This window comes from Bidens hawaiensis, unplaced genomic scaffold (genome assembly GCF_021521415.1).
Source record: "Bidens hawaiensis isolate Kalapana, Puna unplaced genomic scaffold, B.hawaiensis_p1.1 tig00007117_1, whole genome shotgun sequence".
NCBI lineage: Eukaryota > Viridiplantae > Streptophyta > Magnoliopsida > Asterales > Asteraceae > Bidens > Bidens hawaiensis.
In genome coordinates, this window is record NW_027491488.1 from 542,325 (window position 1) to 614,413 (window position 72,089).

At 35.1% G+C, this 72,089-nt stretch overlaps 1 protein-coding gene across 1 annotated transcript; it reads right to left on the bottom strand.

Moving 5' to 3' along the window:
* Positions 1–43,697: 43,697 nt before the first annotated feature.
* On the bottom strand, positions 43,698–45,644 carry LOC143634549 (uncharacterized). The gene is made up of 3 exons (XM_077102591.1): positions 45,477–45,644; positions 44,681–45,445; positions 43,698–44,490 (listed from the first exon to the last, which is right to left on the bottom strand). Exons 2-3 carry the CDS (start codon positions 45,252–45,254, stop codon positions 44,069–44,071), a joined length of 996 nt encoding a protein of 331 aa, XP_076958706.1. The 5' UTR covers positions 45,255–45,445; positions 45,477–45,644; the 3' UTR covers positions 43,698–44,068.
* Positions 45,645–72,089: the final 26,445 nt, after the last annotated feature.

The window sequence follows — 72,089 nt, forward strand, 5'->3', positions numbered from 1 at the left end:
GTGAGTTTTGATAAAGGGATAATATTTGAAGCATGATTCCTTACCCAACTAATAAAGAAATCATAACTTCTTCCAATAGTTATTTCTTTTTCTTTTCTTTTCCTCTTTAAAGTCATCAATGGTTTGAGTTTTTGACAACTTTTGTTGTTGAGACGTCTTTTTTTACAATTTGATGCCTTTTCTTTTCATCATTAATGAAATTTGTGATGATCACTTATTTGAATCCCTTTTTGGTAGTATTAACTGTAGATGTTTGGATGCCGTACCACATGCGAAAGATTATTTTTATTTTCTTATGTTTTATAATTCAAAATGAAGTGATTCGAGTTTTGTTTTGTTATGTTTTTAATTCAAAAGGAAGCAACTTAGACTATATATATATTGGAGGGTTATAAAATAGGGCGACTTACAACAAGTGGCACCCAATCAGCAAAGAGTGAGTTTTTGTTTTAAGGTGTAATGGTGTTGTAGCCTAATATATATGTACTAGTTTGATCCTCCCGTGTTACGGGAGATTATTAAGTTTTTGTTTTTAATCGTTTTGTTATTTTATGATGATTTATTTTATTTTTTAACATATTTTTGTTTTAATTTAATACATATATATTAGTTTGTTATCACATTTTTTAGCATTTGGGTTTTTTCAATTGAGATGTGTAGGTTTTTTAGATTTTTAACGAACAAACATAAACAAACATGAATGTGTTGATTTTTTTAAATAAACAAAGATGAACACAAATATTTGTCTAATGTAGAAGGTGACGTTGATGTAGTTGACGATGATGGGTAGTATTGGAAGTTAACTGGCGATGAAGATGATAGACCAACAACAGAGAATATGTCAATGAGATAAATTAAATTAGGGTTTGATGATGAAAGTGTTTACCAATAAATGAGATCTTATAACCCATTTGAGGGCTATTAGGGATTGATAAGACTCATATACCGTGGAAATTATTTTTTGATGATTAAGTGTTATTTCACAAATAAATGAGATATTATAACCCGTTTTAAGGGTTATCCAGGTTTGGTGAGAACCATGACCCACGAAAATTTATGTTTGATTATGAAAGATTTTCACAAACAAATGAGATGTTATAACCCATTTAAATATTATCCGGGTTTGGTGAGACCCGTACCCACGAATTCGGGTCAAATGCATTAGAAGCCTCCATTTGAAAATCAAGCAATTTGGTGGCTCCAGAGAATGGGAGAACAACCTGAGAGCGACATATATATGTATATATGAAATATTTCGAAACGAATTTTTTACGGTTCGGTCCGGTTTTATACGGTTGGTTTTTAATATAAACCGTAAACCAAACCGTTAGTTATGGTTTGAAAATATTGGAACCGACCGACCGTAAGTTTGCTTAAAAAACCGACCGTGAAACCAAACCGATGACCGGTTTGGGCGGTTTCACGGTTTGAAACCGAACCGTGAACACCCCTATGCTTACTTACCAAAATTACAGAAATAATCTGTTTTACTAATATACCCTTTGAATAAAATAAATGATATAAGAAAAAAAGTAAATTGTGATTGGTTAGATTTATTTCTCACACTTCTTACGTTAACGTAAGAAGTGTGAGAAATAAATCTAACCAATCACAATTTACTTTTTTTCTTATATCATTTATTTTATTCAAAGGGTATATTAGTAAAACAGATTATTTCTGTAATTTTGGTAAGTAAGCATAGGGGTGTTCACGGTTCGGTTTCAAACCGTGAAACCGCCCAAACCGGTCATCGGTTTGGTTTCACGGTCGGTTTTTTAAGCAAACTTACGGTCGGTCGGTTCCAATATTTTCAAACCATAACTAACGGTTTGGTTTACGGTTTATATTAAAAACCAACCGTATAAAACCGGACCGAACCGTAAAAAATTCGTTTCGAAATATTTCATATATACACATATATGCATTATACAAATGAATAAATATAATTGTTTTAACTCTACTAAAGTTAAAGTAAATTTAAAGTAAGAAAACCTGTTTTTCATTCTCAATTATCAATATAGTGAGTAGACCTCCTTAATGTGTTTTTTAATTTGCAGTTTTCTAACATTGTAAATCCTATATGCTCATGTTATAAAATCTTTATAATCTGTTTATACTTATAGATTTTGATTTATGTCACTAATGTTGAGATCATCTGTGTTTCTTTTCAAATCCCTTATGTATCTAGGTTTTGTTGATTATTATGTTAAAATCACTTATTTTGAACATCTTGGATAAAAGCCCAACAAGTCTAAACCGTGAAACCAAACCGTTACTAACAGTTTGGTTTCGGTTCGGTTTAAGAGTTCAACGGTTTGGTTCTGGTTTTCAAAATTAAAAACCGTTACTAATGGTTTGGTTTACGGTTTGACCTAAAAACCGCGAAAACCGGACCGCAAAAACCCTTAACTGTAAGCATCCATCAGAGAAAGTTAGATAATTGCAAACAATATCTACTTATCAAACTCATTTAAATTTTTCATTATTAAAGATGTCTAATATTTTATTATCACATATAAAGTGTTAAAGAAACACGTAGACATATATTTTACACACACATGCTTATGAAAAAATTGGTACACAATAAATCCTACATGACAAACTCTATACATGAATACTTATGTATTTCGCATTAATGTATAGTAAATCCAACAAAAAAATCCATAACAATAATACTACGTAATTGAAAACCTACACAAATGTCGCATAAGCTACACATTAGATCCTACACATATAAACATAATCCTACACACATATAAACACAATCCTACACAGTAAACATCTCATACTTGTACTCCTAAATTATGTAACATACACATATATCACATTCCTACACAAAAAAGTTTGGTACCAAAAACGTAGTAAATACACAAATGGCACCGACGATACATATTTGCAATTATACAGGTATACCTACACATATAGCATAAATCCTACACAAATGGCAAAACACATAAAATAAAATGTATTTGTACATGATTACCTACACACAACCACATAACTACATACATTATAATAAAAAAATAAAAAAAGCATATATGTATATAAAACATACAGATACTACATGAACACATTAAATAGTTTTGTTTTAGTTTCTAATCTCGATAAAAAAAATTAAACAAAACTTATGGGAAGTTTAATTTTAGATTGAAAACCATTAAATGCATATAAAAAGAAATGTACGAAAATAACCTTCTGTATTCAAAACCATTGAATAGGAAACCTTATTAATTACAAGAATGTCATTTTATTTATAGACCATAGATTAAATAAATCAAGGGTCAAGATTAATTTTTCGCACTTCTCGTAATAAAATAAATTCTCTCCTGAATCATCCCATACATATATATATATATATATATATATATATATATAAACGGGTTCAAATAAAAATAAGAAGTTTATTAGAAATGGTAAGAACCAATAAACTTTTGACATGTGGCATAACAACCTAAGGTGAAAGAATAATTCTAAGAAATTATGTCGGCTATAATGGTGAAAGGGTAATTTTAGGAAACTATGTCGGTTTTTGATAATATATAATCTCAACCATTGATTAACATGATCTAATGGCTATGATTTATTCATAATCTTCCTAGGAAACTATTTGTTTTTAGAATAACCCTTTCATATATATGTATATATATATATATATATATATATAGAAGGTTTCGAATAAAAATAAATAGTTTCTTATGAATGATAAGAACCAATAGATTTTTGGCATGTGTCATTACAACATATGGTGAAAGAACAATTTTAGGAAACTATGTCGGTTATAATGATAAAAGAGTAATTCTAGGAAACTACGATGGTTTTTGGTAGTTTTAAATCTCAACCATTGATTGATATGATCTAATTGCTATGATTTATTCCTAGTCTTCTTAAAAAACTACTTATTTTAGGATAACCTTCCCTTATAATATATATATATATATATATATATATATATCACACTCACAAGATATTAAAATAATAATATTTTTCACTCACCCATGGCGACAAAAAGCACTCGCCACCCACCTTGTCGCCCATTTATCGTTGTGGGGCAGTGTTCCACCCTAAAATCGCCCCCGTCGCCCCTAAACCTCGCTCACTACAAGCCAAATGCAAGGTTTGTGCTTAATCATACATCTTGTGTTATTTTTATTTAATGTTTTTTACTAGGCTATTGACCCGTGTACGACACGGGTGGAAATATATAAATCGTGTAGCAATCACACGTAATTTAAGCAATAAAATAGTTTTGATATATATTTGTTGTGACGGAATCATGATATATAGTTGTTAATAATACCAGTACCAAAATAAATTATTATTAAACATAGTTTTCAACCAAAATGGCATTCAATTTACAAATGCTTCTCCCGGTCGTCGAGCCTGATCGACTCGACTCTTTTCACTGCCCCCGGCCTCTCACTTTGTTTCGTTCTTCTTTTGTGCTTAGAAGCATAATTAAAACATCAAAATAAAAATTCACAAACTACTTAATACTACCTTATAAACCACATTTGTAGTTTTATTTATAACTTTACTTTCATTGTCTATAATATAAGCTTTTTAACATTGTCTCTACTCTTCTCTCGTGATAAAGCTACATATAGTTGATAATGTGTAAACACTGGTTCTCGCAGGTCTATGCCAACTCTTGCTAATGACTGACCTTGACTTTTGTTAATGTTCATTGCATAACAAATTGAAACTGGAAATTTTCTTCATTTCAATTTGAATGGAAGTTTCTTATCTGAAAGGGTTAAACCACTACGAGTTATATAAGTGCGATAACCAATATTAGTACTTGAAATAACCTTTACTTCGATAAAACGCCAGCCCAAGTTAATTACTTGTAATCTAGTGTCGTTGCACAAACCATTCTTCTGATCAATATTCCGTAATAACATTATTGGGACACCAACTTTTAGAACCAATCTATGGTTAGGCATTTCTGATATTTTTAAACCATTTAGGAAAACTGGTCAGTGTAATGTTGGATCGAAACCAGTCCCAACACTATCAGACGTATTTATACTATTAGAACCAAGGTATTCAACTTATTTTCTGGAAAAAACGATAAAAATCTGCCATTAATGTCTTGGAAAACCTCATTTAAAGGTGCAAGTATGGCCCTTTCTTGAAAGTATGCAATATCATTACAATTGTGTAATCATGATGGATATACAAAATCAATCAAATCAGAAATTGGATCAGATGTATCACCAATCAAAAGATCTTCTGGTATATCTATAATGCCTTGACCGTCATTTTTGTCACACCCCCATTCTAGGCCTAGGAGTATGAACCATAGTTGGTACCATGTTTGTAAATAAATCAGAGTAGCGTGTTAATGCGGAAAACTTTATAAAAACATAAGGATCTTTCTTATAAATATTTACATTACAAAAAGACAAGACAAAAGTCTTGTTTAGTATTTACTTGTTTATAAGTTATACAAAAACATCATATTTTAATATTTAAACAAAATTATCCGAGCCACCGGATTCTTGAGCTTCTTCGTCTTTCAAGTTCTAATCTTGGTTACCTGCAAAATGTTATTAAAATACATCAGCAACAAATGCTGTTGAATATGCTTACGCCAAAAATATTTTCTTTACTTAATCACCCCTCGAGACCACGTAAGCCTCGGCCCATCTTGGCTTAGGAATAATCAAGTTAAACAATCATTATAAACTCGAGTCTCTACACTAGGTCACCTCAGCAAAGCACCGCGGCGTTTCGACATACTTAGGTGCCATAAATATACACAAGGTCATTCTTACTCGGACATACTTTGGTCCGGCCCATCGTGGCAGGAGGTCGTGACCAGGCGTGGTGCAATGTGCCCACCGCATACCACATATATAAGGATCCAGACAAACGTATACCACAGCCTGAGGGCTAGGTCTATACTCTTATTTACAATCTTTTTATAGACACGTAGTCTCATGTAAAGTTTTACATATAACACGTTTGATTGTTTGAAAACAAGTTTATAAAAGTGGGGCGTATTCACCTTTTCAATGGGATCGGCTTCCAACACCGTCCGTTAGTCTTCTCTTGCTATCGCGCACCTATAGTACGAGTATAACTTTTATTAGTCGAATACACGATCCGACTTAAGACCTTTAGTCTTATTTATCTCGATGAACCTTTAGTTCATTATCTCTTTTACTTTAAAACCTTTAGTTAAAAAGTAATCTTTATAAACCTTTAGTTTATTTATAAAAACCCGACGTTTCTTCTTCTTTAAGAAACGTATTCTTTTCTTTATTATTTAAGTATACTCATTATACTTAAATAATATATTTTATAACAAAGAATATTTTTACACATATACATACTCATATATATATTTTTTATTTCTCTTTCTTTATTTTCTTTGTTATTCATTTCTTTATTTATCGAGAATAACTTCGACTTGGGTATTAAGCCTTTATAATATTTTATTATTATTTTGATCGGGCATTATGCCTACCTTGCTTGGCTTAGAAATACCCTTTATACTGGGGCAGCACTTCGACTCTATCCTTCTTATTAACACACGCTTGATCAATCTTTGACACGCTTATCGAGACACCAGCACGTACTTCAAGGTAGCTATCGGTACGTCGGGCAGCACCTCCTCTTTACTCGGAACGTCGTCGGAAAGTGGCACGTTTATCGAGGTGTAGGGCACGGAAAACGAGGTAACAAGGAACGTAAAACGAGGTGGATCGATGGCACGTATTTCGAGGTAGTGAGAGAAGTTAGAGAGATTAAAGTGTGTGATTTTGAGGTGTGTTTGGCTTGAACCCGTAGCTGCTATTTATAGGGCTGACTTTGGACCCCATCGCGGTACGCGATGGGTCACTTGGCAAGCCCATCGCGTACCGCGATGTAGGCTTGTTGAGTCAGTGCCTAGACCTTCCACGTGGCAACACGTGGCAGGCACCGAGCCACGTGGCGACACGTGGCGGACGTATTGCCACGTGGTGACACGTGGCGGCAGGCGTTGCCACCGTGTGCCACGTGGCACACGTGTCACTGCGTGTCAGATACACGTGTAACCGTGCTCCTCTGATCCATCGCATAGCGCGATAGGTCAGAAATTTCAGAATTTACAATTTAGTCCCTGGGGTTTGGATTTTGACAATTTGGTCCTTTGACTTTTAGAACTTGACATTTTTGTCCCGAAATTTTCGTGATGTTACATCCTCCCCTCCTTGAAATAAATCTCGTCTTCGAGATTGCTTACGAGAACAAGTGGGGGTATTTCTTTCTCATCTCAGACTCGAGTTCCCAAATATACTCAGGCCCTCTTCGTGAGTCCCATCTTACTTTCACGATTTTCAATGTTCGTCTTTTAAATTTCTTTGTTTTCGAATCTTCAATTTGAATTGGTATTTCAATGAATTTTAAGTTTTTGTTAACTTCTACATCCTTTAGAGGCATTGAAAGAGATTCATCGGCTAGACATTTTCGTAGATTCAAAACATGGAATACATCGTGTATCCCTTGCATTTCTTCGGGTAGTCGCAAACGGTATGCGACAGTACCAATTCGTTCGAGTACCTCGAAGGTTCCAACGAAACGAAGACTTAGTTTGCCTTTCTTGCCGAAGCGAACTATGTCTTTCCATGGCGAGACTTTCAAAAGAACTTTGTCACCGACATTAAATGCTAACGGCTTACGACGGACATCGGCGTAACTCTTTTGGCGATCACGTGCCATTTTAAGTCGTTCGCGGATTTGTAGAACTTTTTCGGTGGTTTCTTGGACTATCTCGGGTCCAGATAATTGATTATCTCCAGTTTCAGACTAGCATACGGGCGTTCTATATTTTCGACCATATAACGCCTCGAATGGTGCGGCTTGAATGATCGAGTGATAACTATTGTTATACGAAAATTCCATTAAGGGTAATTGATCGTCCCAACTTCCACCTAAGTCTATCACACAAGCGCGGAGCATATCTTCCAACGTTTGAATTGTCCTTTCGCTTTGCCCATCAGTTTGTGGATGATAGGCGGTGCTAAGGTTTAACTTTATACCTAACGCTTGTTGGAAGCTTTTCCAAAAGTGAGACATAAAGCGACTGTCTCGATCAGAGATTATAGATAGCGGTACTCCATGCAGAGCAACAATGTTGTTCACATATATACGCGCTAATCTATCCATTGAATACGACTCGTTGATAGGAATGAAGTGTGAGGATTTTGTTAAGCGATCCACAATCACCCATATAGCATTATTCTGTCGAGTCGTCTTCGGGAATTTGGTTATAAAATCCATGGTTATTAACTCCCACTTCCATATAGGAAGTTCGGGTTGCTAAATCAGTCTCGAAGGCTTTTTATGTTCAGCCTTGACTTTCAAGCATGTTAGACATTTCGCAACATGCGAAGCGATGTCCTTTTTCATTCCATTCCACCAGTAGTTTGACTTGAGGTTTTGATACATTTTGTCACTACCGGGGTGCATCATGTACTTAGTCTTATGGGCTTCGTTCAAAATCTTTTCACGCAAGTCTCCAATAATTGGTACCCAATTCGGTTTCCCTTTCTAAGGATACCATCGTCACCTTTGACTAGCGAATCAATTGTGCCGTTACGTTTTTCATCGGAGATCTTGTTTTCATTGATTGCTTGAGTTTGAGCAGATTTGATTTGGTCAATGAGGTCAATTTGAAGTTCTAGCCTTAACGCTCGGACTCTTTTTGGCTTTTCTTGCTCTTTAAGACTTAAGGCGTCGGCCACTACGTTGGCTTTACCTTCGTGATAAACGATTTCACAGTCGTAGTCGTTAAGAGTTTCCATCCAGCGTCGTTGGCGCATATTAAGCTCTTTTTGTCAAAGATATGTTTCAAGCTTTTATGATCGGTGTGCACGATAAATCTTACTCCATAGAGATAGTGCCTCCATATTTTAAGTGCAAAGATTATGGCGCCTAACTCTAGATCATGAGTTGTATAATTCTTTTCGTGCACCTTAAGTTGACGAGAGGCATAAGCGATTACTTTCTTTCGTTGCATTAGTACACATCTCAAACTAGAATGAGATGCGTCGCTAAAGATAACAAAATCTTCGGTACCTTCTGGCAAGGCCAGTATAGGATCTTGGGTAAGCTTTTGTTTAAGTATATCGAACGCCTCATGTTGCTTTGTTCCCCATTCATACTTGATATTATTAAGAGTCAAAGTAGTTAAGGGAACAGCGATTCGGGAAAAGTTTTCGATGAACCTACGGTAATAGCCGGCCAATCCTAAAAAACTTCGAATCTCAGTTGGCGACTTCGGGATCTCCCACTTAGAAATAGCTTCAATCTTAGCGGGGTCCACTTGAATACCATTAACGTTTATGATATGACCAAGAAATTACACCTCGTGCAACCAGAACTCACATTTCGAGAACTTGGCGTACAACTTTTCGGTCCTAAGGATTTCAAGTAGGGTTCAAAGATGATGTTCATGATTGTCCTTAGACTTAGAATAAATGAGTATGTCGTCGATAAAAACTATAACAAATTTATCCAAGTAAGGTTTACAAATTCGGTTCATCATATCCATGAACGCGGCTGGAGCATTAGTAAGTCCAAATGGCATGACCGTGAACTCATAATGTCCATACCTTGTTCGAAAAGAGGTTTTCGGAATATCTTCGGTTTGAACTTTAAGTTGGTGATAGCCGGAACGAAGATCGATTTTTGAAAAATAACTAGCACCTTGAAGTTGATCAAAAAGGTCGTCGATTCGAGGGAGTGGATATCGATTCTTGATTTTAACTTTGTTAAGAGCTCGATAGTCGATGCACATGCGCATGGACCCGTCCTTCTTCTTGACAAATAGCATCGGCGCTCCCCATAGTGATGAACTTGGGCGTATAAATCCTTTCTCGAGAAGCTCGTCTAGTTGTTTCTTTAATTCTTTCATCTCGGTTGGCGCGAGGCGATATGGAGCCTTGGCGATCGGAGCAGTGCCAGGAATAAGATCGATCCTAAACTCTACTTCTCGACCGGGAGGAATGCCGGGAAGTTCATCGCGAAATACATCGGCATAATCGGAAACAACAGGAACGTCTTTGATTTCTTTGGGTTTTGATTCTTCGGTGACGTAGACCATGAATGCTAAGCATCCTTGATTTAAACATTTGTTAGCCCTTAACATGGAGATTAGGGTAACTCGGCCAGCGTCTTTATCCCCTTCAATTCGAATAGTTCGTTTATCAGGGGCTTGAAGTTCGACGGTCTTGCTATTGCAAAGGATACGAGCATGGTTTTCGGATAACCAATCCATACCCAATACAACATCAAAACCAGCAAGAGTCATGGGTAACAATTGAATAGGCAAAACATAACCAGCTAATAAGATTTTTCCGTTTTCTAAAGCTTCAGAGATTTTAATTGTTTCGCCACTAGCGGTCTCGACGCTTAGAGTTTTATTTAGTTTGATTAACGGTTCGTTTAATAGACTACAAAACTTATAATCTATAAAACTTAAATTGGCTCCTGAATCAAACAAAACTCTAGCATAAGCGTTGTTAACAAGGAACGTACCGGTGATGGTTTCCGGTATGTCGGCCGCTTTCTTTGTATCTAAGAGAAAGACTCTTGCATTGCCCTTCTTGGGCTCGTTCTTTTGACCGCTACCACCCGCACCACCAGTCGCGGGTTTGTTCTTGGGACACTCGAAGCTAAGATGTCCCATCTCTTTGCAGTTATAGCAGGTCATTTTCTTCTTCCAACAATCGGCCGTGGCGTGGCCGGGTTTGTGACATGATTCACAAAGTCGTGGAGCTAGAAGACATCTACCCCGGTGATATTTCTTACAGATTTTGCATTGTGGGATGCCGGGGTTGAAGCCAGACCTTCGTTGGTCAATTTCCTTACCCTTGAAACGGGTATTCCCTTCCTTCTTCGGGTCTTGCGATGTTGCACCCTTCTTATCTTCTTCTTTATTGCGGATCATTCCGCCCATCAAGTATCCAGCCAACTCCATCGCGGAGTCAGCGGTTTGTGGCAAGTGTGACCTCACCATGTCACGAATCTCTCGTAGCAGTCCCCAAATGTAACGTGTCACTTTGCTGGACTCAGGGGTAACCAGCTGGGGAACCAATCGACAGTATTCATGAAATTTCGTATTGTACTCACAAAGGTTTGTTCCAACAACCTTGTGAGCCAAGAACTTGGTTTGGATCTGTTCCGTCTCGTGCATCGGACAGAACTTCGACAATAACAACTTTTTAAACGCGTTCCAAGTCAAATTATACATAACTTCCCTTCCTCTACTCATCATCAGCGTGTTCCACCATTCTAGTGCTTCGCCTTTGAACATTAGGGCGGAGTATTGAATCTTCTCCTCCTCCGTATACTTGCTTGTGATAACAATCGTCTCCATCTCTTCAAGCCACCTTACGGTATTGATAGCTCCCTTGTCACCGTGAAACGCTTTCGGTCCGTAATACTTAAAGTCTTTAAATGAACATCCTTCTATCTTGAGTTTCTTAAGTTCTTTACGAACCCCTACATCAGCGTTTGATTCATGTTCCCTCTCTTCCTCTCGTGAAGGTCGAGTACGGGGTTTAGAAACAGACTTGCGGGAAGGATTTTCAGATTGGGTATGTTTTGTTTGTCTAGATTGGGATCGAAATTCAGTTTCGGCCCTTATAGCATCTTTTACTAGTTTTTGAATTTGTTTCATGTATTTATCGGGAATCAGTTCCTCTTGTTCCTTCTCAGGACCTTTCCCTCTTTCTTTTTGTTTCTCGGCTTCCTTTCGGGAAAGCTCTCGATTGTCGCTTTATCTAGACATTCTTTATCTTTTATTCTTTTATCTGAAATTTTAACATACTTCTTTTCTTAATATACAAGTTTATTTATTTCACATTTATATACATATCATAAACGATATGTATATTAGTTTACAACAAACTCCTATCCTTATTACATTGTATGTTACGCATAACATACAACTATTTTACACACATAAACTTCATTTTCTTGAACACACCATCTTCATCTACTTAGTCTTTCATAAATTTTTCACCACTTCGTCAGTTTGTTGCACTTGCGAAGAAGCTTGTCTCCTATCTTCTTCTTTTTCTTCTCATCCACGGCAATCTTCTTCATAAGGTCATTAGTTTCGTGCCAGGCTCGGTCCAAATGCTCCTCCTGGGACTGAGGCATATCGGTCGGATACCCGTATCTTGGAGGTGGGTCGCGGTAACCCATCATCACAACGTCATAGTGGTTCTTGGGATCAGGGTATGGAGTTGCGGTCTTTTCAGAGGGACAATTGAAAAATGCATCGGCTGCTTCATTTTGCTCACGGATTTCATTGGCTTGTTCTTCAATGGATGGAATCTTGCCTTGGCATGGTGGGAAACTTGATGACGCCTTTCCCTTGAGTTTGTGGAGAAATTTCATGTATAGATCGACAGAACCATAGCTTGGGGTGGAGTGTTGTTCTTCTTCCGGTGTGGTTAGCTCATTTGGATTGTCCGGATATTCTTCCTCGGAGTCAGTTTCCTCTTCCGGTTCCTCTTCTGGTTCCTCTTCCGATTCTTTTTCTGGTTCCTCTTTGGGTTCCTCTTCGGTCATTGCCGACATGTGTATCTTCTCGTATGGCATCGTCACTCTCATTTTGGGTTTACCAGAGGGTCCTTCCTTGTTGACACTGGAATTAGCAGTATCCATAGTTGAAGTGCCGGTATGCCACCTTCATTGATCGGAGTGGCATTGCATCCAGTCGGATGAAGAAGATTTTGGTTCCTCCTTGATTGGTATATTGGAGAGGAAAGCGTATGAAGGATGTGGATTTGGTGGGTAATGTGTTGAACCTCCAGATGGCTGATAAGTGGGAATCTCAGTAGGATGATACGTCGGTATTTCGGATGGTTGGTACATTGGAAGGCTTGATGGATGATAGCTTGAATGCCTTGGGGGTTGGTATGTTTGATGTGGAGTGTTATCTAGGTGATAGATTGGACTTGGATTATGGTTTTGGTTATGCTCTTCGTTAAAGAATGATTCAAAGTAGTCCTTACTCATGATGCCCTTTGGGAACTTGTAGTATTTCCTCGCTCTTCTTACTTCATTATCATAATACTCCATTAAATTCTCGTAGGACATCTTGATAGGTGGTTTAGAATGTAGAGAGGGAAAGAAAGGGTTACCAACCAATCTTATCCCTATTCAAATAAACAAGTAAATATTTCCTATGCTTGAATCGAAGCTTGGGTATTGTTTTATGATACCCAATTCGCTAAGATTGATGGCTCTGATACCAACCTGTCACACCCTCATTCTAGGCCTAGGAGTGTGAACCATTGTTGGAACCATGTTTGTAAATAAATCAGAGTAGCGTGTTAATGCGGAAGACTTTATAAAAACATAAGGATCTTTCTTATAAATATTTACATTACAAAAAGACAAGACAAAAGTCTTGTTTAGTATTTACTTGTTTATAAGTTATACAAAAACATCATATTTTAATATTTAAACAAAATTATCCGAGCCACCGGATTCTTGAGCTTCTTCGTCTTTCAAGTTCAAATCTTGGTTACCTGCAAAATGTTATTAAAATACGTCAGCAACGAATGCTGGTGAATATGCTGACGCTAAAAATATTTTCTTTACTTAATCACCCCTCGAGACCACGTAAGCCTTGGCCCATCTTGGCTTAGGAATAATCAAGTTAAACAATCATTATAAACTCGAGTCTCTACACTAGGTCACCTCAGCAAAACACCGCAGCGTTTCGACATACTTAGTTACCATAAATATACACAAGGTCATTCTCACTCGGACATACTTTGGTCCGGCTCATCGTGGCTGGAGGTCGTGACCAGGCGTAGTGCGATGTGCCCACCGCATACCACATATGTAAGGATCCAGACAAACGTATACCACAGCCTGAGAGCTAGATTTATACTCTTATTTACAATATTTTTAAAGACACGTAGTCTCATGTAAAGTTTTACACATAACACGTTTGATTGTTTGAAAACAAGTTTATAAAAGTGGGGCGTATTCACCTTTTCAATGGGATCGGCTTCCAACACCGTCCGTTAGTCTTCTCTTGCTATCTCGCACCTATAGTACAAGTATAACTTTTGTTAGTCGGATACACGATTTGGCTTAAGACCTTTAGTCTTGTTTATCTCTATGAACCTTTAATTCATTATCTCTTTTACTTTAAAACCTTTAGTTAAAAAGTAATCTTTATAAACCTTTAGTTTATTTATAAAAACCCGAAGTTTCTTCTTCTTTAAGAAACGTATTATTTTCTTTATTATTTAAGTATACTCAATATACTTAAATAATATATTTTATAACAAAGAATATTTATACACATATATATACTCATATATATATATATATTATTTCTCTTTCTTTATTTTCTTTGTTATTCATTTCTTTGTTTATCGAGAATAACTTCGACTTGGGTATTAAGCCTTTATAATATTTTATTATTATTTTGGTCGAACATTATGCCTACCTTGCTTGGCTTAGAAATACCCTTTATACTCTGGCAACACTTCGACTCTATCCTTCTTATTAACACACGCTTGATCAATCTTTGACATGCTTATCGAGACACCAGCATGTACTTCGAGGTAGCTATCGGGACGTCGGGCAGCACCTCCTCTTTACTCGGAACGTCGTCGGAAAGTGGCACGTTTATCGAGGTGTAGGGCACGAAAAACGAGGTAACAAGGAACGTAAAACGAGGTGGATCGATGGCACGTATTTCGAGGTAGTGAGAGAAGTTAGAGAGAGAGTAAAGTGTGTGATTTTGAGGTGTGTTTGGCTTGAACCCGTAGCTGCTATTTATAGGGCTGACTTTGGACCCCATCGCGGTACGCGATGGGTCACTTGGCAAGCCCATCGCGTACCGCGATGTAGGCTTGCTGAGTCAGTGCATAGACCTGCCACGTGGCAACACGTGATAAGCGCCGAGCCACGTGGCGACACGCGGCGGACGTGTTCCCACGTGGTGACACGTGGCGGCAGGCGTTGCCACGTGGCACACGTGTCACTGCGTGTCAGATACCCCATCGCGGTACGCGATGGGGTGCTCCTTTGATCCATCGCGTAGCGCGATGGGTCAGAAATTTCAGAATTTACAATTTAGTCCCTGGGGTTTGGATTTTGACAAATTTGGTCCTTTGACTTTTAGAACTTGACATTTTTGGCCCGAAATTTACGTGATGTTACAATTTTGACAGCCAAGTTTTCCTTCACCAAGTTCTAACAGTCATTATGAAAATCTTCTGATAACTTTCATATCTGATTATTGACACCCGACAACTAACCTCATCTTTTTTGTTAACCTAAGCACCTTGCATTTGGATCAAATGTGGGACAAACTAAGTGAAGCATTAACATTGTCACTCCGTGATCCATTTGGTACCAATGGTATGATTTGTCTAAATCACCCCTAAAAACAATAACCCCCCCCCCCCCTAATATATCTATATATATATATATAGGGGAAGGTTCATGTACATTTTAATCTTAACATGAGAACGTACGAAATAATATCAATTTATAAAAAAATGAGAACGTAAGAAACAATAACAACTAAAATACCAATATACATAAACAATGATTTGCAATAATAAAGAAAAAAACTTAAAAATACAACAAAAGAATCAAAATCAAGAACAAAATCATAACAGCAAATACCAACAAATACTTATAACAACAAAAGAAAAAAAATCTAATAATAACAACAAATATAAATCAACAAATACTTATAATGTCTCATAATCGAAAATTAGCAAATACGAACAATAACTAACAGCAAACACTTATAATAATAAACTTAATTATAACAACAAATTGGTTCTCACTGTTTTCATGTTAAGAATAAAATGTATTTGATCCTGTTTCTATATATATATATATATATATATATATATATATATATATATATTCACGACTGTTACGATTACCGCCTTTTAAAACATATTTTAAAATCTCATCTAAGGCTTCTAAAGCATATTTATGTGTCATAGGATCCTCGCCCCATATAATCAGATCTGTTTTCTTTATTAAGTTGCAAATATATGGATTTCTTGTTATTGAACAGGTAAAATCTAATAACAAAACAAAATACATATAAAGATTTGAAATCCTATTAACGCATAAAAATTGAAATATTAACACGTTGGAAATGATACTGACTGGTTGTCTTACCGTTGACACTGCACGTTTCAAAAAATACATTGTTATGCAGCGTTTAAATGGTATACAAAATATATTAAATTGACTAACCATTTGAATTACTTCTATTACTAGAAGAGGATGATTCAATAATATTTCACTTCTTTGATTTTGAAGACATCTATAATATAATATAATGTAATGTAATGTAATGTAATGTAATGTAATATAATATAATAAGGTTATCATATAAAAATATGAATAACTTAAAAATGTAGACAATAACAACGTATATAACGTGTCATATGGTTGTATTGATATAACGAAGGATTTTACTCCACAAAAAACCAACATACATTTTTCAACTCTGAACAAAGAATATCGTTTAACTTAAAACGGCATGAACAATTAGAAAAGCTTTCATTAAAAAAATTATAAACCACCAAGATTGACTGTTGACATATTGTGTGTTGAATGGAGATAAAAAAAATGTGTAGATTAAAAACTATTTGTAAGGCCCCGTTCCCAGTAGCCCTACTTTAGCGTCGGATTTACTCATAAACACAGTTCTTACAAATCAGAGTTAATTAAAACTTTTTGCGGAATATAAAACGTCAACCATTCGTTACAAAACATTAAATCTTTTCTTTGATACCATAACACAAACACTATATTTAAAACATCTTTACTTCTATCTTCAGATGCCAGTCGTTCAATCCATGCCATGTGCCGTCCTCATGCTAACTCTATAATCAGCTCACATGCGTACATACTAAAAGTCAGCTACGCTGAGTGAGTTCTAGTTAATCAAGCAACTTATCATACAACCACTACATGCATTACATACATATCTGAAGACACGTAGTCCACTATCTGACCTGCTCACCTTACCACTTAACCTCTTATTTATCCCTACTACTTAACCACTTTAATAACGAATGTCGTTATGCCACTTTGCCACTTTAATAACGTATAACATTATGTCACTTTGCCACTTTAATAATGAAGTCACGTATAGGCTTACCCTACCACATACTATCGTCATGCCACTAACACTCTTACTAGACTCTTGCCACTTCTAACACACTCTACCTCTACTTGTCTACAACACACTTCATATCATTACATCATACATAATAAACAAGTCACATCATAGCATTCATACACACTAACAACCTCTTGGAAATCACTATCCTTGGCGATACGTGCAATATCCGAAGATCGTTCACGCACCTACAAGCATTATATGATAACTACCTCGTATAACATCTATAGCATACACTTACCACTTAAGGTAAGTGTATTCACACATCACATTGAGTATGCACACAGCCCCGAAAACATAACAAGGAAAATGGGGCTAGAAACTCACCTGGATCTTGTTGCGTTCGGCGTTAATAGTTATTTCCTTCTTGAGCTGTGCACGGTTAACTGTATAATAATTATACGTATCAATCTAACTATCACTACTCATATCTTGTTGCGTTCGGCGTTAATAGTTATTTCCTTACGGGGGCAGCGCCCCTGGCAGCGGGGTTCTAGGGGCGGCAACCCCCAGCGGGGTCCAAGGGGCAGAGCCCCTGGCTGGGGTCGAGCTGCCAGGTCAGCTTGGAAAAATTTTATTTATATTAACTGTCTTATCACATTTTCCACCATGATTTTAAATTATTTTCTAAGTTGGGCTTAGCACCTCATGGGCTTAATTAAATCAGTCCAACTATTCTTCTGGGCTCAACTGGGTCTAGACCCAAGTGCATTCAGCCCATTACCCATTCAGAGGACTGGCCGAGATCTCTTTGGCAGAGAACTCGTGGCCAAGAACTCCTGCCACTGAGAGCTCAATGTTGACCGAGAACCTTGTTTTTGGCCGAGAACACCATGGCCGAGAACCACATGGCCGAGAACCATCTAGACCAAGAACACCATGGCCAAAAACCATGTAGACCGAGAACACCATGGCCGAAAACCACATGGCCGAGAACCATAAGGTTTGACCAAGGATTCTCAATCCTGGCCGAGAACTCCATAGGGTGGCCGAAAACCCCCAGTCCAGCTCATTATTCCATTTTTACGATTTCTACTTTTCTCAGTTACTGATCTAAGGTTCAAATCATGAACTTTTAACCTCCTATCATCATCATTCATAATCGTTTTTCATTCATTACTATTCCATTATCAAGATCTAATTAGTTTTAGGCATAAAGCTTGGATCTCTACACATTTAAAACGTTCTAGGCTAGATCTAGGTTTCCTTTATGAACCGTTTATACTTATGAGTCCATTTCATTCATTTTAAATCATCAAGTTTGTTACTTTATGAATTATCTAGACCCGATCTACTCTATGTTTGAGTTTCATGATTACTCGTTCATAAAAACGTAAACTTTAAGGTTAAAGCACATACCTTTAAGCGTATTTAGGCTTCGGGTTAGCTTGTTTACGAACTAGGATCTTGTATTTATCTTGTATATGAAGATCTATCTATATTCAACTTGATTTCGGTCTCGGATGTCTCCTTTTTCTCTTGCGGCCGGAAATGGAAGGGATTGTGTGTGTGTTTTAAGGTGTAGGGAGAATAAGATGGATATTATGGATGGAAATGGAAAGATTTAGGGTTTAAGGGGTACTTATACTCCTTTAAGCCCATGGACCTAAGACCCATCTTTCCTTTTTAGTCTATGATTAATTTCCATTTAAGTTAGCCTAATTATCTTTCCCTTTTACCATTTTACTATTTATTTACCATCTTAAGTAAACGTGTCCATCAATAGAGATAGTATCTAAAATATTATTTATTGAAATTTTGGGATGTTACACTATTTAAGTTTTCATAGGTAACTTATGGTTGGCAACTTTATTACAACCTATGTTTTGAAAAGACAAAGCTAATTCTTTGGCATAAATAATGTTTTACATTAAGAAAAAAGCTCGACCAATTTAACTAATTAAATGGGATAGCTGGTTTTGCTCCTCTATCGCCATAATTTGATTCATAAAGTTCATTTGATTCGGTCAAAACATTGACTAAGTTCATGAATAAATGGTTAGACTAAATTTCTGCATAAGAATATGATTATCATTAATACACAATTATACATCTTTAATTAATTAGTTACCAAAAAAGTGTTTCAAATATTTAACTAACAAATTAATTATAAAAAGATAAGCCTCTAATTTAGGGTAATAACTTGTTTATCGGTTTTTGAATTTGAAATTCTAAAATTCATGGTAATAAATAAACATATTTAGGAAAACGTAATTATGACTTCCTATTATAAAATCATCTCAAAATAAATATTATATGATCTTAACAAAACAAATCATCTACCAAAAGTAAGTTTTGTAAAAAAGATGTTGAAAACATAATTTATAACGTAAGATTTGAATGTGCAAAAATATATGGTACAAGATAAAAAAAGGTTTTTCATGTTGGTAAAGCGTACGAATTATAATGCAGTAAAATACATTAAATTATGCCAAACTATATATATTGGGGTTTATGGTAACTCCCTGTATATTTAAAACAACCAATATTGTGTATTCAATATTATTAGTGTGCCATGAATTTATATGAAAGAAAAATGTGTTGACAAAAAATGTAAACATCTTGATAGTTTAAATAGTAAGAATATACAAAAAAGTTTATTGGTAGACATTTGATAACCGAAACCATACATTGATTTAATAAATCTATGTTTTCTAAACATTGTTTGAGTTTTATAAAAACGGAATTACATGTGTTAATACAAATCCCACAATCTTTACATAAACGGAAAAATTATGAGGGTTTTTATGAGAGTTAGAATTATAACTGGAAGAAAAATATAAGCCTCCAGTTTAAATGATTGGAAGACGAATATTAAAATTTTGAACCCGCTAAAAATCTATGTATAATAATAGAAGCATCAAATCAGGGTAATTTTGAGGTATACTTGTTTCGTTTAATAAAGTTTGTTAATTGAAACTAAAATTTTATTGGAAATATATATATATATATATATATATATATATATATATATATATATATATATATATATATTGGAAACTAAATGTAATGTTTGACTTTTTAATATAAAATCAATATATAATGATACTATATAACATCAAACACATAATTTAAGAAAAATATAACATGTAAATGACTTTGTAGTAAATATGTAATTTTTGACTTTGTAATATAAAATCAACCATATATGATCTTTAATAAAACATATCATCTACCGAAAAAAAGTTTTGTAACAAATACGTCGAACATATAATTTATAACGTAAGTGTTAAACATAATAAAATATATTGTACCATATAAGACATAGTCAAAATTTTAAATGTAAATAAAAATCAAGATGCAATAAAATACATTACCTTATTAAAAAGTAAATATAATTGGATTTATTGTAACTTATAAGTTAAAATGGACGGTATAAATAACAAAACGACAAAATGTGTACAATATAGTTTCTTCTAATATAGAAACCCCATTTTTTACTTTACAACAGGTTTTTAGTAGTTATTAATTTTTACATCTAATATAATTAAGATATTAACCTAATTTGATGGTTACAACACATGACATGATTTCCTAACATAAATCGTGGTACACAAACACCAAAATCCAAAAATTCCAAGCATTTGATGATTTACATAAACTTAAATATTATAAAATGATATGAAATCAATATTTAATACTTTATTTTAATGACAACAATCCAAATATAACATAAAAAGGAACATTTGAATAAGTCATAACACGATATCAAAATTAACATAAAAGTGGTTGAATAAGATAACGAATTGTTCTTTCAAACCAATTCATTGTCCTCTTCTTCCATGCAACAAACATCAACTTTTGGCTTCTTATCTTCGATAGTCATGTTCAGCTCCTTTCCAAAAAGTTCTGCCTTGTTATCCTCGATAATATTGTTAGAAAATAAAAATACAAACAAACTATTAATTTTATAATAATTAACATGTTTGAAAAAGGCTTATAATGTAATAAATTAATTACATAAGTAGGACGAAAGATATCTACCTTACAAAGAAACAAACACAATATTGCAAAAGCTGGTGTGACGATGTGAAAATTTTGGGGTGAAGGTGACAATATATATAGATAGGTAATAGGAGTAATATTTTTGGATAGTTAAATAAAAGAGGAATGTAAAATATAAATATTATTATATAAAATAATTATGGATTTTAAAAGCCTTGAAATATGGAATAAATTGAAGAAACTAATGAAAACATAATCAATTGATAAACTAATAACCCTCTAAATTATCCAAAATTGAGTACTTATTATTATAGTTAATTTGTTAGTTACATACTTTAAAAACGGTTTTGGTAACTAATTATGTCAAATAATGATAGTCACTTTGATATTCATAAAATAAGTCAAACAAATTACCATTCAATGTTGTTTTGAATTTGAGAAACATAAGTTATGCCAAATAAACAGCCGGTCTTCTTGTAACAGACATTTTTCATAAACTTCTTCTACCATAAGTTTCCTATGTAAAATTAAATATTATTTAATCTACACAATTTGTTGATACAATTGATTTCATTTTTGATAGGATTTAGTTAATCTATATAAAGTATCTATATAATTATTTGAATTATAAGTATAAAAAAACTGTAAAAATAAAAAAAAATGATCAAGTAATAAGATATAAATTTTAAAAATTAATAAAATATTTGAATTAATAGTCAAAACATAGTTTGATCATATAACAATGCGCTAATTTACATGAATTGTATAATTTACGTAAATAAATTTGGTATCTTTATTAGTCTTTAATATATTGTGAAACATTGACTAAAATTTTACAAATATAATAATATTCAAAAAAAATTAGTAAATAAAAATAATTAGGTTATTCAACACATTTTATAATGATTATTGTAGAAATGTTTATGTTCTTGTTTTTTTCATTATCATACATAATATTATAACAAAATTAAAAAACATGGCTAAGGAAAATAACGAAATTTTGAACATACAATAAAAAACACTTATAAATTTGCTTTTACTGGATTATATTCTTAAAATTTGCTCAATTTAATTTTCATGTATGTTATCATATCCTTCAAAAAACCATATTATATATATATATATATATATATATATATATATATATATATATATCATGGTGTTTGAACATCATAAACATGTGAAGATATCATTCTTTACATCTATCTTATATAGTATATAATCGTTTTTTTTATTTTTGTAAAATAGTTTAAAAATATAAAGATTGTTAATTTCATAATAATGATAAGAATAATAAAATTCATAACTATTGGAAATTAAGAGACTAACCTGTTGCTATTTTTAGGAGTGAATTTGGAAAAAAAAATCATAATCATTATGATATCTAACTAATAATTTTCAATATTAAGATTGGTCAAATTCAAATTTTGAAATGAGTTTAAATATGTGTATATATATGTTATTTTTGAAATTTTAGATTAAATAGAAAATAGTCAAATATTAATATTGAAAACGCTATTAATATTGGAGAGTAACAAAACATTTAAAACTTTCCAAAAACAATGGTGAAAATTGATTTTTAAAATGGCTATTAAATAGGTTATCAATATTAATAAAAAAATAATGGGTATTAAATAAAAACATAAACACATAAATGGTTATTATTTTAAAATGTAAAGCCCGATAATACTGGAAAATATAAAAATGTTTTAAATTTCGTTGATATTGGTGATTTAATTGCCTATGATATTGAATTTAAATTAAAAATATGGAAACATATTAATAGAATTTGACCAATAATGATAACCATGGAAATATAATAAAACGATTTTGAAAACGAATCAAAATCATGAAAATATATTAGATGGACTTTGACTAACAACGATATAAGATTGATTATATAAAAATTAATTAAATTACATGAAGTGTGAAAAATACATAACTACATGAATAATAAAAATATATATACTCATCCAATGTTGTACAAAAATTAAGACATATTTTATACTCCATCTATGACATTAGCTATTCTAGTTGGGAGCCCATAAGCTGAAATGATAAAATTAAATAAATGTTAAACAATATATCATTTAAATGCAATAAAAATTAATTACACATAATAATTGAATTACCAATTATGAAATATTTGAATTATGTGAACAAATGTAAAATTGATGTTCTAATGTATAACCGAAATAATCACCAATAGCCGGGAAATTGATTTTGCGGTGAATATACCTGAATAATTAACAATAACATAAATAATTTAATTCCAAATGGATGTACCAAGAATAATAAAAATAATAAAACCAATAACTGAAAGAGCAAAGAAAATGAATGTACAATGACCTAATGAATAATATGAGAATCGGGCATTTGAGTATCAAAGAGCCTTACTGGAAAAACGTAACAGTTCAGCATCTCCATTGAATCTTGGATTTGATATAGAACCTAAAGAAATTACAAAAAAAATCATATAATAAATAGTATCAATAAAAATAAAAACGGAAAAGAAAAAGAATTGTCATTGAAATAATGAATAATATGAGAATCAACCGTTATAGTACCAAATAAAATCTTACTGGAAAACCGTAATAGTTCAACTTCCCAATAAATCTTGGATTTTGATATACAGCCTAAAATGAAAAAAAAAATCATATAATAATTAAAATCAATACAAAGAAAAACTAGAAAAGAAAACGAATTGTCAATGAAATAATGAATAATGTAAAAATCGACCATTAGAGTATTTTATAAAATCTTTACGGAAAATGATTAATCTCTTTTACCGGAATAGGCGATGGTGGAGGTAGTAATCCGAAATAGAGAGAGAGAGAGAGAGAGATTAAAATGAATATGGTTTTCAATCTTAGGGTTTATATAATGTGAATGGGATAATTTAGTAAGTTTTTGAATTATAATAATAATTAGAATAATTAATATCATAATTACATTAATAAGTTACAAAAATAAAAATCAATATTATTGATTTAAAATTTAATACATTAATGAGTTACAAAAATATAAAAGTCAAAATCATTGATTTAAATTTATTTTGAATATGTGGAATTATAAATATAGAAGTGAATGACATGGATGCACATGTGGAAAGTCTAAGAGAAGAACATGTGGACAACAAAGGCTTATACCGTATTTAAAATCATGTGTAGGAATCCATATATTTATAAACGATTTAAAATAATTTAATTCAAATCATGATTTGTTTCTTGGTTAAGAAAACCAAAAAGGAAGGAGCCAATATTATAAGGGAGTCAAAATATATTACAAATTTAAGCATTAATTCCTAAAAATGTAGAATTCAATGTAAATTAGTAAATCGTTGACCAATAATCATAAGTATGAAGTTATTGATTTCCATTTTAAAATAACTACCATTTTAATTTATTTTTGAGTTATTTAATTGAAAAACATATTTTCTAATTATTAGATTATTTAACCGCTTATTCGGATATGGAAAAAATAATAATTTTAACCGTTATTAACAATAAACATGATATTATTACGTCATAAGCACAAGTTTAAATAGCATCTCATAAAAAAATTAAGTTTACAAAATTTGAAAAAAACGTTTTACTATCTAAATACTCATATAAAAACATAAAATTTTAAGGTTTTTCGAAAATAGGAACGTGTAAGGTTTCGGGTTTAAAATTTGACGAATGTCACCATTTACAAAATCATACAATAAGAACATAAATTTTCAATTATCAATTATAACAATTATCTCATATAATAACAAACGGGTTATGAAATATTCGGATTAAATAAGTCATGAGTTATAAGATATAATAAAAGGGGTGCATTCAATAGGAGGTCTTTTTTATTTTAATATAGAATTATTTTAATAGTAAGAAATTCTTAGATTGCAAGTTATTTATGGAAAATCCAATAATATAATTAATAGAAATTAATTCAAATGAGTTGTTTAATATTTTATTTTCTTTTAGAATTATTTTATTGTCAAGAAAAATAAAGAAGTGGTTGATATAAATAGAAAGATTAGAAATAGACCAATAGAAAGAGGGCATGTGGACACAAACTCTATTGTTTTAATAGTATAGTTAGATTAGATTCCTTTTCTAAATTAGCCACCTTGTCTCTCTATTTTACTTACTAAGTATGTGTTTTAACATACATGCGTAGAGATGGCAATGTGAGTGCGTTGGGTTGGATTTGGGTGATGGGTTAGAATGGGTATGAGTCAGGATAGGTATGAGTCAGGATAAATTTTTAAAATAGAGGGTTAGGATGGGTTTGGGTCAAGATGGATAAGTTAAGTCATCTTGACCCAAGTGAAGTTTAAAATACATAGGTGAAGTTTATAATAATAATCTAGGTTATGGACGGTTGATAAAACCATCAATACGTATCGTTGTTGATCTTGTTTCCAAATCAAAAGAGTCGGTAGGCCGAAAATAGAATGAAGAATCATAAGCACGATTTAATTCCAAGTTTACATCGAAGATGAAGGTGCAAGATACGTAAACGGGTCACGGGTTGGGTTACTGGATCATGGATACGGGTTGGGTGTTTGGGTAAATGGGTTAGAAATATAATAATATAACAGGTTTGCATTTAGATCCATGAACAATTGAGGTGGAAACATAATAGGGTTGAAGTTTAGTTTAGGGTTAATAATGTATATAAATCAAAGTTATATATATATATAAATTAAATAAATATAATAACAATTATTAATAAAATAATATTATCTCGAATAAGGCGATATTTTCTTGGATCAATTTTCCGAACATAAAAACGGTTCGGGCAACGGTTAATAAAACAATAATTAAAAATCCGAGTTGTTATAGTATCTGTTCAGTTTCAATGATTTCGGTAATGATTTCGGTTTCTTTTTCTTGGTTTCTATTCGGTTTTGTGGGTTTTGTTTAATATAAAATTGGATAGAGCTTGTTTAGTCTATTCTAAACCATAAACAAACACATTCTAACCCATAACCAAAAGTCAGTAGCATTTCTCCAACCCATCTTTACCTCCTTGAAAAATTCTTTTGATCCATCCTACCTCATTCTAATTTTAAAAATTATCCAATATTGACACAAAACAACCCATTTGGGTTTGTTTTGCCACCCTTATACATGAGTATACGTTTAGCAAACCCTTATGTAATAGTAAGCGTGTAACAAACTGTTCTTTCGTTTTTTATAAGAAATGAATAGTGTTTTTAACTGTTAACATATCATTGAAAAGTGAAACTAGACTGTTCTTATGTGATCTTGATCCTACTGTAAACAATGACTAAGGATATGAATTATGGATAGACTCGGTTTTTGTTAAAAATATCTACCTTAACTATTAAAGCAATAGAGTTTTTGGACACATTGTCTCTTCTTACTGGTACAACCTTATTACTTACATATATAACAAGCACTTCTTTGATTTTCTTCACAATTAAATAATTTAAAAAAAATATCAAGCTTTCATAGATTTTCTTCACATTTAAATAATTCTAAATTCATATTAAATGTCAACTTATATCGTAAGACACGTAGATATAGTTTTAAATCATACTCAATACATTAAATATCTTTAAATCATAATCAATGCATTAACTATCTTTAAATACATTATTATGATCAATAAATTATAACATAAATTTTAACATGTTTTTTATGACTTTTTTTAACATGCTTAACTAAATTATGAATTCTTTTTGTTTAACTCATACAATATTTTAAATTACAAAATAATATATACTAAAATTGAGAAGTCAATCAATTAATTTTTCTTAATCAATTGTCCAGCTAAATTAAAGCACTTTTTTTAAAAAAATTTTAATTTTTACCATGTACGAAAATAAATTATGATATTTCATAATATAAGTATTTATTTCATTTCCTTACATATACCAATTCAAAAAATCTTTGAATTGTATTTCTTATAAAATAAAGGATTATTATTCACTCATACACAATTTTGGAGTTTCCTGTATACACTGTTTCAATGCTCATTTTCTATTATTTCATGATGTCTCAAGTTAATTGATATTTTTCTTATTCGGTAATGCAAGGTATGTTGTTTATGTTTTCCGTTTAATATATGTAATGTTAATCCATGTAAAATGTTTACGTAACACTAAAACAATATAACATAGACCTAACTAAAGTTAATACTCTAAACAAAAGATGTTTGATGCATTCTATATATTGTGGATTATTATCCTTCATTCAATTAACAAAACTTAATTACCATGTTAATATGGTTGTGTATATTGATATTTTTTATATTTATGGTGTCGCTCATTGTTTTTCTTATTTACTACTCTATTAAATCAATACAATAGTTCCACATTATATGGCATCATTCCAGGGTGTCCACCTAGATGCCAACTAGATGCCATGTCGCATGTATCATTTCTTATTAATGTTAAATCACCCCCTTCAACACTATATAAAGCTTAACATTACATAACCTAAAATTCATTTTTATTTACTGTAAGGCCCCGGTCCCGATGCCCTACTTTAGCGTTGGATTTACTTATAAACACAGTTCTAAATATTGGAGTTAATTAAAATTTTTCACGGAATATAATAAGTCAACCATATATTACATAACCTTTCAAATCTTGTCTTAACATCATTCAAATTTATCTTTAAAAATATAAACATAATTAAATATGACATCACATTCTTCTCACGATGCAGCCTCCTCAGTCCAATGTCATGTGTCTTTATTCAAGCGAGCTTCCTTAGCCTATTCACCTTCGTGCATACTAAAAGTCATCTATGCTGAGTGACTTCTAGTTAATCAGACAACATACAATCATGCACTTGCTTACATATACGCATCCGAAGATACATATTATATACTTTACATGTTACCTTTCTTTCGTACATTCATACATACCTTCACACTTTCATACTTTCATACTACATGCGTGACTATCTTTACCATATCATATATTAGTAGGGTATGGTCCCTTCCATCTCAGACATTATTAGAGTCTGGTCCCTTTTGTCTCAGATATTATTTGGGTTTGGTACCTTCTGTCTCAAATATTATTAGGTTCTGGTCCCTTCTATCTCAGATATTATCAAGGTCTGGTCCCTTCTTTTCACACAATCATACATACCTTTCTTTACATATACATTTTACTATATACTTTCATACATACTCTTAACCTCATACATATACCATTCATACACATTCACATATCATACACTTACCATTTAAAATAAGTGTATTAGCTATTCACATTGAGTATGCACACAACCCTGGAAACATAACAAGGAATTAGGACTAGGAACTCACATGTGTCATGTTCTTCTCTGAGTTAACGGTAACACCCTTCCTTAGCTGTGCAAGACTAACTGTGTAATAATTTAAAGTGTTAATTACTAACTCTAACTTTCATATACTTCTATATTAGTGTAACCCCTAGCTACGGGGGTCCGGGGGCAGCGCTCCTGGCTGGGGTCGAGCAGCCAGGTCAGTTTGGAAAAAATTTATTTTCATTAATTGTTCTTTACTAAAAAGTTCATCAGAAAAACTAAAGTTTGAACCAATCTAATCGAATCACAGTTCTAATAGAATGACAATTTCTTATCGAATGGAGATTCTAACCGAATGAAAATTCTAATTGAATGACAGATTCTAATCGAATGACAGATTCTAGTCGAATGAAATTCTAATCGAATGATAGATTCTAATCGAATGACCATTCGATTAGATTACATTTTTCTATTCGATTCGATTACTTTGTCTATTCGACTTGATTACTTTTTCCATTCTATTCGATTACTTTATCAACTCGATTCGATTCCTTTTATATTCGATTCGATTACTTGTCAACTCGATTCGATTACTTGTTATATTCGATTCGATTACTTAACAACTCGGTTCGATTACTTATCAACTCGATTCGATTACTTTGTCTATTGAATCAGGTTTCTTAAGGACCCGATTCATATATGGTTTCCATTCTTATCACTTTCAGCCTCCATTCGACTCGTTTTGCCCGTTTAAATGATAAAGCGGATTATGAGCTATAACGAGTTCCTTTTCATCCTTTAACTTGGCCCAAACGTCATCCGTATTACCCGTTTCATTCCAACATCTCATTTACATTCAAGTTTATATTTTTCTTGTATAAAAATGCCCGATTTGCCTTAGTATCAAATCCTAGGGCAAACCAACCTTAAAAATGTAACCTTTAATCTAAAATGCACCTTTTTGGTTGGGTTTTGCTTCGGCTTGGATTCAACATAATAATAAATAAAAGAATTTTGTTTATTTAATAGTGTGTTATTACATAGTTATGATAGATAAAATAATAGTGTATGGACTTGGACAATAAAAGATAGGAAAATGGATGGTGATGAGCATTTGGTCCATGTGCTTAAGGGTATATAAACTCCCTAAAACCCTCATTTCCATCTTCTAGCCTCCATACACACTCAAACACTCTCATCATTACAGAACTAGATCCGAGTTGAAGAAAGGTTAAGTTTCGTGGTCAACATCGTTAAACAACAAGGTAAAACGTCCAGATTCACGTGTTAAGTAGGATGTTACACCCGTTTTTACTTATGGCCAACTATATGTTGTTTTATCAAAAGTGAAGATTAAAGATTGTATTATAATGTTTATTTTGGATAAACAATGTAAAGTTACCAACAAGACAACAAATATGGTTTATAAGGAAATATTTAGTAGTTTATAAATTTGTAATTTTTAAAGTTTTAATTTATGTTTCCAAATAATATAATATGAATCTTCTTTTTTAGTAAGTTTATGTTTTTAAGTACTTTGTTCACATAAGAATATGAATTGCAATTATATCAAATAATTCTCTCAATAAACATATAAAACAAATTTATGTCATCTTAAATATATCTTTAGTTGACGATTTCTATATTTTCACTCGTGTTGTACACGGGTCAATAACCTAGTAGAATCTATACAAGGGATTCTCTCTCTCTCTCTCTCTCTCTCTCTCTCTCTCTCTATGTATATTATATATAATGTAGGAAACATTGTGTTTTAAAATTTAACTAATACAAGTTGTGATTCATATTGTGCAAGAGCTAATGCATGTGTTTGGGAGGTTATATTTTTTTTGAAAAAATATCACATAATAATAACCAAGTTTCACAATTAGGTCACCCATACATATTATTATCCAAATTTGGTCACTGAACCTTTAAATGTGGCCAATATACATAGTTATATTTAAAAAACACGCTAATTATATTAAAAATATACCTAAATCTATATCACCAGTCCACATCAGCATAGGAGGGGGGGGGGGAGTTTTCCTGATTGAAATAAAAAAGAGAAATACTAAAAAAACATGTTAAATCTATAATTGAAATAAAACATGAAAGCTGAGTAATTTATTTTAAACACTTTTAAAACTTTATTATTATGCAAAGTTATGCCTATATTTTATTATATCATTCTTTTAAAACTTTATTAAAACCAACTTTCCCCCTCAATTTCAAAATGTTTAAAACTTTTTCATACTTTAATATTTAAAAAAACATACTATAAAAACGAACGTTTTATTCTCTTTAATTTGAATACAATATTGCTATAGTTTTTTTTTCAATTAAAAAAATTAACATGTTAAGTGAATACCACTTGGTTGTGAATGGGTTGGTTCGGTTTTGGGCTAAAACAAAACCAACACCCAAATGTCGGGTTTTGAGTTTAAAAGTCGTTCAGTTTCGGTTTTTGGTTGGAGGTCGAGTTGGTTTTGGTTTTTTTAGTTTTGTCATTGAGCCTGAATTTTTTGGGGGAAAAAAAAGTTAGCCAAATAACGTTGGGCCTAAATTTTTGTCTTAGTAATTAATTGACTATTATACATTTATGGCTAATATATATGGGTTAAACTATATATTAAACATTTAAACAATTACATATTACTTAAAATTTAAAATAAAAATAAATATATAACTTTGGTTTGGTTTTCGCTTTAGTTACTCGCAAATACAAAACCAAACTGAAAGTTCGGTTTTTACCAATAATTTAAACCAAATCGTCTGTTTTAGTTTCGGTTTGGTTATTTCAATTTGGTTTTATCGGTTTCGAATCGATTTTTTATGTTTCAAACACAACTCAAAAGATATCATGGTTTACGTTTCTTGTCACATTGCGCGAGCATTCATCTAGACAGTATATGTATAACTTTTTTTAGATAAATATAAAAGCAGTAAAACAAGTTAATTGGTTTTATATTGTAACAAAATAAAGGTGGACTAGTTGAAAGACGTAAATGGCGACTTCGATAACCAACACATGACCACTTTGACCGTAATCTAGCATAAAGAATCATTTTAATATTTAATATTAATCCTTACCTCATATTCTCCGCGTACGCCTGCCTTTTTGTCTCATTTCTTTATTTGTATTTAAACAAATCAATTTTTTTTATATTAAAAAAGAAAAAAAGAACACACCTGTCCAAAAAGTTTCCCTCGAAACGTAACACGTGCATTTTATGACGAGAGCATAGACGCGCATTAATAAATACTGTTTCTAGAGGCACCGTTTTAATTGTTTTGACGGCTTAAGTTTATAACCACCACACTTGATATACATCAAACATAATTTAGACGCAGTGTTTTTAAGTTGATTTAAACGTACCGTTTTATAACTAGTTTAGACGCGCCGTTATCATTGTAAGTTCATTCAAAAGAATTGTCATAACTAAATATAACTAAATGCAGCGTTATATTATTACCGTGTTAAAATCACATATATTACATGGAGTTTAATAACTTGTCTATTATACGGATCGAATAAATATAATGTAATATGCTAAAACATACAATCGTTAGTATATGTTTTTAAAAATTAAACTTTGAAAGTGATAGTTAAAATTTGTTAAGTTTTAAAACATCTTTTTTCAGCCGGGTATTATTTATTTATTTATATAACTAATAAATATATACTTAGTCCTCTGAATATTATTTACCACGATTTACTTAAATAGCAATTATGATAAAAATTAAGATCTAAGACTATGTGTACTGGTCACGTTGTGGCCAACGTTTTGATGAAAACGCGGGGGTACACCGCCCCCTGCGTTATGTTGATTTTTTTTGTGCGTTGTATCCAAAACGCGGAGAATGGCACATTAATAAAAAAATGGACCGTTGCTTTTTGACCGTTGGAGAATAAAAAAAAATTATTTCCTATATATTAAACCATTTCATCCCCAATCAAACCTCATCAAATTTATAAAAATTCTCTTTCAACTCTATAAAAAATTCTTATACAAAATTTACTATATATGGATCCTCCATCTATATATAAACAGTTTTTCGGGCCCGACCAAGAAGCCGAGGACGTGGAGGAGGAACAGGCGGTTACGAGTGCGATTATGCTCGCGACACAGTATATGAGTTCCGTTACGGGTGCCATTAGCTCTCCATCCCCCGTTTCAAAAAGAGCATATATCGAACGAGATCGTGCCGAAGCCAACAACCGGTTGATGGCGGATTACTTCTGCGACTCGCCGAGATACAAGAACCCGAAGACCTTTAGGCGTCGTTTTCGGATGTCTAAAAATTTATTTATGCGCGTCACCAATGATTTGGAGCGTGAGTTTGATTACTTTAAGCAAAAGCCTGACGCTCGAGGGACGCTAGGATTCACGGCTATTCAGAAGGTTACGTCAGCCGTGCGCGTGCTCGCCTACGGAAACACGACCGACATCAACAACGAGTATTTAATGATGGCCGAAAAAACAACTCGGGACACCTTGGAGTATTTTTGTTACGGTACGTTTTGTTTTTTTAATAGTTTATCACTTGTTTACTGTGATCATTTATTTTATAAAAGTTTTGTAAAATATAGGAATATTTAAACTATATGGACCACATTATCTGAGAGAGCCCAACGTTAATGATTTACAACGTCTTTACAAGGCACATACAAGGGTGCATGGTTTTCCCGGCATGATAGGGAGTGTAGATTGCATGCATTGGGAATGGGGTAATTGTCCAACTGCATGGCGAGGTCAATTCACACGAGGTGACCAAAAGGGACCAACGATCAGCCTTCAAGCGATCGCTTCATACGACCTTTGGATTTGGTCGGCATTATTTGGTGTTCCCGGTTCCAACAATGACATAACCGTCTTAGAGCAGTCTCCTGTGATGGAGAGTTACATTTCTGGGACCGTTCCCATCGCTTCGTTTTGGGCTAACGATAACTTCAACCATCATGGGTACTATCTGGGTGATGGAATATATCCAGAGTTCGCGATAATTGTTAAAACATTCAGAGACCTGATGGATGAAAAAAGACAGTATTTTAAGAAAGTGTAAGAGTCTGCGAGAAAGGATATCGAGAGGTGTTTTGGTGTTCTTCAACAACGATGGCATTATGTTAAAAATCCTTGTCGTCTGTGGTCTTTAGAAAGAATGAGATGTGCTATGTATGCGTGTATCATAATGCATAACATGATCATCGAGGACGAGGGAAGAGCAATATGTCCAACTTTCATACCGGACCCGGATCCACCACGGACTCCGGCAAGTATGGAGCAATGACTCGAAAACTCGGATTCCGTGCGGTCAAGAGAGATACATAACGCACTAAAGGAAAATTTGGTCCAACATCTTTGGATGTATCGGCCTCTGCCTGGTGAAAACGATGATCAAAACGAGGACAACAACGAAGATGATGATGAAGACAACGACGACGATGGCGAAGGCGATGAAAACGACGATGAGGACGACGAGGACGACGACGAAGAGGGCGAAGACGACGACGACGACAACAACGACGAATAGTTTTTTTTTATTTTCTTGTAATATTTATTTAATAAAAAATTATTGTTATTTGGTTATTCTTATTAAAAATTAAAAAAAAACAAAAAATGTAAAAGTGACTGGGCGCCACGTGGCGCATAATGCCTGGATGTGGAGAGTTATGACTACAGCCTGTTTTTGTACAAAACCATAACTCTGATTGAGTGCCACGTGGCGCATAATCCCTAGTAGTGGAGCTTTATGACTACACATGGTCTAAAACTCAGATATTTTAAATTTATACCGTCTATTTTATTATCATTGGACAATGGGATTTTAAGAATTCTAACTATGAGTTATTAACCGATAATAATCTACTAGTAGTTTACCCACGCGATGCTACGGTGATGAAAATATATTTTAACAGATTTTGAATAGTTACAACTTTTTAAACATATGGCATGATACGGTTTTTTCAAAAAATGAATGTTGCTTTTTGTACGTTACAATTATTATATGAATCATAAAAAACAAGTTTTATATGATCGAAACTCATTTTGCTGAGCATTTTTACCTGAACCAAATCTATTATGGTAGTCACGATTATTTGGGAAGTTTTTTGAAACTTTCATGCACAACCAAAGATTTAATGTTAACCCATATGTAAAATTGATATTTCCTTTAAATGACACAAATTTGTTTTGCATATAATTATTATGACGCAAACCAAAACCTTTTTTTAAAGATATATCAAACTCATTATGCTTATAACATGGTTTAACCTGAATCATAGTTGACAGTTTATTTTTAATGTCCCAAACTCATTTTACTTATTATCCATCTTAATCTGACCAAAACTTTAATTTTTTTATAATGGCCTAAATTCATTTGGCTTACATCCCATTATAACTCGAACGCATTTTAACATATTAAAGTCCTCGATCGTTAATCCGAAAAAATAAAAATATTAAAAAAATGATGGAAACTCATTTTGCTAGGCATTTTGACCTAAACCAATTCTACTATGTTAGTCACAGTTATTAGGGAGTCTTTTAAAACCTTCATAAACGACCAATGATTTAATGTTTACCCAAAGCCGAAATTGATATTTTTTTAAATGACTTGGATTCATTTTGCATATATTCGTTTTGACACAAAACAAAACCATTTTTTAAGATGACTTGAACTCATTATGCTTATAACATTTTTTAACTGTAACCAAAATTGACAACTTTTTTTTTCTTAAATGACTCAAACCTATTTTACTTATTGTCTGATTTGGCCTAAGCAATATTTTAAACTTTTTTTATACCGACATAAACTCATTTGGCTTACATCCAGTTATAACTCGAATGCGTTTTGACCTGTCAAAGTCATTAATCGTTGACCTGAAACAATAAAAGTATTTTAAAGAAAATGATCAAAACTCATTTTGATGTTATTTTTACTTGAACCAAAATTGATATTTTTTTAATTGAAACGAAATCATTTTGGTATAAGTTTATAACATGCACACAATTATTCTTACATTGGAACGCCGACAAAAATTAACATGTTATGATTGCTTGTTTGAAATTTATTAAAACGTATTATATTCAAATATATAAATGAAAAACAAAGAAAATAATATAGATTATTATATGGGTAAACTTAAGGGGGATGAAAGAGTAATTATTGATTAAATTTACAAAACTTGAGTTTAGTTGAAGGGTGAAATTTGTAATTATATTTTAGGTTCATAATTGCATATTTAAGTTGTACTTTTATGCTTAATTGACTTGTACATTATAATCAACACCTCAAAATAAAACAAAATTTATATCGAAACGTCAACAAAAAATAAGCATATTGCAATGGTAAGTTCGTTTTTGTTTAAAACACAATATATTAAAAGATATTGAAGAAATAAAAAATTTTAATGAATTTGTCAATTAAATGGGTAAAGATAAAGGGTTTATGTGTAACTACTTTACAAATTAACAAAGTTGTATTCAAGTTGAAGGGTCATTTTTTTAACTATTTTCTAAAGTAAATATTATTAACCGTACATGATGTCAAAACTACTATATTGCCCTCAAAATTTCAAAATCTTGTGCGTTAGTGATTGTACCTCTTAAAATTCAAGAGGTCATTCACTCATGTTTTATATATAGTATAGATATAGATATTTATATTTTGATTAATGATAATCATAACTTTCACTTTATGTTCAATAGTAATTTCAGATTCCCGGTAGCATACATTATAGATTAAAGGTTAAATTATCATACACAGTCTCCAAAATCTAGAAAGGGTACAAATATAAAATTAATTGTAAAATATAACAAATGTTGAACAAAATATAACACAATACTGAGTAATTTATCAAAATTTCGAGACAAAAATACACAAGTACATAAATAAACAAAAAACACAATGATCTAAACAAAAATTCTAAAATCTACAAGTTAGAAATCAAAAGTGAAAACCTAAAATCCAATATCATAGAGTTCGACAAGACGGTTCCAATGTTGCTAGTTTGAGTTCAATTGAATCCTACGTATTTGAACCCAATTCTATAGATTTATACTTGACTTTTACTCGACTTTTCTCACAATAACGATCATGAACGAAATGGAGAAACATGTAAGCAAAATCGAGTGTAAGTAATATGTAAATTGTGTGTAAAATATATGATAATTATGCTATCATTAATCTTGACGTTAAATTTTAAGATATGATTATTATTGGTAGAATGGTAAGTAACTAAGTATAGATGATTAGGGCCTGATTTCATGAGATCCCGAATTTTTCAAACTTTTATATATAGTTAGAGATCAATCTATTTTTTAACCCAATAGTAATAGTCCGATGTCAATTTAATTTAGTCGAGGCCATTCTTTTCTTATACATGTATGCGTTTAGTTTAATACCGATATCCTTTCGTACTAACATTATATAAGAACACGTGCAGTGTTTATTTGTGGGCGTTTTACGGCATGTGACGTCACGTCAGCATAAGAGCTTTTTGGCTAAAATGAGTGTAAGTGGATAGAGCCCTTCAAATCATTATCCTATTATTATTATTTTATTTTTATACTTTATTAGCAAAATAAACAAAAAAAAACAAAAAAACAAACTCATTAATCGCATTCCACCATGTCCCCTCACCTTCTCCCACCCGGCGCTGTGTAGGAAGCCCCCCTCCCCCCTCCAAAGCGCCCAAAGCGTCACACTACACATGGACTAAGAATTTGCTTTTTTAGTTCGCTTGACACGGTTAAAATCTTAGAGACAGAAAAATAAATGAAACACGTAACTTTAGTTGTGACCTTTGGGTCGCTTTACAAGGCATAAGGTCATAACGTAAGTTATTTCATAAGATGAAAGTTTTAAGTTAATAAAATAATAATTATAAACCTGACTTGTATTTATAATTAGGCTTAGGTTATTCTAACATCATATAGGGTATTTGGACATCAACGTGTCTATATGACTCGCATATGTGCAAAAGTATGTCTTTTTATGTCTGAGTATGTCAGATGTTGTCCCCTTGTATCGTATAGCCCACATACGAGCCATATAAGGCTATATGACTCGTATAACATCTATTTGATTTGAATAGTTTTTTTTAAATTACTTTAAAAATACAAAATATTGAAAATAATAGCCGAGTTGATTATAAAATAAAAATACGTAATTTAAAAGTATGTATTTTGCCTCATACTAATCAAACAACCTACCAACATGAGCGTTTCGGGGTAACGGCTTTTTAGATATCGTCATACAATTCATTATGGTTGAAACCTATACGAGTTATCTAAACTTTTGAACTATAGTTGTTATACGGGTCATATAGACCCTATAAGACTCGTATATGTCAGCAGGGCGTAGACAAGCAAAGAGGAAAGGGTTCGGCCGAACCCGTACAAACTTTTTATAGTGTTATATATTTCGTGTATTTCGACATCGCACCCATAGATATTTTGACATCGAACCCGTAGAAATTTTTACAACGAACCCCCATAAACCTTGACAATGAAACTTAACCCACATTTCAATTAAAAATACTAACTTTGTTAAGCTCATAACATATTGCAATTTAATTTATTTTTTGTTACTTTTTATTATGTGACTTGCGAACCACTTAACCAGACCAGACAGAAAAAAGCACAGTTAGTGATCAACAATCAGGCGTTCGTCTCTTGAAAATTTCCAAACCCGAAGGAAAAAATTCCTGGCTACAACACTAAGGTCAGATGTGATTAGTGAGTCTATACGAGATAGTAAGCTTATACGTCTCATTTAGGGGTTGTACGACCTGATAGACTGAAAAAGCTGTCACAATGTCTCCTTCGTACATTTTTCAAGCATGTGAGGGTTATACGAGTCGTATAGCCCATATACGAACCGTATAAAGTTACTAACACACCATGAGGGTGGTGTTTGAATATAACAATCCTTAATCATCTCCTTCATTATTTTTTAAGAAAGTACCATGATATGCACATGACTAGTCTTTTAAGAACCGATTAACTCGTATAACCCCTATTCAAACCGTATAGAGTTATTAACACACGGGTGGGGGTGGGGTGGGGGGGGGGTTCAAAACCCATCTCTTGCAACACCCAATGGGGGTGTACAACTCACCCCATCACTTTCCATCACTAGTGATGTTTTTTTTACAACTTAAAAATTAAAAACAATATTTTACTATAACATATTACACCTTAAAAACTATAATTAAAAAATAAAAGTTACATTAAACAATCTACTCCTCGTCCGAATCCGAAAATTCCAAACCTAAAGAACCTACAACTTCAACTAGATCATATCTCAACCGATGGTGAATATCTACATCTCGCAAGTTTAATTGCACATTTTCAGGAACGGGAACTTGAGTAGGAGGATCCAGCACCCAATATGAAAAAAATGCACCATCTTCTTTTATTAACATATTGTGTAATATGATGCATGCATATACTAAGCTACAGATCATGGGTTTTTTCATTGCACGAAACGGTCGACTAAGTATGCACCATCTACCCTTTAAGACATCGAAAGCTCTCTCGACATCTTTTCTTGCCGATTCTTGCAACTTCTTGAACGCTTTTCATTGGTCTCGGCAGGAAACGTAAAGGCTTTCACAAAAAGCAGACCATTGCGGGTAGATACCATCGACAAGATAGTAGCCACATCTGTAATATCTCCCGTTGACAAAATACGGACAAAAAGGTGTGGTACCATCTGTTACGCTTTGAAACAACGGTGATGTGTATAGAACAGTGATGTCGTTGTTTGAGCCAGGAACACCAAAATAAGAATGCCAAATCCATAAATCATTTGACGCAACTGCTTCAAGTGAGATGGTCAGTCGTTTGATATCACCCCTAACATACGCCCCTCGAAACTCACGTGGGCAATTCCTCCATTCGATATGTGTACAATCGATGCTACCGAGCATCCCTGGAAAATGCCACCTAGCCTCATGCGCGGCGTAAAGACGTGTAATGTCGTGTCTTGTTGGTTTTCGTAGAAACTCTTTTCCATACAATTTAATATTCGCGTTACAAAATAATTGGAGACATTCACGTGAAGTTCTTTGAGACATTTGTAAGTATTCATCGAATTGGTCGGGTTGGTTACATATCACTAATTGACGAATAGCAGATGTGCATTTTTGAAGCGGTGTAAAACTTCGTTTGCCCCTCGCGTCGTAAGATTCTTGAAACCATTCTTCGCTTGCTTCGACGTTGGCTACAATATTTAAATATAAAGATTTCGGCAAACGAAACCGATCCCTAAACGTCTCGTCTTTGTATTTCGGCTCCTCCACAAAATAGTCATTCATTAGCACTTCGTGGGTATGTATACGATCACGATCCACCATTTTTTTCTTTGGACGGCTCGAGCCTTCAAGTTCGTTATATAAAAACGGGAACCATTCAACAATGTCATCATTCGAAGACGAAGAGATATCGGTGTTTAGCGGAAACAAGTTGCTCGGAAATTCCATATTTTTTTTGTTTTGAATTGAAGTGGTGAAGAAATAGGTTTTTGTAGTAGAAGATTGAGAGTGTTTTAAGTTGGATTTGATTTTGAGTTTGATTGAAATGGTTGTTTATTTATATTGTTTAATTTTTTATTTTTTTTCAATCCACCAACGGTCACCCTCCTCCCCCAACAGTCAATTTTCTTGGGCTTGCACACGAGATGGCCATCACGGCCGGACCCCATCACGAGTGATGGGAGGACCGGCGACGGTGTTCCAAGGCGGACCACGCATGGTGGAGAGGTCATTACAGACCACCCCGTCACTCTTAAGGGTAGTGTTTGAATATATCAACCCTTAGTTATCTCCTTCATTATTAATTTTAAGGAAGTACCATGATAAGCATGTGACTAGTCTTTTAAGAACCGATTAAAGTAAGTTATAACCCTCGGATTCATGTGGCACGTGAGGGTATCTGGGTAAGGGATATTGTGTCCTGCAAAGTTCTTTTATTTTCATTTTTTTTCTTCTTGTTATTGTTACGATATCTTTTTATTTGTTTAATTATGAATCATCATTACGTTTGGAAAATTTATGTTTTTTTTTTGTCTTTTCTAAAAATGACATATCTTAATAGCACATTCTAATTCACCTTCCTAAACATAAAGCCATAAGTAACTTTGTTTTTCTATTGATTATAGCATATATTCCCATTGTTACACAAAAAAAATGATAATTTTACTCTTTTGTCATTTTTTTCATTGTTTAGCTCAAAACGATTTTCTTATACAAACATGAACACATCGGTTTTAAATTAGTTGATTGTTATATCCACACGTACATACCCAACAACATTAATACCACATGACGATATAGCGAATAATAAGAACACACCGGTTAATAAATGTGCCCTTGTTGATGTACAGACGCAAGGTTGAATGACTTTTTCTTACTCAAACCCGAGTGCATCAGTTTTAAATTAAATGAATGAGTGTTATATCTACACGCACAGACTCAAAAACATTAACACCACATGACGATATAGTAACTAATAAGAACACGTCAGTTAATAAATGCACACATGTTTATGCGCGACGCAATATTGAATGACACAAAATAAACGATTTTTTACACAAACATGACGCATCGGTTTTAAATTAATTGATTGTTATATCCACACACACATACTTAGAAGCATTAACACCACATGACGATATAGCGAATAATAAGAACACGTCAGTTAATAAACGCACACGTGTTTATGTGCGAAGCGATATTGAATGCCACAAACCAAACGACCTTTTACGCAAGCATGACGCATCGGTTTTAAATTAATTGATTGTTATATCCACACGCACACACTTAGAAGCATTAACACCACATGACGATATGGCGAATAATAAGAACACGTTAGTTAATAAACGCACACGTGTTTATGTGCGAAGCGATATTTAATGCCACAAACCAAACGATCTTTTACGCAAGCATGACGCATCGGTTTTAAATTAATTGATTGTTATATCCACACACACATACTCAGAAACATTAACACCACATGACGATATAGCGAATAATAAAAACATGTATGTTAATAAATGCATACATATTTATGTACCGGCACAATTTTGAATGACCCAAAATCAAAACAAAAATTTTTACACAAAGATGACTCCCCTTCTTTAAATTAATTGATTATTGTTATATCTACACACACATACACAGAAACATACACTACATGACGACACAACGAATAATATAAACACGTCAGTAAATAATTGTACACATGTTATGTACCGACGCGATCTTGAATGGCGCATATGCTAACGACGTGTGGTAGTTCGAGTGGGACTAGGGCAAACATCATGTCAATGGTCCTTAACATTGCAAACAATGAACATCTTGTAGGGTATGGTGCATTTAGATAGATATATACACTATCCACCAAACTAGGTAAGGACATTGTGGACCTATTCAAGAATGCATTGGGACCCATTGTCCTTTACCTTTTGCCTTTATCCATTCTTCAAGATTAAAAAACCTCCCCTCCCCAAAACCAACCATTGTCACCAACCTTGAAATACAACTTAACTATTTGTCACCCAAACATTTAAAATAAAGAACATAAACCATAAGGTGTGAGTTATATTAAAAAAAAGTTAAATGAAAAACAAGAACAAAAAGGCATCTAGCGCTGATGCGGGGTTTATCAGCAGTTTGGCTATGAAAAGGGCATCTAGCGCTGTGGAACTGATAAGCTGTCTCCCAAGACTTCGGGATCCTCAATGCGAGCTTCTTTTGCTTCGCTCATGTATGGGAGTCGCCAAGCTTTTGTTCGGTTTGAGAACATGCCAACCTATGTATGTGGGGGAAGCTGTTTCTATATTTGACAATGGTCTTCGAAGGGCGATTGAGGACATCGTGGTTTGTGGAGGTCCGTTCTTTGGGGATCTCCAATGGAGGTTGGCGTCACTTCCGATCCTTTATGGGGGGTTGGGTCTCTGTTCGGCCGAGGATGTATCTACATATGCTTTTGTGGCTTCGAGAGCACAGTCGTGGTGTTTGCAAGACCATATTCTTCGGGGTTGTGATATTCATAGGTTGGACTCTGATTATGGGTGTGCGATGGATCGTTTACGTACTTCACTTCCAGATTTTGATCTTAGCGGGTTCTCTAATAAGGACACCGCCCCCCCTAAAGCCCAACATGTTGTGGCGAGTGCCTTATTTAGTGGAATCGTCAAGAGTTTAGAAGTGAAGTTTGATCTATCCCTTCGCCAAAAGGCGGTGTTTGAATGCCTTCGGGCTCCTCGGGCTCAGGATTTTCTAACGGCTATCCCCATTGAAGGATTAGGCCAACGTATGTCGGGTTTGGAGTATAGGGCTATCCTTAAGTACCGGTTAATGATCCCTATGTTCCCGACGGATGAACCTTGCCCAATTTGTCGCAAGGTCTGTTTGGATTCTTTTGGTGACCATGCGGTGCATTGCAAAGAATTGCCTGGCTTTAAATACAGACATGATCTGGTTATGGATGTTCTGTGTGATGTTCTTAAACGGGCAGGGATTTCTGCTAAAAAGGAGGCCCCTGTTAACTTTCTCACGGATCCTATTGAAGGGAGGTCTACTTTACGACCAGCTGATATTCTTGTGTTCGGGTGGGCAGGGGGGAAACACGCCTGTGTGGATCTTACAAGAGTGTCTCCTCTTGTTGGGCTCAGGGACCGTGGGTTTGTTGTGGGTCAGGCTGCGTTGAAGGCTGAATCGGGCAAAGTTGTTAAACACGAGAAAGCTTGTTTAGATAATCAACATGTCTTTCTACCATTTGCCTTTGATACATTTGGTTTTCTGGCTCCAGAGGCTGTGAAATTTTTGAGTAGGGTTCAGCGCGTCGTACACGGAACCTCTTCAGCTTCTAGGTCTCAAAGCTTCGTTTTTAGCAGGATTGGCTTTGCTGTTCAAAACGGGGTTGCGGCGCAGCTTGTTGCCCGTTTGCCTGCCACTTTATTGTAATCGTTTTATAGTAAATTATATAAAACTTCGATTATTTAGAACAAAACTTTAAACATTTAACCTTCAATATAAATCTGAATAAAATGATTTCCCAACATACAAAAACACAAGATCTAAACCTTAAAGTCAAGATACAACTCTAAAGAAATGCCACTCTTAACATTAAATGAACACAAAATTTTGTTAAATGAACACAAAATTAAAGATATTTCCAAAGTTGTATTTTCATAATATACAAACCAATATACTAAGTAATATATCTATGATCTGGTATCAAATTATGCTAGAAACAAACATAAACACCACCTCTAGAAGCAGGGGAATCAAGAAATACAACAAACCATACAATATTCAACTTATTTGTTTATTTATACTATCAATTATTATAAAAAGCAGTTAGTAAAAAAAAGATGGACCCTAACAGCACAAAAAACACCAAGGGGACTTCAGTCTACCCATCTTATCTTCTTTAAACTATCTATATATTTTCTCTCTTTTTTTTTTCTTTTTTACTTTTTCTTACTATTTTTCCAAAAACATAATTCCCAAAAAAAAAAAACAACTGAAGATAGTCAAAATACCAAAAGCTTCAAAGGGTCCAAAAATTCAATCCAAATCCCATTTCATCCATATCATGATTTGGGTTCCATTTCAAGATTTCAAGCAAGAAACTTTGAATGGATTTAGATCAATTCTTGACCCCCATCACCATTATTATTTGCCTTCAATCACAGAAGCCAAACCACTAACAACTTTGCTTCCAGCTTTTGGGACCTTTGGCTTGATCTCTAACTCATCAATCAAACTCGGGGCTTTGTGGTCTGAAACCGCGTCGGGTTTGTTTGATTCATTGACAGTCTGGTTGTAAGGGGAGAGCCATTTAGCTTTCACATAATCGGCTCTGCGCCACGGTGGCAGCGGCATTCCTTTCTTCTTCAAGCTTTGTTTCACAGCATCCGAAACTATGTTGATAATATTCTGGAGACGGTCGGGTCGACCCACGAAGATATGAGGAAGCATTTGAAGAACTGCTCTGTAGCCTTTGGTGGATCTTGCAATTTCAAACTCTGATCTGAAATCTATGTCGATTATCACTCGCTCACCTTCTGTTATAGCATCAATATACTCATATTCCCCTGTTCATACAAAATCCCCAAATTCTTATTACAAAATTGTAAATTTGATCAAATCAATTGAACTAAACCTAATCAATGAAATTCATTGTTATTACTAACTAATAAAATCAACTCAACTAATTATGATGAATCATCAATTGGAGCCATAATAAATGTTCTGAATTTCAAGGATAAATGTTAGGGAACTGACCAGCAGGATAAGCAGAGGTTTTGTCCCAACGGGATTTACAGATGGAAACGGTGTATCCAGCTGCTAAGAGGCTGTCGGCGACCATCTTCCGGCTAACTTCATCTTTCTTCTTGCAGGTCTTGTTCTTATCGACGATTTTCGAAGCATCCGCCAACAAATTCCTTTCGAAAACCGTCTCACAGAGAACCAAACTCTGCAAAAATAACACCCAATTACACAAATTATTCCAAACAACTGAATTAAAAATCATTATTATTATTATTATTGCCTTGAGAGAGTCATAAGAGTCCGCCAACGAAATGTTGTTGATGGAGTTGCCGAAACAATTGAAGGAGTCGAGATCATCCTCAGAGCCATCGGTAACCGACAGCTTCTCGTTGCTTTCATCGATGAAATTCTTGACCATTTCATCCAAACAAACAGAGCTCGGCTCTAACTCATCCGTCGTTGATCCTCTCAAAAAGCTCGAGAAATCAAACAGCCGCCTCAGCCGAGACTTCGGCACGGCCTTCACCGACTCAAAACACTCCGGCGAGGAGCAATCCACCGGCTGCACCTTCATCTTCAACGGCATAATAATACAAAAACCCCTAGTAGAAAACCCTAACTATTTTCAAACAACAAAATGGCTGTAACTAAAAACACAGCACATAAACCCAAAACCTGCAAAATTGATGTATTTTTTATCTTCTTACTATTACTAATCAGCTTTTATTACAAATTCTTATGTATTTCGTTATTTAACACCGATTTTGTGAGGCAAAACTTGTTAACCTAGTTCAGGTCAGTACGTCACCTACAGAAATTACAAATTACAACATCAGCACTGTGAAAATCTAAAACACGAACAACGGCTGCCGGAAAATCCATCTCCGGCGAGATCATCACAAGGTTTTACGGTCAGATATCGCCGGCGACGGCAAAGGCAAACAAAATTTTCAAGTGTTTTTTTTTGGAGTTGTGTTTAAGTTTAAAAGAAAAGAGAAAACTAGACTTTCTTTATATAAGCCCTCATGTTTCTGCTGGCGTGGATATTGTTATGACGATGTGGATATTAATTTGACAGTCATTTTTCGATTATACTCCGCCAATCATGTTTCCTTGGATTCTGTGGATGTGGGACGGTTTTGGGGTTATGGTGAGTATTCTTTTGATTGGGTTTCTTCGTCTGGAAGGTCGGGTGGGTTATTATCGATCTGGGATTCCCAAGTCTTTCGTATGGAAAGGGTGGTCAAGAATAATAATTGGCTTCTAGTTTCGGGCACTGTGAAAGGAAAGAGTAGCTTGTTTCATATTCTCAATGTTTATTCTCCTCAAAATCTAGTTACTAAACGAGCACTTTGGAGGGAAATTCATGATTTGATCGGGGAGGGTAATGGGAGGTGGATTGTGGCAGGAGATTTTAACTCGGTTCGGTGTGCCGAGGATAGGCGGAATTCTTTGTTTAATGTGGGTGAGGCCAATGAGTTTAACGATTTCATTGATGATTCGGATCTTCACGAGTACTCCTTGAAAGGGAGGCGTTTTACTTTTGTTGCAGGAAATAAATTAAGCCGTATTGACAGAATCTTCGTTAATTGGGATTTCTTTATGGAATGGCCGTGTGCGGAGTATATTGCTCTCGAAAGGAATAAGCCGGATCATAGTCCGTTGGTTTCGAAAATTGGTTCTTCCAAGAACTATGGTCCCAAACCGTTTAGGTTTTTCAATTCATGGCTTGGTAGAGAGGATTTTGGGACGTTGGTTAAGAAGACGCTTGTTGATGGCTCGTTTCATGGTTCTCCGGACGCGAGATTGTTGTATAAATTTAAAGCTTTGCGTGATGCTATCTCTAGATGGGCGATCGATTGTAAAGCCAAAGAAAAGGAGGAAAGGGTTTTATTGGAGCAAGAGTTGCGTGATTTGGACCAAACCATGGAGGTTCGGGATTTGTTGGAAGAAGAGACATGGTCTTTAAGCGAAATTAAAAGACGGCTAAGCGAGTTGGATAATTATTATTACCGGGATTTGAAACAAAAGGCTCGGTGTAATTGGGCGATTCATGAAGACGAAAATTCTCGATTTTTTCACGGTTTTATTAATAAACGTAAAGCTTCAAATTATTTTCCGTGTTTGGAAGTGAATGGGGCATGGGAAACAAATCCGGTTCTCATTAAAAAGGAAGTTTTGCGTTTCTTTGCTGGTAAGTTTAAAGAATCTATTACACATCGGCCTCGGTTGATTGGTTATGGGTTTTCGGTCTTGTCTTCGGTGGAGGCGGATTTTTTGATCAGTGATTTTTCCGTGCATGAGATCAAGAAGGCGGTTTTTGAATGCGGTAGTGACAAAGCTCCTGGGCCAGACGGTTTTAATTTTAGGTTCATTCGGTTTTTTTGGGAGTTGTTCGAGAAGGATTTTGCGGATATTCTTGATCATTTTCATAGTGTTAAAAGTTTTTGCTCGGGGGTTGGATCGTCTTTTATCACCTTAATTCCTAAGGTAAACAATCCGTCATCTTTGGGGGATTTTAGACCGATAAGTCTCATTGGTTGTATTTTAAAGACTGTGTCGAAGGTGTTAGTGAATCGGCTCAAAACGGTTATGAATAAGATTGTCTCAGAGCATCAGTCGGCTTTCTTATCCGGGAGATATATTCTTGATGGCCCTTTGGTGGCTAATGAGGTTATTGCTTGGGCTAAGAAGAGGGAGAGAAGAATTTTTATGTTCAAGATTGACTTCGATAAAGCCTATGATAATGTGAATTGGGAGTTCTTGTTGTCGGTTCTTTCTCAGATGGGTTTTCCTTCGGTCTGGTGTGATTGGATTAGTGGTATTTTGTTGGCGACCAGATCATCTGTTCTTATTAATGGATCTCCTACATTCGAATTTGGGTGTCATAAATGCATTCGTCAAGGTGACCCGCTATCGCCTTTTCTTTTTATTATTCTGATGGAGGCTTTTTCAGGTATGTTGAAACAAGCCTGTGATATAGGTGCGTTTCATGGTATTACTCTTCCTAATGAAGGTCCTACTTTATCCCATCTTTTTTATGCGGATGATGCTATGATTATGGGAGAGTGGTCTTCTTTTAATTTTGATAACTTGAAACGTATTCTTCGCATATTTTACTTGTGTTCGGGGCTAAAGATTAATCTCCATAAATCAGTATTATTTGGAGTAGGTGTAGAAGATGGTGAGATCGATATCCAAGCTGGTTTCATGGGTTGTAAGCCGGGTATAATCTCGTTTTCTTATCTAGGGATTATGGTTGGCGCTAACATGAATAGGGTGGTTAATTGGGAACCGGTTGTGTCCAAGTTCAAGAAGAGGCTTTCTAAATGGAAAGTTAATTCGTTATCTATTGCCGGTCGGTTAACCCTTATTAAATCGGTGCTGGATAGTCTTCCCACTTATTATTTTTCGCTTTTTAAGGCACCCAAGAAGGTTATCAATGATTTAGAAGCTTTGATGAGAAGGTTCTTATGGGGTGGTTCGGATGAAGTGAGAAAGATGTCATGGGTGGCTTGGGAGGTAGTCACCAAACCTATAAAAGAAGGGGGTTTAGGTATCGCTCGTTTAGAGGTTAATAATCAAGCGCTGATTACTAAATGGCTTGGGAGATTTCTAAATGATCATCACGCGATGTGGAGAAGAGTAGTGTTGTCTATTCACGGGTCCTCGCGCTGTTGGGGGCTTGCTCCGGTTAATAATGGGGTTCCCGGGGTTTGGAAGAATTGTGTTATGTTTTGGAACAAATTTAAGGTTGATGGTGTGGGTTTTAATAGAGTGATCCGGGCCACAGTTGGGAATGGTCGCCAAGTTCGGTTTTGGATGGATTTGTGGTTGGGTTCCGCGCCGATTATGGACAAGTATCCGTCCTTATATGCGGTAGAAAAACATAAAAATGTCTTGTTAGCAGATCGGTTGGTGGTCACTGGATCCTCTCGTCGCATTGTGTGGGATTGGCTTAGAGCTCCTTGCTCCCAACAGGAGGTGATCGAGAAGCAAGAGTTGGAAGATCTCCTTCAAGGGGTGGTGATGGTTGACCGTGAAGATTCATGGTCTTGGGCGGTTGGTAGCTGCAAAGAGTTCGAGGTCTCGTCGATTAAAAGATGGATGGTGCGGTCCGTTGTGGATGATGGGAGTTTCGGTTTTCAATGGAGCGATTGGGTCCCGAAAAAATGTAATATTTTTATGTGGAGGGCCGTTCTGGATAGTCTTCCAACCAAGGAGGCTTTAGCTAGACGTCATTTGCATTGTGATGATCATAGTTGCGCTTTATGTGAGAGTAATGAGGAATCGCTCGAGCACTTGTTAACCGGGTGTTTCATTTCTATGGCCGTTTGGAATGCGATTGGTTCTTGGTGCAACATCCCTAGATCTTTTGTTTTCCATGTCAATGATTTGGTGGAAGTGCATAAGGTTAGTGGTGCGACGGGGAACAAGAGATTGATTATTCATGGCATTGTCATCATTACTTGTTGGAGGATTTGGCGGGCTAGGAATGAAAAGATTTTTTCGGGCAAGAACACTAAGGTGGTAGAAATGGTTGCGGATATAAAATCTTTGGGTTTTCTTTGGTACAAAAATAGATCTAAGATAGGGGTAGTGGATTGGAAAAGATGGTGTTTATTTGATGTAACGTGATTGTTGTTTTTGGTTTTTGGTTTTCGGCGTCTTTCTCCGTCTTGGTGATAGTCGTTGGTTGTGTTTGTTTTTAATGAAAGTCAATTTTCAAAAAAAAAAATATAAACGTCCTACAAATCATAGATGTTGCCACAGGTTGCCACGTCGCATTCGATGTGTAAAGACCGGATTACCCTTATACCTTTTTAATTTTTTTTTCATTATTAATTGAACTAAAAAGAACATAGTTTACTTTAATGGTATTTTTGTGTCGTGGATTTCGTATTAACTCGTATTTTAAATGAAAATATTAAAGCCAATAATTTATATGGTGAAAATAAAAGTGTGAATTTTATAAATAAAATATATATATATCATTTTAGTTTTGGAGTTTGCGTAATATTTAATGTTGTAAAATGAAATACTAAGAAATGCGTAACTAAAAGTGATATGTTTCATTTGGGTTGTCTGAAGATCAACAAAGGTAGTTGTTAGTTGGGAGAATTGATGTAAATTTGATACAACAAACCTGTAATAAGTTACATGTTTTTGTGTTTGTGTTGTTTGGTGAGTAACGATTTTGTTTGAATTTAATTTAGACAGAATTACAAATTTTGTCCTTTAAAAAAAGCCAAAAACCGGTTCGTGTCATTTTCTAAGTTTCCTTGCAGGCGGTGTACTTTAAACTTTTTTTTCCTACAAGTTTTGTCCTTTACGCTAACTGGGTTAGAAAAAGTCAGTTAAATGCCCTCACGTGAGACGCATGTGAGGGCATTTTTGTCTTTTTGCCTACCTGCAACTTCTTCTTCTTCTTCTGTTTCTCCATCTTCTTCTTCCTCTGTTAAATCTTCTTCTCCATCTTCTTAACCATCTACTCCTCCGCCCACTTCCTCCTCTTCCGCCACTGGACCACCACCCTCCGCCCAATCGCCGCCAGCTGCCTCATCTCACTTCTCTCTCTATGTTCTACCACACCATCACCATAACCACAATCCCGTATTTTATCAAACAGTCTTTGCCCACACCACTTGGGCCACTGATAACAATAACCAAAGGCCTTGGATTTGGGGCTAAAGACTCGGAACTGAATGATGAGCCCATGGTGGTTTCCAGTGACCGGTACAGTTCGGTCCGTTCGGCGGATTCCGGCAACGGAATTGGGGCGGCGGGTCGGCGATTGTCGGACATGCTGGAAATTGATTTTAGGGTTTGAAAATTGGGGGTTTTGAAATTGGGTGCGAATTGGGTGAAGACGAGTAAAGGGTTAGTGGATTTTGTGGTGAAGAATAATGGGTTGAGCTTGGAATACGGGATTGTGGTGCACAAGCGTCGAATTAGCATCGGATTTAAACTGGGTTTTGGTGATGGTGATGGTGATGAGCAACAACTCATACCACCATGACTAGAAGCTGCCGGAAAAACGAGAAGATGGTGGTGGTGGTAATTGTTAGATCCGGTTCGTTTCTGATTTAGATCCGGTTTAGGGGGTAATTGTTACAGGTGAATTGGATGGTAGTTAGACGGATTCTAGGCGGCTGTGATGTTCAGAGGGTGGTTGGCGGTAACATAGAAGAAAGATCCTGGTAGTGGCCGGAATTTGAGGAGGTGGTGGTGGTAGTGGTGATGATGGAGCTTAGATGGTGTTTAAGGTTTACAAGGGAGAAATAAAGAAGAAGAAGATGGTGAGTGAGATGTGGTGAGTGACGGTGATGGCTGAAGAAGAAAGGGGTAGATGGTTAAGAAGATGGAGAAGAAGAGTGGGAGGTATGGTGATGAAGAAGAAGAAGCAGCAGCAGTGAAAATGAAGAAGAAGAAGAAGTTGCAGGTAGGCAAAAAGACAAAAATGCCCTCACATGCGTCTCACGTGAGGGCATTTAGCTGACTTTTTCTAACCCAGTTAGCGTAAAGGACAAAACTTGTAGGAAAAAAAAGTTTAAAGTACACCGCCTGCAAGGAAACTTAGAAAAGGACACGAACCGGTTTTTGGCTTTTTTTAAAGGACAAAATTTGTAATTCTGTCTTTAATTTAAACTTTAAGCTGAGCTACAAGGTGATGCATCTTTGCATTTATATTAGAGTCTAGCTTGCACTTTTTATAACCTGTTTGGAGATAGTCTCTCTAGAGTAAAATGCGTTTTTCTATTAACCTATTAACGCATTTTATATTTAGTAAAATATGAAAAAGAAACAAGTTTGTGAGGATTACAATAAAAAGTTAAGAATATGTAAAAGAAATGTTTTATTTTTGAGAAAATTCTCAAAATAGACCATTTATAGAATGTGGTTCCAAGTTTGTCCCTAAAATTCAAGTTTCCAACTTTGTCCCTTTGGTATCTCGTCGCCGATGACATGTTAGCGAACACCTACGATGTGTTAACATAACATAGGGTTGACGATGCGTTTATGTTGCTAACATAGGGTAGCAGCGAGGCGTTATCAACTAACGCATCGCCGCTACCCTACGTTAGCAACATAACGCATCGTCAACACAGATTCCAGCCACGTGTCGTTATCCTATTTGTTTCAGTAACGCATCGTCGGTGTTCGCTATCATGTCATCGGCGACGAGATATCAAAGGGACAAAGTTGGAAACTTGAATTAGTGGGGATAATCTTAGAAACACATTCTCTAAATGAGCTATTATGGGAATTTTCCCTTTATTTTTTTATTAAACAGCTTAGAGAGTATTAAAAGTTACTATTTTGCTAAATTTAATACAAATAAAATTATATTTTCTTTGATTATCTTAACAAATAAAATTGTTTTTAAAATGTAAAGTTTAATTAATTAATTAAAGTAAACCCGTGAGCACGTCACAACTCGTGATACGGAGAAAAAGACCATTTGAACGCACCGGCTCACGTTCGTGGCATGGTTCACCACGACCACAAATGCGTGACCTTTGTTCACCAAACTACCCTCAAGAAACAAGCGAAATTACAGTGAATATAGCCTATTAAAGACAAAACCTGCAGGATAGTTTCGTCATTTTGTTAAAAGAAACGAGTCGTTGGGTAGTTGTGCCGTTCATCCGAGCAGGGGTAATTATGTAATTCAACAGCTAAAGCAGTTTTCTTAAAGTCTCTGGATTTTAATTTTTGATTTCAAAACGGTGTCGTCATGTATTCAAAGTTAGATGGGTAGTAATGTCATTTAATGTGATGTGGGTCCCACGTATCACTACAATAGCTCTTGAGGTCTAGGAAGAATTTTCTCTTTTGGGGATCATCGAATGGAACTTTTGTTAAAATTACATGATATACCCCCGGACTATTCTTTTTGTTATATATTTGAAAGTAAGAACTACATAGAGCACACAAATAATTAGGCTTGTAAATAAACCGAACAAACACGGATAAGAACATGTTTGAGTTTCTTTATTTAACTTTAAACGAACATAAACGTAAACACTTAAGCGAACGAATATTGTGTTCATGTTCGTTTGTTTTAAAAATAAGCATGTTCATGCTAGTTCGTTTAAAATCTAAACGAACAGTTCACAAACATAATTGAACAAAGATAAACAAACATATAAGAACAAATGTAAACAAGCACAAACAAACATAAACTAACATAAATGAACAAATTTAAATGAACACAACGGACATATGTAAACGAACAAACATAAACGAACGTTCACAAACATAAATAAGTGAACGAAAAATGTGTTCATGTTCGTCCATTTAATTAAATGAACACAAGTTTTATGTTCATGTTCGTTCATTTATTAAATACACGAACTTTCTATCAAACGGTTCATGAATAGTTCACCGAATATTTGGTTCGTTTACAAGCCTCCACATAATGTTAAAACCTACATTCTATTATGGTTTGATCATATTTTTTTATGTGTATGTTATGTAAGAACTAGAAAGAGCACACGCATGTAATGAGAGGGATGAGAGAGTTGGAGAAAACATCGATATTAATCATAGTACGTCTTCTTTATTTATATAAGATCATCCATAATGTTTTGTCCTTAGGTTTGTCCTTTGTATTGTTATGTTATGTTATGAGATTTTTTAAATAACACTCATTTCTATCGACAAACTTTAAACAATTCATGTTAACCTTACATTTTATCCAAGTTGTATTAAATAATAAAGTTTGTGAGTCGATCAACCCACTCTAAGTCTCTACCCATCTTTTCTTACAAACAAGAGTATCATGTTTCATCGATCCCCTTGTGCAATGATCCATTTGTTGGAACATCGTTCATATAATTGAAATAACACACTTTTAATTTACAATGCAAATTTAAAAAGAACACAATTAATTATAGTTAGAAATCAAATAAACGAAAATACAAGAATATAAAATGAAGTTGAATGGAGGTTGTTAATGATTGATGTTCAATAAAGGTCCATTAAAATAGGTTGTGAGGAAGTAGTGGGTGTTGTTAGGGAAGACTCGAGCACCCGAGTTGTACCGCACTACTGCAACAAGATGATCAAAGAACGGTCACGAGAAATTATTTATGTGTATTTGTAAAATTTAGTGTTATTTTTAAACAAAGGATCATCTTACATTACAGTGAGATAAAAGTCAAAATGGTTCAATCAGACTTAAAAAACGTAAGATAAATAGTGGTATACGTCTTTACTACACTTTATTCGATTGTCAAGATTCTAATCAAAACTAAAGCGTGTTTTGTTTTCAATTGTTTCATTAGTGAAAACAAAGTAGCGAACATGGGTGTTATATAAACCCATATTCGGCCATAGTGTAGAGATTTCTATAAAAAGCATTCCATGCCTTCTAGAGAGAAAAACGAACAACTGGTTCGAGTTCTTGTATACTTAGGTTGATTGTAATACGTGTATAATCAATAGAAGAAATGTTAAAAGTGATTGTTCTTGACTCTACTCGTTTACTTCTTGTAACTGTTGATTCCGCACCTCTGATTGTACGATTCAATTTCGTCAAGATCCGGCTAGAGACCTACAAGGATTCAAGTTCTCATTCATGGCACTCATTGTTCTTCCTCTTTTCACAACTCTAACAGTTTCAACCATGAAACTTCGAGCATTATTATCTCATTCATTTTAACTCTATTTTTCACACATTTGGTTTGCCGCAATACTTTCATCTATATTTTATATCCTATATTATAATACATTTGATATGTTAAGATTTTTTTTTATTTTAAAGTTTTAGAAGTTTTTTTTATATAACAGGACACTTGATGCATTCACTATAACTAGGGGTGTGTATGGGTCAGTTTGGGGCAATTTTGTGCTAAAACTATAATCATAGCCGATATGTCGGCCAATAGATAATCATAACCATAATCAATCTGTTATGTGGTTTATGTTAATCATCTTTGAAGGTTATAGCGAGTCGATTATGAGTTAGTTAACCGTGACCAAAACATGTAATTGGGCCTAAAAGTTTGGTACCAAAAATTAATAAAAATACGATATGACATAATCCAACAAAATATATAATCCATAATATTAATACAAAATAGCCAAACAAACGATAAATGCATTAACTTTTTTAGTAAAGTTAAATCACGTTGTGAAAATAAGAGGAGTATTAGCTTATTATATTCTTCTATTTTCTCTAATTTATCAACAACATCTTGTAATTGTACTCCACATAGTTGAAAATCTTGTAAATGAGACGCTTCGATTATGGCGGGTTTAAAATTATCTATAACTAAAACTGACCAGCGTTTGAGGATTCTCAAAAATTCATTAAACCAATCCACCGATTATGTCGATTATCATTCAATTAATGGTTATGGATGCTAATTTACTCACCTCCACCTATAACCAATGTTGTAAAAGTATGTCTCCAAGGCCGAGTACTCTCCGAGTACTTGCTACAAGGCGTTGCGTCGAGGAGAGTTTCTTCAACTCCGCCTAGTTAGTAAGAATCGATTAAATGTGGTCAACCTCAGCCAAAGTTACATCCAGTTGGTCAACTTTGGCCGACTTTGACTACTTCAGTTTCCAAAAAACTTGCATTTTAGTACTTTTTTCTAACTCCATCTATTTTTTTTCGTTAAGTCATGGATAATTTGATAACTTCGTTATTTTCTTTGTTTTTTTCTTTTCTTTTAAACGCTTATATCTTGTAAACCCTATATCTCCATATCATAACATCAAAATCCAAATCCTAAATCCCCAAACCCTTTATCCATATCATCATAGGGTTTGAATTTTTATGATATTTGGGGATTTAGGATTTGGATTTTGATGTTATGATTTGGGGATTTAGGGTTTACAAGATATACGCGTTTATAAGAAAAGAAAAAACAAAGAAAATAATGAAGTTACCAAATTATCCTTGACTTAACGGAAAAAATAGATGGGGTTAGCAAAAAAGTACTAAAAATGCAAGTTTCTTGAAACTGAGGTAGCCATTTGTATAAAATAAAGAATAGGTACTAAAATTGTGTAGTTGAACAAACCACAAGTACTAAAATGACACTTAATTCTTCTTTTTATTTACCAATTCCAAGTGCTCCCCGAGTACTCCGAGTACACCCAACTCCCTAGTAGGCCGCCTAGGGTTTGCCTAGCGACTTTTGCAACCTTGCCTATAACTAAGAACATTCAAAGCAACATCTTATCTCTATCTCTATAATTACGCTGAAAAACACTACATTTTTCACTCATTTTCAATTAAATAATACTTTCTTAGAGCATTTACAACAAGGGGATTTCCCCTTATCTAGATCTACATGGAACCATGGCACACAACCAAGAAACCAACTCCATCATTGTAGGCATCAAGTTTGTGGATGAAGTCTTTTTCTGCAAACCTACAAGGGACTTCACATGTGGCCCACTTTCTCTCTTCTTCTCTCACATACATACATACATACATACATACATACATACATACATACATATGTGTGTGTGTGGAGATTTTTTATTGTGGGAAAAAAATGAGATTTTTGATAAATAACTTGGAATCGGATATGGCAACGATGTGTCGGTTTGTATGAATTTATTGTTGTAGATACTCTAATACTTTTATCATTACATTTTTCTCCCTCCTCCACTCAAACCACTTTCAAAAAATAATAAAAAAATATAATGGGTGAACAATGTTTCTGTAAGGCCCCGATTTGGTGCCCTACTTTGGCGTTGAATTTACTCATAAACACAATTTTAAATATCATAGTAAATTAAAATCTATCGTGGAATAAATAAATGTCAACCATTCATTACATAAATCTTAGAATATAAACAATATAAAACATGTTTTCAAGTTCAAACATTAAAAATTAGGTCTTCAGGTGCCAACTTCTTATTTCTTCTGCCATGTGACCCTCCTCAAGCCAGCTGTCACATCCTACTCACCTGATTGCATACTAAAAGTCAGCTACGCTAAGTGAGTTCTAGTTAATAAGGCAACATACAATACATTCACATTGATGTGCTGCAAAATACATAGCTTTTTACCTAATTTTTGCGCCTGTTTTACGTTTAACTTTTAATGATTATCCATTGTTTCATGCATAAAGTTACATATTGTTGATTGATGTAGGTACCATGGTTAAAGTGCATGGAAAACAAGAACTAAGAAGAAGAAACGAAGCTTAATGAAGATTGTGTCGAACACGGAACGCTTATACAAGTTTTAACAAGCTGGAAAACGAAGAAACGAACGAAAAATGTGACAATCGTCAATTTCAGGTTAACTCCGTTAACTCCGTTAACTCAACTCCGTCAATTTAAACTTAAAGATAACTGAATCTATAACGCACACCTCATTACATTTAAACTAGGGTTTAAATGACGCTTAACACTTACTACATGTGTAGTCTTTCGGGAATTGCACCGAAACGCAAATGAGTTGACGCAAACGATTGGTGAATAAATGAAAAACGTCAAAACAATAATTATGTGATAATTATGTGTTAGACTTATGTGTTATGTGATAACATTCTTATAAACATTAACTTAATGTGCTAGAACTAATTATTTAAGCTAGAGAAGTAACATGTGGAAGTTGAGGGACTTGAGTGTAATATATTGTTATTAAATAATATTATTATAAACCCTAACTCTCCTCTTTCTCTCCCTCATACCCGACGGCAGCCTCTAACCCCCCCTTTGCGATCGGCCTTCATACACACACATACTACCATTGTGTGATCTTGTCTTTCACAATTGAAGCATCCTACATCCGTTTCTAGCCATCCTCTACCTTCCTATTGCTTGTATTGGTGTTTTTGAAGGTATAATTGCAAACCCTAGGTCCGATTTTCATATGTATATGTGTTCATATGTTTTATCTTGATTTGATGATGGATTGATTGTGATATGATAACTAGAATTGGTATTATTACATGTTAATTGATGTGTTCTTGATTTTGAATTCAAATAAAACCCTAACCATGTATGTATGGTGTAATTGATATGCATGGATAGTGATTATAGTGTCTAGAATGTTATATGAATGATTTGTGGTCCATAAATAGTTAATATGTTGAGTTTGGATGCAAACAGTTTCTGGACAGATTGTGTTGTTGATGTTCATTTGACTGTAACGGGGTGTAAATGTAAAAATTGGTTGAGATAATTGATACTAATATAAACTAGGTTGAGTCTAGTTTCTAAAGAATATAAATTTGAAATTTTTGGACATGTAAAAGTTAACCTTTATGATTTTACAAAAACGTTATGCAAAGCTGAGTTGTTAGACCTGCTGTTAGGTTGTTTTGTAAATGTTATATCTCATGAACTACGAGACCAATTGGGTTGGTTCCACTTCTAGAAGTTGACTTATTGAGTTAGGAACCTAACCAAGTGGTCTTGCATTTGTTGGATTTTTCATTTAACAGGAATTTCAAATAACATTCTGTTGCGCATGAATTTGACTGTTATGAGCTTTCTGTAGTGTTTTGATCATTATGAGAAATCTATGTGGAATAAAAATAAAATAAAATATGTTCTGGAAACCTAACACATGCATGCTTTAGTGATGGTTTTTGGTAAATTAATTGAGATGCTATGATCGGTGGAATAGTACAATATTTCAAGTAGAATTTCTGTCTCGGTGAAACTAGCTGCTGAATTTTGTGAAAATGCATGAAACATGATAATTGCTAGTTAATTGTTATGTTTTGACCAATTTGCCCCTGCGGGGAATACTTGCTAAATAGTTGTCGTGTTTTGACCAAATTGCCCTTGCGGGGAATAATTGCTAGTTAATTGTTATGTGTGACCAAATTGCCCTTACGGGGAGTAATTGCTAGTGATGTACATTATTAATACATGACACGTAAATAATTGCTCACACACGTATCGTATCACAAATGTACTCGTTAAGTCACACACGATTCACAAACAAACACGAAACGTATCTTGTGATTAGTAATTATGTGCCGGGTCTAGAGACTCGATATTAGTTCCGATACTTAGAAAATCTCCTTGTTGTTTTAGAACGCTAGAGAGAGTTTTCTGTGACGCGCATCACTTGGTGATTTATTTTGGGAATTCTTCGCAAACAGTGAGTTCACTTACCCCTTTTAAACTGTTTTCAAACGCTTTTCACTTGGGGAGATAACATACTCCGAAAACGCATTTAAGATTTTGTTAATATAGATTATATATCACTTGTAAAGACTAAGTGGCAAACGCAATAACTAAAGTCTTTCATTCACATCGAACCGTTTAATATTGGATAATAGCGAGTCATTGTTGAGTAGTACTACTGGGTTTGACAAACCCCACCCAACGCTAAACTCGACTGGAGGTCAAGTGGGTGTAATCTTGGCTAAACACATACCATGGTCGGGATAGACCTGGTGGCAAGGCAAATGATAAACAGTCAGCTTCGGTGTCGAACACTTAGTAATACTTGTTTTATAGGCTAGCTACCTATAGATATATAATTGACATAACACTATCTGGTAACGCAAAACGCTGAACGCAAAACGCAAAACACTAAACGCAAAACGCTGAACGCAAACGTAACGCTTTATTGATATAAACTTGTGAACTCACCAACCCCGTGTTGACACTTTTAGTATGTTATTCTCAGGTAGCCGAGGCGGGCGCGCGGTATAGGATCATGCATGGTTTTTGAACATTCTGATATGCAAACATGTTTTTAACTATTATTACTTGGGTTTTTAAGTCGTCCTGCGGGGTCCCCTTGCTCGCGTCTCATTACCATTAAGAAACGGACCACAAGGGACACGCTACATGTAAGCCCTACAGATGAAATTTTGCATACTCACCTATGGTTATGGATTTGGGGTATTGCTTGATAACGGGGGTATGTCATGTTGTGGGGAGCACTAGCTATAAATAATTGAACCTTAATCATATCTAATGGCTGCTTGGTAGAATTTGATGCTTAAGCTTAGGTGGATAAACAAGACCCTTGATCGTCTTAACTATTCATAAATATTGAGCAACAAAGTTTTAATTCTGCTAATTTTGAGGTTTAAGTCATGTTGGGGTGGTCTGGTCCGGTAAAAACAGAAAATAAGCGGGTCTTAATTGTGTAAACCACTAAGTAATATTATTGTCGGATCTTATTTGTCCCGGTAAAGATTAAGGCATGGGTTTAGGTGGACAACAATATCGATGATCGCGGTTTTTGCGTTTTTCTGAGCTTTAAAATATAACCTATATGTTTGATTTGACTTTGATTTTCCGATTCTGATCCAACTGCATTAGACTTTTTCAGGGACGAAAAAGGTTTAAGTGTGGGGATGTTTGATGTGTAGTGAAACACACTTACTTTCCGTATCATTTTTATCATGTTTTAATTACTTTTTAGTTTAATTAGTAAGTTTTATGGTTTGTTTATGCTTAATATTACAAAGATGATTGTTTTCTTGTAGGTGATGAAGTTTGGTGAAAAAATGAGTTAAATTGAAGAGTTTAGGGGCTTAATTGTTCAACTTTCAAACTTACAAGTCAAGGCCCGACCCAAGCCCACATCTTAAAGGCCTTATATAATATTATATTAAGTTAATTAAGGGAGTTTCCAGCCATTCATTCCATCATAATCCCGAAAATACAACAAACCCTAAACCCTAACTAAGGGTTGCGATCGGAAGTCAGCCGGCAGAAAAAGAAGAAGAAAAAAAGAAGAAAGAGGCGGCTGTCGGGGCTGTTGGCGGCTGGAAAAGAAAGAGGAACATCGGGGCAGCAGCTAGGGATCAATAACAAGCATAAATCTCAGCCATAATACTTAGTAAAACACTCATAAACTTTATTTATTTGTCAAGAACCCTAACTTTATTGATTTGGTCTTTTGTTTTGAATTGATTTGCAATTGATTGATTGTTTGTCTTGTGATTGATATTGTTTGGATCTTGAATGAGTTTGATTATGTTTATGATGATGTTTATGATGTTTTTCTTTAGTATGCATGGCTGTCCAAAATCAATGAGTAGTTAAACTTGCTTGTTCTACCTAGGATAGATGATTGTTGAATGGTTTTAACTTGTTTAATGGATTGTTAATGTTCAAGACTTAAATTATTGATGTAAAGTTTAACTAAACCATAAATTAGATTGTGTGTGATGGCTGTGTTTTACTTGTTATTACTTATAATCCTCTTGCATTAGTTAATTGAATCGGTTTTGATTAATTGATTGCTTGTTAAACTCTTTACTTGGTGTTTTGGGTTTATTTGCGGGAAGTACAACCGTAGGGATAAGTGGGTAATATAATCATCTAAAATCAGTTAAAATACACCTTCTTTGAGACCGAGAGGTGATAAGAAGTAATATTGTCTCGTTGCTTTTACTTGTTAGAATTAAGACCGCGCGAGAGCGGGTTTTTGTCTTGTCAAGTTTGAGTGTTTATGTGCAATTAGTTGGTTTAATTTTGGTTAAGTTAAATTGTTTCTCTATCCTTGGTTGCGTAGTATTCGTTTCCATTAGGTTAGTGTGTCGGTGAGACCGAGAGGTGAGTCGGTATTTGAACACGTTAATAATTGTTTGTCCGGTTTATTCTTTAAAATCAACTAAAATAAGTTAGAGTTTATTAGGGAGACTGAGAGGTAATTTGACTTTCTTAAACAAGTTTTAGTTGTGTCATCTTTTATAACCGGTGTCTTGAATATTTTCAATCCGTTGTCTTGTTATTTCTGTCAACATGATTCATTCCTAGGTAGACGTTTTTATCACTGCAGTCAAAGTTTTCAAAGAGTTTTGTTAAAAGTTTTCGTTTAATTAAGTTAAGTAGTTTAATCAATTTTAAATATTAAAAATCATTTAAATATTATTTTGGTGAGTCTTAGTTAGAGTTTAGTAATTAAAACGTTTTCACGTGTCTTCGAGTTCGATATCCGGACTTTCCTTATCTGTGCTATACGCGATCGGTACACTTGCCGTTTGTGTGAACTAGGATAGATTGTTTGGTTTTTAAAGCTTAGTTGCGACTTGTGTTTTATTTATATATATATTTTCGCACATCAACGCGTGCCATTAGGGTTTGTGTTTCTTGAATCATTTAGGTCAGTTGGATCATCCCCTTTGATTTGGACCAAGACCTTAGGGGTTAGCTTATCTCTTTGCTTTAGTTGATCTAGTTGCCCGTTACGAGACCACATGCGATTTTCGTGCTTTCGACTAGAGTAGTTTGTAAGTTGAGTTTTTTTGTCCTTATTAGTGAATACCCCTTTCTTCCTAGGTTTTCAATTAGCTCGAGCCTTAGTGAGGATTATGATTTTGATACGGACCAAGTAATCAATCATTAGGGTACGTGATTAAACAATCGTGAATTAAAAGCTAAATAGACGTTGTTAGGGTTTTCTGGTAAAACTCACTGTGGGGACCCAGTTGCCTTGATTCCTTCTATCTTAGTGCATCTTTAGAAGCCGGTTTCAAACACTTTTTAGCACCTGAGCCATCCTATACCCATTAAGTCATCTAACCTAGGTGATTCGTTTTCTTATTATTGTTAGTTCCGTTAAGTTTCACTGTTAGTTAAGTTAAGTTAAGTTAGTTAAGATTTGTTAGTTTAAATAAATAAGTTAAACAAATATATTATTTAGGCAGGACTTAGATTAGGGTTAGTTATATGAGGCGTTGTCACGTGTCTTTGTGTTCGACATCTGGGCTTTCATTAGACTGTGCTGTTACGTGACCTGTACATTTTCCTTTTATGTGAAGCTTAGTTAGGTTATCCGTTTTATTTTAAGACTTAATGTTGAATTGCAAGAATTAGTTATTAATAGTTATATATAGCTTTTCATACATCACACATACTTACTTATACGTATCCGAAGATACATCTTACTTACTTAACCTGTTCATCTTTCTTTTGTACAAACATAAGTATATACCTTCATTCTTACTTTCATTCTTTCTTTCATACTTTAATCTTACTTTACATATATGCTTATACGTTTTAAAGATCTTTTCGCCCTATTACCTCAAAAATATTATTAGGGTCTGCGACCCTCATTCACAGATATTATTAGGGTCTGCCACCCTCCTTCACATATATTATTAAGGTTTGCCACCCTTTTTCACAGATATTGTTAGGGTCTGCTACCTTTCTTCACAGACATTATTAGGGTCCTCCACACTTTTACCATCAATTCATGTCACACCCCAAATATAGGCCTAGGAGTATGATCAATAGTTGGTACCACATTTGTAAATAAATCAGAGTTGCGGGTTAATGCGGAAGACTTTATAAAACATAAGGATCGATATTATAAATATTTACATTACAAAAGACGAGACGAAAGTCTCGTTTAGTATTTACTTGTTTATATGTTTTACAAAAAGATTATATTTTAATATATAAACAAAATTATCCGAGCCATCGGATTCTTGAGCTTCTTCGTCTTTACAAGCCCTAATCTTGATTACCTGCAAAATGTTATTAAAATACGTTAGCAACGAATGCTGGTGAATATGCTGAAGCTAAAAAAATATTTTCTTTACTTAACTACCCCTCGAGACCACGTAAGCCTCGGCCCATCTTAGCTTAGGAATAATCAAGTTAAACAATCATCATAAACTCGAGTCTCTACACTAGGTCACCTCAGCAAAACACCGCAACGTTTCGACGTACTTAGGTACCATAAATATACACAAGCTCATTCTCACTCGAACATACTTTGGTTCGGCCCATCGTGGCTGGAGGTCGTGACCAGGCGTGGTGCGATGTGCCCACCGCGTTCCACATATGTAAGGATCCACACAAACGTACACTATAGCCTGAGGGCTAGGCTCATACTCTTATTTACAATGTTTTTAGAGACACTTAGTCTCATGTAAAGTTTTACACATAACATGTTTGTTTGTTTGAAAACAAGTTTGTAAAAGTGGGGCGTATTCACCTTATTAATGGGATCGGTTTCCAACACCGTCTGTGAGTCTCTCCTTGCTATCTCGCACCTATAGTACGAGTATAACCTTTGTTAGTCGGATACACGATCCGGCTTAAGACCTTTAGTCTTATAAACTCTACCTCGACGAACCTTTAGTTCGTAAATCTCTTTTACTTTAAAACCTTTAGTTTTAATAGTAACTTATAAACCTTTAGTTTATTTATAAATTCCTACGTTTTCTTCTTCTTTAAGAAACATATTTCTTTCTTTATTATTTATGTATACTCATTATACTTAAATAATATTTATATCAAAGAATACTTATATATATATATATATATTTCTTTTTCTTTTTATCTTTTCTTTGTTATATGTATTTCCTTTATTATCGAGGTATTGTGTATAATTTTGACTTGGGGTATTAAGCCTTTATAATATTTTATTATTATTTTGGTTGGGCATCATGCCTACCTTTGTTGGCTTAAAAGTCCCTAGACACTTGGGCAGTACTTCGACGCCGCTTGATCTTTTCCACTCTTACTTGAACAATACTTCACTTCGGCACGCAAATCGAGGCATCTTGTCGGGACGTCACTCCAATACCATCTTCTTGCTTAACATTATCGTGAGGTGGCACGATTATCGAGGTATAGCACGAATTACGAGAAATCGGGTACACAAAACGAGATGGATCGATGGCACGAACTTCGAGGTTTAGAGAGATGTTAGATAGAGTAAAGTGTGTGATTTGGGTGTGGATTTGTGAGAACCCGTGGCTGCTATTTATAGAGCCACTTTTGGATCCCATCGCGGTACGCGATGGGTCCCTTGGCAAGCCCATCGCGTACCGCGATGTAGTCTTGCTGAGTCATTGGGTAGACCTGCTACGTGGCGACACGTGGCAGGCGCCGCGCCACGTGGCGACACATGGCGACACGTGGCAGACGTGTTGCCACGTGGTGACACGTTGCGGCAGACGTGGCGGCAGACGTTGCCACCGTGTGCCACGTGGCACACGTGTCACAATCTGTCAGACACCCCATCGCGGTACGAGATGGGTGTCTCTCTTGATCCGTCGCGTAGCTTGATGGGTCAAGAAAACATATTTTTCTTTTAAGCCCCTGGAGTTTGGAAATAGGCAGAACTGGTCACTTGACTTTGGAAACTTGACATTTTTGGCCCGAAATTTACCTGATGTTACATCCTCCCCACCTTGAAATAAATCTCATCCTCGAGATTGCTTACGAGAACAAGTGGGGGTATTTCTTTCTCATTTCGGACTCCAGTTCCCAAGTATACTCGGGTCCTCGTCGGGAATCCCATTTCACTTTCACGATTTTCAAAGTTCGTCTTTTAAGTTTCTTTAATTTTAAATCTTCGATTTGTATTGGACGTTCTACGAATTTTAAGTTCTCATTAATTTCTACGTCTTTTAATGGAATTGAAAGAGATTCATCGGCTAGACATTTTCGTAGATTCCAGACTGTAACATCCCAAATATTATAATATTAAATAAAGAAACATTTCGTTAAGTTGACGAGCGTTAAATAATATTAGCTAGTGATTAATAAAAGATAATGGACTTGGATTAAGTAAGATGGATTAGGGGTAATGGGCCTTAGGTCCATGGGCCTTAAGGGATATAAATACCCCTTAAAACACCCTAAAACCCTAAATCCTCATTTTCTCCATCTTATTTTCTACACACTCAAAAACACACACACACCACTACTTGTATACGGTCGTGAGAGGTAGGAGCGAGATCCGTGACCAAAACCGAGCCGAAAAAGATAAATCTTCAATACACAAGGTAGATACAAGATTCAAGTTCATAACCTAGCTAATCGAGACCAAACGAACACGTAAAGGTATGTCTTTTACCTTAAGGTTTGCGTTTTTATAAACGTTTAGTCGTGAAACTTAGAACGAGAATAGATCGGGTGTAAATGAAACGTAAAGTTGTGAACTTGATGCTAAAAACAAATTTAATGGACCTGCAAATAGGTGCGGCTCATTTAAAATGGACCCTAGACCTAGTATTAAACGTTAAGCCTTAAATTTTCATGCTTTATGTTACAAACGGGTCAAGTTTGGGCCGCAATCGAACTAGGGAATGGCTGGGACTAAAGCCGAGCCATAAACGAGTGGACTAAGGGTGGTAAAACACATATTTTGGATCGATAAACTGACCCTAGCAGCAGCAGCAGCTCGCTGCGACAACTTCTCCTGCAAGCAAGTTCGCTGCAGCTAAGTTCGCGCGCAGCAAGTTCGCCATATACTTCGCTGAAGGATTAAGTTCGCTGAATGATTAACTTCGCCTCTTGATAAGTTCGCTGAACCTTAAGTTCGCCGAACCTTAAGTTCGCCGAACCTTAAGTTCGCTTAAGTTAAGTTCGGTAACGAATCAGATAGCGAATCAGACTTAATTCGTTATGAAGAATGAGTTAAGGAATTTGAAAGTAAATTAAAATCCTAATGGAAAATGTGTTAAGACAGTTAATGTAAATAAAACTTTCCAAGCTGACCTGGCAGCTCGACCCCAGCCAGGGGCTCTGCCCCTTGGACCTTGCTAGGGCTGCCGCCCCTAGAACCCCGCTGCCTGGGGCGCTGCCCCGGGACCCCCATTCGTTGTGGGTAATAACTAAAGTAGAAGGACGATATGAATAGTGATAGTTAATTCATACGTATAATTGTTATACAGTTAGTCGCGCACAGCTAAAGAGAAGGACAACCATTAACAGTGAGCGTAACCGCAATTAGGTGAGTTTCTAGCCCCATTCTTTGTTATGTTTTTCGGGGCTGTGTGCATACTCGATGTGATAGTTAATACACTTACCTTAAAAGGTAAGTGTATGCCATGTATGATTTATATGTTATCTATATATGACTTGAATGAGAATGAAATGCTTGTCAGTATGTGAACAATCTTCGGATATTGCACGTATCGCCAAGGGAAGTGATTAGCTCCTTACATGGATATTAAATAATAACTTATAGATAGTGTTCCTTATATGGATAATATATAGAGTTCCTTATATGGATAGTATAATGTTCCTTCTATGGATAGTGTAGTGTTCCTTCTATGGAAAGTATAGTGTTCCTTCTATGGAAAGTATAGTGTTCCTTCTATGGATAGTATAGTGTACCGTCTATGGATAGTATAGCGTTCTTTCTATGGATAGTAAAGTGTTCCTTCTATGGATAATATATAGAGTGTTCCTTCTATGGATAACATATACAGATTGTTCCTTCTATGGAAAACATATACAGTACGGGTAGTAGTACTGATTCCCTTATTTGATATTATGTGACATTTTGCTCTTATGGATAGTTATACAGAGTTACAGAATTAATACGTGTCTTCGGATACGTGTAAAGATGTATGAGAACGAATTGTATGTTGCCTGATTAACTAGAACTCACTCAGCGTAGCTGACTTTTAGTATGCACGCAGGTAAGTAGAGTGAGACAGCTGGCTTGAGCGGGGACACATGAAAGAAGAATAAGGGTCTGGCATCTAAAGACTGATAAAGTTTTATATTTAAATGTTCTTGTTTTCAAAAACAAGAATGTTTTAAGACAAGTTAAGATTTAATATGTAATGTTTGTGAAAGTTTTATATTCCGCGAATGTTTTTATTAACTCTGATGATTAGAACTATGTTGATGAGTAAATCCAACACCCAAATGTGAGGCACCGGTGACGGGGCCTTACAGAGACGTGGAATACATCGTGTATCCCTTGCATTTCCTCGGGTAGTCGCAATCGATATGCAATAGTACCAATTCGTTCAAGTACTTCTAAGGTTCCAACGAATCGAGGACTTAGCTTGCCTTTCTTGCCGAAGCGGACTACGTCTTTCCATGGTGAGACTTTCAAAAGAACTTTGTCACCAACATTGAACTCTAACGGCTTACAACGGACATCGGCGTAACTCTTTTGGCGATCACGTGCCGTCTTAAGTCGTTCGCGGATTTGAAGAACCTTGTCGGTGGTTTCTTGGACTATTTCAGGTCCAGATAATTGATTATATCCAGTTTCAGACCAGCACACGGGCGTCCTACATTTTCAACCATATAACGCCTCGAATGGTGCTGCTTGAATGCTCGAGTGATAATTATTATTATATGAAAATTCCATTAGGGGCAAGTGGTCATCCCAACTTCCACCTAAGTCTATCACACATGCACGGAGCATATCTTCCAATGTTTGAATTGTCCTTTCGCTTTGCCCATCAGTTTGTGGATGATAGGCGGTGCTAAGGTTTAGCTTTGTGCCTAAGGCTTGTTGGAAGCTTTTCCAAAAGTGAGACGTGAAACGACTATCTCGATCAGAGATTATAGATAGCGGTACTCCATGTAAAGCAACAATGTTGTTCACATAAATACGTGCTAATCTATCCATTGAGTATGACTCATTAATAGGAATAAAGTGAGCGGATTTGGTTAATCTATCGACGATCACCCAAATAGAATTATGTAGTCGAGTCGTTTTCGGGAGTTTGGTTATAAAATCCATAGTTATTAACTCCCACTTCCATACAGGAAGTTCGGGTTGCTGAAGCAGTCCCGAAGGCTTTTGGTGTTCAGCCTTGACTTTCAAACAAGTTAGACATTTCGCAACATGCGAAGCAATGTCCTTTTTCATCCCATTCCACCAGTAGTTTGCCTTGAGATTTTGATACATTTTGTCACTACCGGGGTGCATCATGTATTTAGTCTTATGGGCTTCTTTCATGATTTCTCACGCAAGTTTCCAATGATTGGTACCCAAATCCGGTTTTCCATTCTAAGGATACCATCGTCACTCTTGACTAGCGAGTCAATGGTGCCATTACGTTTTTCGTTGGATATTTGGTTTTCATTGATCTCTTGAGTTTAAGCAGATTTGATTTGGTCGATAAGATCGATTTGAAGTTCTAACCTTAACGCTCGGACTCTTTTTGGCTTTTCATGCTCTTTTCGACTCAAGGCGTCAGCCACAACGTTGGCTTTACCTTCGTGATAAACAATCTCGCAGTCGTAGTCGTTAAGAGTTTCCATCCAGCGTCGTTGGCGCATGTTATGCTCTTTTTGATCGAAGATATGTTTCAAGCTTTTATGATCAGTGTACACGACAAACCTTACTCCATAGAGATAGTGCCTTCATATCTTAAGTGCAAAGATTATGGCGCCCAACTCTAGATCATGAGTTGTATAGTTCTTCTCGTGCACCTTAAGTTGACGAGAGGCGTAGGCGATTACTTTCTTTCGTTGCATTAGTACACATCCCAAACCAGAATGAGATGCATCACTAAAGACAACAAAGTCTTCGGTATCTTCTGGCAAGGCCAGTATAAGAGCTTGGGTAAGCTTTTGTTTAAGTATATCAAACGCCTCTTGTTGCTTTGTTCCCCATTCATACTTGATGTTCTTACGAGTTAAGGAAGTTAGGGGAACAACGATTCGGGAAAAGTTTTCGATGAATCTACGGTAATAGCCGGCCAATCCCAAGAAACTTCGAATCTCGGTTGGCGACTTTGGGATCTCCCACTTAGAGATAGCTTCAATCTTAGCGGGGTCCACTTGAATACCGTTAATGTTTATGATGTGACCAAGAAATTGCACCTCGTGTAACAAGAACTCGCATTTCGAGAACTTGGCGTACAACTTCTCGGTTCTAAGAATTTCTAGTAAAGTTCGGAGATGATTTTCATGATCGTCCTTAGACTTAGAATAAATGAGTATGTCGTCGATGAAAATTATAACAAATTTATCCAAGTAAGGCTTACAGATTCGGTTCATCATATCCATGAACGTGGCTGGTGCATTAGTAAGTCCGAATGGCATAACGGTGAACTCATAATGGCCATACCTTGTTCGGAAAGCCGTTTTTCGAATGTCTTTGGTTTGAACTTTTAGTTGGTGATAGCCGGAACGAAGATCGATTTTTGAAAAGTAGCTAGCACCTTGAAGTTGATCGAAAAGGTCATCGATTCGAGGGAGTGGATAACGATTCTTAATTGTAACTTTGTTGAGGGCACGGTAATCAATACACATGCGCATGGATCCATCCTTCTTCTTGACGAATAGTATCGGCGCTCCCCATGGTGATGAACTCGGTCGTATAAAGCCTTTCTTGAGACGTTTGTCCAATTGTTTCTTCAGTTCTTTCATCTCGGTTGGCGCGAGGCGATATGGAGCTTTAGCGATCGAAGCAGTGCCAGGAATAAGATCGATTCTAAACTCTACTTCACGATCGGGAGGAATGCCGGGGAGTTCGTCAGGAAAAACATCGGCATAATCAGAAACAACAGGAACGTCTTTAATTTCTTTAGGTTTTGATTCTTCGGTGACGTAGGCCATGAATGCTAAGCATCCTTGATTTAAACATTTGTTAGCCCTTAACATAGAGATTAGGGTAACTCGGCTAGCGTCTTTATCCCCTTCCATTCGAATAGTTCGTTTATCTGGGGCTCGAACTTCAACAGTCTTGCTATTTCAAAGGATACGAGCATGGTTGTCGGATAACCAATCCATACCCAATACAACATCAAAACCGGCCAGCAAGAGTCATAGGTAGTAATTGAATAGGCAAAATGTAACCAGCTAATAAGATTTTTCCGTTTTCTAGGGCTTCGGAGATTTTAACTATTTCGCCATTAGCGGTCTCGACGCTTAGAGTTTTGTTAAGTTTGATTAAAGGTTCGTTTAATAGACTACAAAAGTTATAATCTATAAAACTTAAATTGACTCCTGAATCAAACAAGACTCTAGCATAAGCGTTGTTAACAAGGAACGTACCGGTAATAGTTTCCGGTGTGTCGGCCGCTTTCTTCGTGTCTAGGACAAAGACTCTTGCATTGCCCTTCTTGGGCTCGTTCTTTTGACCGCTACCACCCACACCACCAGTCACGAGCTTATTCTTGGGACACTCAAAGCTAAGATGTCTCAGCAGTTATAGCAGGTCATCTTCTTTTTCCAACAATCCGCCGTAGCGTGGCCGGGTTTGTGACATGATTCACAAAGACGTGCAGTTAAATGGCATCTACCCCTATGATACTTCTTACAGATCTTGCATTGTGGGATGCCGGGGTTGAAGTATGACCTTCGTTGGTCAACTCCTTTACCCTTGAAACGAGCATTTCCTTCCTTCTTCGGGTCTTGCGATGTTACACCCTTCTTGTCTTCTTCTTTGTTGCGGATCATTCCGCCCATCAAATACCCTGCCAACTCCATCGCGGAGTCAGTGGTTTGTGGCAAGTGTGACCTCACCATGTCATGAATCTCTCGTGGCAGTCCCCATATGTAACGTGTTACTTTGCTGGATTCCGGGGTGACCAGCTGGGGAACCAGACGACAGTATTCATGAAATTTTGTGTTATACTTACGAAGGTTTGTTCCAACAACCTTGTGAGCCAAGAACTTGGTTTGGATTTGGTCCGTTTCATGCATTGGACAAAACTTCGACATCAACAACTCCTTAAACGCGTTCCAAGACAAACTATACATCACTTCCCTTCCTCTACTCATCATTAACGTGTTCCACCACTCAAGCGCTTCGCCTTTGAACATCAGGGCGGAGTATTGAAATTTCTCCTCGTCCGAACATTTGCTTGTAATAACGATTGTCTCCATCTCTTCGAGCCACCTCACGGTTGTGATGGCTCCCTTGTCACCATGGAACTCTTTTGGTCCATAGTATTTAAAGTCTTTAAACGAACATCCTCCTATCTTGAGTTTCTTAAATTCTTGTCTCACGCCTCCATCGGCATTTGATTCATGAACGCTCTCTTCTAGATGAGATGGTTTCGGATGTGACTTAACGGATTTTGAGAATGATGAACAGATTGAGATTGTTTTGTTTGTCTAGATTGGGACCGAAATTCAGATTCTTCCCTAACAGCCTTTTTAATCATTTGTTGGATTTGGTTCATGTATTTATCAGGAATTGGTTCCACTTGTTCTTTCTCGGGACCTTTCCCTTTTGCTTCACGTTTCTCGGCTTCCTTTCGGGAAACCTCTCGATTATCACTTTGTCTAGACATTCTTTATCTGAAATTTAACATATTTCTTTTCTTATTATACAAGTTTATTTAATTCACATACATATACATATCATGAAATGATATGTATATTATTTTACCACATACTTATATATCGTTTTAAACAATATACAATTTCCTATCCTTATTACATCATATATTACACATATCATACAAACTATGTTAACACATAAACTTCTTTTCTTGAAAATACGCCACCATCATCATTCTCTTAATCTTTCATGAATTTCTTCACAACCTTCGTCAGCTTGTTGCATTTGCGAAGAAGCGTCTCTCCTATCTTCTTCTTTTTCTTTCCTTCAACATCAATCTTCTTTCTTAACTCATCCGTCTCTTGTAGAGCTCGATCCAAATGTTCCTCCTGAGACTGAGGTATGTCAGTAGGATACCCGTATCTTGGAGGTGGGTCGCGGTAACCCATCATCACAATGTCGTAGTGGTTCTTGGGATCAGGGTATGGAGATGCAGTCACATCGGAGGGATAATTG

Excerpts from the sequence above, each read along its gene's own strand:
- LOC143634549 (XM_077102591.1), bottom strand. The coding sequence starts at position 45,254 with ATGCCGTTGAAGATGAAGGTGCAGCCGGTGGATTGCTCCTCGCCGGAG. Across the intron at positions 44,491-44,680 it reads AACCTCTGCTTATCCTGCTG|GGGAATATGAGTATATTGAT; the intron begins GTCAGTTCCCTA and ends TTGTATGAACAG.